The sequence below is a fragment of the Mustela erminea genome, chromosome 20 (genome assembly GCF_009829155.1).
Source record: "Mustela erminea isolate mMusErm1 chromosome 20, mMusErm1.Pri, whole genome shotgun sequence".
Lineage (NCBI taxonomy): Eukaryota > Metazoa > Chordata > Mammalia > Carnivora > Mustelidae > Mustela > Mustela erminea.
In genome coordinates, this window is record NC_045633.1 from 35,855,514 (window position 1) to 35,927,602 (window position 72,089).

At 45.3% G+C, this 72,089-nt stretch overlaps 1 long non-coding RNA gene across 2 annotated transcripts; it reads right to left on the bottom strand.

The window, feature by feature from the left end:
• Window positions 1-14,301: 14,301 nt before the first annotated feature.
• Window positions 14,302-58,136, bottom strand: LOC116581103. 2 transcript variants are annotated; one of them, XR_004281892.1, is made up of 3 exons: window positions 58,077-58,136; window positions 55,783-56,094; window positions 14,302-14,380 (listed from the first exon to the last, which is right to left on the bottom strand). It is a non-coding gene; the product is annotated as an uncharacterized LOC116581103 (long non-coding RNA). The 2 variants fall into 2 exon arrangements; XR_004281893.1 differs by lacking the exon at window positions 14,302-14,380 and adding an exon at window positions 53,388-53,430.
• Between the last annotated feature and the right edge of the window lie 13,953 nt (window positions 58,137-72,089).

Genomic DNA, 72,089 nt, shown 5'->3' on the forward strand with positions numbered 1-72,089 from the left:
TGCGCGTCTCTCTCTCTCATCTCGGAGTTCCTTGGATGCCATCCTGAATGGCGTTCAGTGTGATGATATGGCGTGCTAATCAATAGTGCTCTATGCAAATCGAATTTCTCATTTTTGCCTTGACACAGCCCATAAATTATTTCAACATAATACTTTAATTGGTTCACACTTATTAGGGGATGTATGAGGTCTGACTCACTAGTTTCTGTGTAAGTCAGTCACAATTTGTATTAAAAGTCTAGGCTTCTAGATTGCAAGGTTAAAATGGTGGATGGGACAGTATAGGGGTGACCTGGTGTTCCAGAGAGCTGGAGAGCCCTGGGGTGAATGGGGTATTTTGATTCTGGTTCTCAGCCTACAGGGATTAGCCACATGTGATACTAGGCAACTCATTCAACTTCTTTGAGCCCAGGTGCCCTCATCTGTACAATGATTGGGTTGGTTTAGGGGGTCATCGGGATTCTGCCATTAGATGAACCCCTGCTTATAGCTCCCAGAATGGCCATGTTTAATTTGGGTCCCAGTCTCCATTCTTGGGATCACCAAGATTATAAGGATCATCCGGGATCCCACAGACATCACCTTGAACCCTTCCTAAGGAACCAGTGTTTCTAACTAAATGCAACACTGTCCCTCTTGAATCCAGAGAGAAAGGGGATCCTCCTCTGTCTCAGGTCTCCTCTAAGCTCGGGATCTGTAGTGGATGCTGTGATCTAGGAACAAAGGACATCTTGCCCCCACAGCTGGTAACACTGCCAGTTGATAGTCAGCTGTAATCAGCTACTTTTGGGGATTCCCTTAGAAGTGGAGAGCGAGCCCTCTGTCCCTTCTTGGAACAGGCTGCATCCAGTGACAGATGAATGTGGAGGAGTGAAAGCTGGGTCTTCTCACCCCAACTTGGAGGAAAACTCTCAAGGGTCAATCCGTCTTGAGAAATCCCCAGAGGGTTGGCTGAGGCTTCCATCAAGACTGAATGGAAGTTCAATGTCTCCCTCTGCCCAGTGTTGCTTCTCTCCCACTTTTGCAAGGGTACTCACTCATAAAATTGTTAAATGTTGGGCTCCACCTCAGAGGCTGCCTCCCAGGGAGGCCATGCATAAAATGTGTTTCCTCTAGGACAGAGAATTTAAACAACCCATCAGCCATGCACTGTGGACCCCAGACCCAAGTTCAGTAGCCAACCTCCGAAAGCTAGGAGATACACCATCAACCTAGAGATTTATGGATTTTTTGAAAAACCTGAGAGGTTTATGAATATCAAGACAAACACAGCCATCAGCTGAGGCTGAATATCTTCTCCCTGAGAATAGACCTATCTCTCCTCCCCTACTTGCCATACCCCATGCAATGCCCTATTGCTCCCCACTGTGAAGCTGAAGGCAATGACATTTTTGGTGCCAAGTTAGTGACTCCTTTTCTCACCTTCTGCCAGGTTGTTAACTCTGCTTTTTAATCTGCTGATGCCGAGACACCAAGAATTCCAAATCACCTTGACAACACTTAGGGATTATGGTTTGGTGAGCCCTTGCTGTGTCCTCTAGTAAGTATATTACTCTTTGGGGACCAGCCTACAGAACCCAGAATTTCAGGAATAGAAAATACAAGGTCTCCCAGGGGCTCGTTGGTTGTGATGATAATTACAAGCAAGCCTGTCCCACCCACTGTTCCTAGCCCCATATAGTCTTCTTATATGGAGCACAGTATCAAATGAAGGTCTCTGATTTAATGCACATATGTATATTTTGAGGGATGCCATTCTATGCTTTTAAAGTACTGACTTCAAGATGGTAGTTCGGCTGTGCATTTAGAAGGCCATTAAGCTACTTTGAGGCCCTTCCTTTCTGGATGGCCTAGTATTGCATATGACCATAATAGACAATGGGCTCATGCTCAAATATGCACTATTGAATGGGCCCCTGGCTGAATGCTATGTTGTATGAGATTCTATACCTATGGATCAGGCATTTGTAAGCTCTGGGGGGCAACAGACAAGCCAACTCTTTGCTGGTCCAGATGCATAGATGATCTAGATGATCTAGATGCTGGTCTAGATGATCTAGATGCTATTCTAGAGGAGCCCCTGGCCCTTCAGGTATGGAGGAGGCCTAATGTAGTTGGTTTGCCACCAATGGTCTGCTGAAGAAGAATGCCCTATTGGCAGTGGTATGCTAGAGTCAGCTTTCACCAGTTACCAGCAGGCATTGCATGCATCTTTTCCAACTCCACGTAAGGGGATGTCACACTGGTAGCTTGGAATTGGCCATAGTAGAGTATTTATATCATTGAAATGGGAAAACACCACAAAAGAGAGCCTCCTGTTAAACTTTTTCCAGTATACCACTGCTCATTACTTAAGCTACTATACACCCTCACATTAATTCTAACCCTCACTCCAACTAAGCACTTTTGATTGCTTAAAAGAAATTATTGAGGGTTTCTACTTCTAGAAATAATGAGCATCTTCTCTTAGAATTATCCTCTCACTGAAAGCAACTAAGAATTCTTGATGAAATCCAGAAGCAAACACATTTTAAAAATCTTCTTGATGGCATCCGTGCACAGACAAGGCAACCAAGTCTTGAGAAGCCACGTGAACAGTGTGTTCTCTTCCTTAGGGAATTTGCCAAGTCCCAGCCTGGAGTCCAGATGGCCATCAGAAAATGTCAGACTAGAGCTTTTAGCACTATCATGAGGATGGGAAAGAAAGGGGAGTTCAGGGTTTCAAAGGCTTCCAGGATTTGAGAAGTCAAGAGAAAAGCACCTACAGAGACATTCTGTGCCACTTTTTACCTCATGGTATTTGCTGAACCCAGAACTGAGCTGGACAAAAAGCTGATAAGCAAAGCAGAAAATGGAAACTTATGGGGGGGTAAAATCTATAATCAGAGCTTTTAGTGTCATATGGAGCTAGGAAAACAAAATTGAACTTCAGAGAGAGCCAAGAAGTTGGCTAAGCACTCACGGGTGAGTTTAATTGAGACCCATAAAAGGCTATGCTCCAGGAGTCAGTATGGACAAAAATAGGCAAGCCCATATGGAACCTTAAATCTTGTCCTGAATCATCTCAGACCCTGATTAGATGAAGATTGTACCCGAGAGCCAAAAAACTTGAAGTCCTCTCTGGAAGAATATAAAAATTACCCATTACCCTACAACAGTTCATGCAAAATGCTTGTAGCTCAATACAAAATTACCATGCATGCCAGGAGACAGGAGCAAGTGCCCCAAAGCCAAGAGAAAAAGTAAAACAGAAGAAAGAAACAGACCTATAGGTGAAATACATATTAAGGGGAGTACATTAACTACAATTAATATGTTTAAGAAAACAGATAAGGTGGGAAAATTCAATAGAGAATTAGAGTGTATAAAAATAACAAAATAGAAATTCTAGAACAAAAATTAATAGTACTGGCTAAAATTAGAAATTAATGGTTTAATAGCAGATTAGACATAGCAGAGGTAGGGATTCATAGATTGGAAAGCAGCATATACAAAAAAAATGCAAAGTAGGTGTAGAAAGAAATAACACTGACAATTATAGGAAAGAACATATAGGACATACAAGGCATGGTCAGTAAGCTAACATGCTTGGAATTAGATTAAAGTCATTCATAAAGTCATTTTCAGACAAGCAAATATTGACAACATCTGTACCCAGGAAAAGTTCACTAAAGAGAATTCTAGAAAGAGCCCTATGGTAGATATTAAATGATCCATATAGAAGCACAGTTATGTAGCAAATTGGTTAAGAAAAAACACACTGCAAAGAGTATGGTATGTCAGAAAACTAAATGTTTTATAGATCTCTTATATGTAGACTCTTCAAAAACCAAGTCTTGTAGAAACAGAGACTAGGATGGTGGTTACCAGAGATTAGGGCAACTGTGGACATGTCATTAAAGGGAACAAAACTGCACCTGGACGAAGAAGTAGTTCTGGAGATCGAATGCACAGGATAGTGATAAGAGTCAGCAATACCATACTACATACCTCAAAATTGCTAAGAAGACACGAGATCCCAAGTGTTCTTACCACCAAAAAGAAGTGATAATTACATGATGTGTTTGAAGTGCTGGCTGAAGCCACGACGGTAATCATGTCCCAACATATAAACATATCAAGTCGATACTTCATATTCCTTCAACATATAGAAGTGCTGTGTGCCAATTGTATCTCACTTACAAAACAACAATTGGTGTGGGCACAAGTTTAGATCAAAACCAGGCCAATGGGATACCATACACATTAGTCACCTGACCAATAACAAATATGCTACCACAAAACTCCTTTTTTTTTAATGTTAATTTTTTAATGTAATCTTTATGCCTAATGTGGGGCTAGAACTTATGACCCCAAGATCAAGAGTTGCATGCTCTACCAACGGAGCCAGTCAGGAGCCCTGCTATTACAAAATCCGTGATATGGTGCTTTATAAAAGAGGATGCCCAAATGGTCAGTAGGCAAATGAAAAGTTGCTTAACATTACTGGATAGATGTTCACCTCTGAATGTCGGCAGGATCCCTAGCGACCTTGTTGGTTCTGCATTCCCACGGCCCACAACTGGACGAGGCTTCTGCTACAACCACCAGCTGTTTTTGGTTGTTTCCTACAGAGGCCCCCAAAGATGTTTTTGTACCATAGGTAGGCACTTCTGAGCAGAAGATTGCGATAACCCCACCCAACTTCCTATAAAAACAACCTAATGGGCCCTCGCAGCCCCTCAAACTTTGTGATTCCACATCAAGCCAAACTGCATGACACCCCCAGATTTTGAGGTCTGTGCTCTCTGGCTTAGCAGGCTCATCACTCTGGTGGCTTCTTCTTCCAGGGCATTCCTGGCTTGTGATATGATTCATGGAAAACTGGAAAAATCCATCAAGCCAGTTGCTGGAATTCATGTGTGCTTGTCTGACAGAAATTTAACATTTCAAAGGCTTTAGGGAAAATGGTGTCAGGACAAAGGATACTTAGAATAATAGATGTACGACATCTCCGTTCAGTGCAGCCTTCCTTGGTTAGTCCATCTGTAAGTTGTTCCTTAAAGATACATTTTTCAGCCTGATTTGGATTAAACATCGCCTCTGAAAATTACCCACATTCCCAGAGGCCACAAGACAGTCCAGACAACTTAAATAAATCGGGCATGTTTGGGTCGATACATAAATGCTTACGTGTCCACCCACTCCAGCGCTCTGTACGTGGAATATTCTTGGAGAAAGTCCTACGGAAAGCTTGAGAATTACCAAAAAGCAGCAGGAAAAATCCTTCTGGGGACAAGGTGAAGTGGGACACCCACCTCCCTGTGAGATGAGTCAAACACATCTCTAAGATCCAGGGTAGGGCATATTGCGGGGGCAATTCTGAAATATGATGGATAGATTGGTTATTTTTAAAAAGCTAATTTTTTTTCCTAGCACTGTTTTAGGTTTACAGCAACATGAGGAGGAAGGCGGGGAGACTCCCCATTTACCCCCTGCCCCACCCATGCACAGTGTCCGCCGTCTGTCACTGCCCCGTTTCGGAGTGTCGTGTCTGTTGCAACCGGAGAACCTACATGGAAACATCACCGTCATCACAGTCACCCGATGTCCACAGGTCTACTTTCGGGTTCAGTCCTGGTGTTGCACAATCTATGGGCAATAAATGAATGGCACCTAGGGGGTGGCTGGGTGGCTCAGTCAGTTGAGCAACCGACTCTCGGTTTCGGCTCAGGTCGTGATCACGAGGTCAGGTGGCAGAGCACTGTGTCGGAGTCTGCACCAGCCCGCAGTCTGCTTCATAGTCCCTCTCCCTCTCTTTCCTGCTCTCTCTCTCTCAAATAAATAAATACATAAATAAATAAAATCTTTTTATTTTTTTTTAAGATTTTATTTATTTATTTGACAGACAGAGATCATAAGTAGGCAGAGAGAGAGGGGGAAGCAGGCTCCCCGCTGAGCAGAGAGCCCGATGCGGGGCTTGGTCCCAGGACCCTGGGACCATGACCCGAGCCGAAGCAGAGGCTTTAACCCACTGAGCCACCCAGGTACCCCCAAATAAAATCTTTTTAAAAAAGAATAAAGGACATGTATTGGCCATTATAGTACCAACCAGAATAATTTTACTACCCTAAAAATCCTCTGTGCTCTGCCTATTTGTCCCTTCCTCCTGTCCCACCACTGACCCTGCCCCGGCATCCACTGGTCATTGTACTGTCTCTTGTGGTTTTACCTTTTCCACATCGTGTTATGGTTAAGAATCATACAGCATGTGGCCTTTTCAAACTGGCTTTTTCCCCTGAGTTATATGCATTTAAGTTTCCTCCATGACCTCCCACAGCTCGGTAGCTCATTTCTTGTTAGTGCGGGATAATATCGCGTTGTCTGGATGGACCGCAGCTGATTTACCCATCATCTGCTGGAAGACAGCTTAGTTGCTTCCAACTTCGACGATTACGAGTAAAGCTGCTGTAAACATCTGTGTTCGGGTTTTCTTGTGGGCGGTTTTCGGCTCCTTTGGGTAAATGGCAGAGAGTGCGATAGTTAGATCCTGGGGTAAGAGTAAGTTTTCCCTTAAAGAAACTGCCAGACTGCCTTCCAAAGTGGGTTTCCCCTGTTGTATCCCCACCGGCATTGAGGGGAGTTCCTGCTGTTCTCCGTCCTCACCAGCATGTGGTGTTGTGTTGTTGTGGATTTTGTCTACTCTAACAGACATTTAAGGCTTTCACCTTATTGTTTCAATTTGTATCTTCCCAATGGCATATGATGTGGGGCTGTTTGTTTGCCAGATGCATATCTGTCACCGTCTTTGGCCTATCTTTTATTTATTTATATATTTTAAAAAAGATTTTATTTATTTATTTGACAGACAGAGATCACAAGTAGGCAGAGCAGCAGACAGAGAGAGAGGAGGAAACGGGCTTCCTGCTGAGCAGAGAGCCCGAAGTGGGGCTGGAACCCAGGACCCTGAGATCGTGACCTGAGCTGAAGGCAGAGGCTTTAACCCACGAGCCACCCAGGAGCCCCTGGCCTATCTTTTAATTGAGTTGTTTCTTTATTGTTGAATCTTCAACGCTCTTTGTATATTTCAGATACCGGGCTTTGAGCAGATATGTGTTTTGCAAGTATTTTCTCCCAGCCTGTGGATTGTCTTGAGTTAATGGGACAAGTCACGATGATGGGGTTTGCACACGACTCATTCCATGAAGTGTTATACATTTAAAAAGCATCAAGTCTTCGAGTACGTGTTTACTAGAGAGACTGGAGGCCTTTTGCATTTGTGCAACTCGGAATGGGATAGGAGCCAGCGACTGCTCTGTGTCCCGCTGCTTGAGCTCCCATTCTTGTTATTCTGCTTAAATGGCGAGCAATCTGGGACAAACTATGTAACCTTCTCTGCCTTAGGCTCCTAACCTGTCAAGCAGTAACAATTAGATGCTAAGCATATAAGGATATGAAGACATGTTGGTCTAGATGTAAAGCACCAAGAACAGTGCCAATGCTTTATAAACCCTCAATCACCGTGAGTCATTATCAAATCCCCCATTCCCACTGGGGTATCCTTGAAGATCTAGGAGAAGAAGTTATCCCTACCGACATACATCCTATTGTTTTGTTGCACAAGAAGATTCAAAAGCAAGATAACAGAAGCAAAGAGTAAAAGTGAGCACCGGCCAATTTTGAAGACATTCTGCAATACCTCAAGCCAAGCAAAAAAAAAAACAACGATATAGTGGATTTTGAAGACGTTTAGTTCTTCCATTTATTATTCAACACAAGGGCTAGTCTTTGTGGTAGATATAGAGACATTGAGAAATAAAACCATCTGAGATGATTTACTGCAAGAAAGTGGGATGGGGCCGAACCCCAGAGGATTCAGTCAGATTTGGATTAGTAGGGGAAGGGGACAAAGCAGGTTGATGAGTAGCAGAGAGGACCGTATTCACAAGACATGGGTAACGGCAGCCGCAGGCGAGATTAGACAGGAAGGGAAGAGCTGTATCACTCGCATAGGAACAATGTCGGTTGCCAATTCCAAACCAGGTTGTGTATGTAAACAATGGCTTTTAAGAATCAATTACTAGACTTCACCTCCCCTCGAATCTGCTCGCTGGGCAGCTGCCTCCAAAATAACCGGGTGATCATTGAATTAAACTGCGGTGTTCACCTGAGCATTCAGGACCGAGGTTGCCCACATACCGCACGTGACTTAGTTCTCCTTCCTGGGACAACCGTGAGACCTACTGTTTTACTCTTGGGCGAAATGCAGTGGGAAGGTGGTTTGGGATTCTCTTCCCTCAACCCAGCGCCAGAGGCCCTTCAAGCAGTTTCGAAAAGTGTTTATTAAAGGTTGACACCCATGGTGTGATTATTGGTTAAAATTAAATTCGATATACAAGTCATTTAAAAACTTATGTGCCCACCAACACCTGCATGCAAATGTTCATGGCAGCGTTACTTGGGATCAGTAAAAACTGGAGGCAAGCATGATGTTCCTCCACATGGGTAAGCAAACTGTGATGCATCTCTCCAAAAAACCAGTATTTGGCAGTCTCAGAAACAAGGTAGCAAGGCATAAGAACACATGGAGGCATCTCAGAGGCACATCGCTAGGTCAAAGAAGCCATCTGAAAAGGCTACATATGAGTGACTTCATCTGTATGACGTTCCAGAAAAGACGAAGCTATGGAGATTGCAGACAGATCTGGGGTTGCTAGGGGATTTGGGAAAGGAAGGGCAGCTGAACAGATGAGGCATGTGGGATTTTTAGGGGGTGAAAATAATCTGTGTGACACCGTAACGGTGGATACGTGACACTCATTAGATGTTTGTTAAAACTCACAGAATCTGACAACATCAAGAGCGAACCTGAATGTAGGCAAACTGAGAGTCGTGTAGGAATTCAGGAGACCCCAGGATGGAATATAGAATGGGGCAAGAGAAAACCTCTACGTGCACTACAAATGTGCGGGGGAAACCCTGAGGAAGAGGATGAGGAGGAAGGGTACTGAATCAAGTATATTTAAAAGAGCAGAGCAATTCCATGGGTGGCCCAGGTGCTGCCCAGAATATAAGTCACACACACCCCAGTGCCTTTAGGAACTCTTTCCAGCTTCCTGGAAAGGAGCCTTAGCCTAATAAATTAGCCAATTGCTCTTGGGGCCCCCTGAGTCCTGCCCAGACAGTAGGCACATCGTAAGCGCTGGTTAACTGGGGAGTGTGGTCCAGACGGGGATACCCCAAGCTATGCAGGAGTCCTGGGGTTTCCCCCTTAGGTCCCATAACAACTTAGGGGGAGCATTCAGCAGGAAGCTCTGCAGCCAAGTGTAAGCGTGTCAGAAGCCTACGATCCCTTTCAAGGCCGTGCATGCCATTCTGTGAATTTAATTAGGAAGCCAAGAGCAGTAGAGAGGCACGTCGTCACTGCCTGTCACCTGAGCATTGGCTTGTCACACCAATTATTTTGAAACGTACCTGGGATTTGTTCTAATCAAGTATGGTAAGATGACAGACATGCAGACAACTGCCTTGGGAGAAGAGTTGATTACTTATGAGTCCTGAGGGGGAGGGGTGGGCACGCCACATCACGCAGGGGCCAGAAAAGGAGGCGCCGGGGTCAGTGGGGGAGCAGCAGGAGGGACAGGAGATCACAGATAAGAACCTTTATTCTGGAGTGGTAGGAAGTGGTTAGCGGTGGGCATCCTCTGTCGGGCAGGAAGCAGAGCACAGAGGTTGGGGTTCGCCTTGGGAAGGGCTGAAATGTGATTTCTGGGGCCTGAAACACCCCAGAGATGGTGGGGACATGACCAGTTTTGACTCATGACTTCAAGATGCCGAGTGATCCGTTATGGGGATCAAGGCTGGTTCTCACAATGGGATCCTGAAACAATGAAAGGGAGGAGGGGCATTAGATAAAAAGTAGAGACATCTGAATACAGCAGGGGATTTAGGTAATCACAATGTAGCAGTTCATTCACCCGTGTTAATGGGGGGGGGGGTTGGGTGTGAAGTACATGGCAACTCTCTGCGCTGTCTTTGCAACTTTTTGAGAACATCTACAGCTTTTCCAGACTTAAAAGTTTATTTCATAAAACTAACTTGGAGTACAATCTGTACATTTGAGTCCCTCTTTTAAGCTTTTTTTTTTTTTAATTTTTAATTTTTTTCCACCTTAGGTATGTGTACTTTCACGGGAAGACAGAAAGAAGAGTTGATACTTGTCTGTCTTTCTTTTTCTTTTCTTTCCTTCCTTTCCCTTTTCTTTCTTTCTTTCTTCCTTCCTTCCTTCCTTTCTTTCTTTCTTTTTCTTTCTTTCTTTCATACTTGTCTTTTCTAAATGTTTGTTTGTTCATTTATCAAGGGCTCTGTGAGCACCTGACTGTTTGGGGCCCCAGGCTGGGGGCAGACAAAAAGAAGGAAAAAGTCTTGCCCTTTTTAAGGGGTAAGCAAATCCCAGTTTAATGGAGGTTGTAGGTGCAAAACCCAGATGTCTTCCATGGTGACAAGGACCATGCCAGGATTTGGGGCAGGGTGCCACGAGGTACTTGGCACATGTGTGAGGGTCCTGGGGAGGACATGTCAGCAGAGCCAACACTTACAGAGCGTCTTGGATGGAGCAGTCTGAGAAGGTGCGGGGAAGAATGGGCCGGACAATGCAACTAACGGCGGAGACACAAAGGCAGAAAGTCATGGTGTTTGGGCAGGGCAGGAGCCCATGGTTGGCAGTGGTGGGACATGTGTCCAAAAAGGACTATTAGGATACTAGCCCTTAAGAGGCACTTAGTAAACATTTGCAGGTGAACTGAATGGATGGGTGACCGGAAGCTGGAAGGTCCCGAGCGATTTCTAGAACCGAGATTTTACTGCCTGCGCGATAGGGATCCAGCTCCTGTTTCAAGAGGAGGCATGACCGGACATGTTGATGTTCAGACTCCTGCCTCTCCAGGTTTGGTTCATGGTGCCCTAAATTCAGTGCTTATTCGGGCGAATACAGGGCTGTCAGGGCTGGATTTGGGGTTTCGGTCTCCCCCTCGCCTTCTCCGTCGGGCAGCTGCGAACGGAGTCCATTCTCCAGTAAAGCCTGGGGGTGCCCCACGGCTCTGTGCCAGGCAGTTCACACGGCCCCTCAAAAGCACACTGTAAGCGATCGCACTTGTTCCTAGTTTATGGACGGGAACATGGACGCTAGCAGCGTAGTCGGGATTCTGTCCCAGACCACGCTCTTTCCTCGGCATGGCTGGCGACACTGTGAATTCCGGGTCAAAGGCCTTTCAGAGCCACGGTCCTGCTTCTCTGAGGTAATATTGTCTGGAACAGCCGTCCCCCCGGAGAGCGCCGCGTCCGCAGTTGTAAGCGCTGTGCCTTCTGGATTCTTCATCCTATCCGTCTCGTTCCGTGCTCCAGAGCGGAAGCCCCGCAGGGCGCGGCTGGCACTCCCGGTGGCCTGGAGGAAAGGGACTGAGCCCCGCAGAGAGTGAGCAGCCCGGCAGGAAGGAAAGACCAGGGAGAGCCAAGGGGCCTCGAGGTACCGCACGTCCCCAGCTGTGTGCACCTGCTCGCGACTTCGCCCAGCAGGGAGGGGGGTGTGTGGTTTGGGACCGACGAGATGGATCGGGAAGGCAGGGACCGTTGCCTCTGAAGAGACACTGAGTCAACAGAACCATCAGGAGCCAATGGCTGCAGGGACACTTGTCACAGAGCCACAGAGAGGGCCATCCTCCACCCCAGTGTGGCTAGTTGGTGTGCAAGAGCTGCTAAGGGCAGGAGGAGGTGACATCCACTCAGCCCCCACGGTGGGGCAGTCCTCCTGTGACCCAGCATGAGCCAGGGTGGGGAGGGGGAGGGGCAGGATGGCAGGGTCAGCTGAGCCATGGAGCTGACTTCCTCCGAGAAGCTGTAGCTGGACGACTTCAGTGACTCCCCCCCACCAGGAGAGAGGGGAAGGGGAGTCTTCTGAGATGACGCCCGAGGGACCCCACCCACGGGAGACCCCAGTTCCCCTCTCCACTTGATTATATCTTACTCAACCTTTAAAACCCAGCTCCAAGGACACTCCCGGAAGCATTCTTTTCTAGAAATGGGTCATCTCCCTCCGAACTCCTGGAGCTCCCAGAGCTCTTAACCTTTTATTACACACATTATTTTCCGTCTTGTACTTTGGCTGGCTGTGGTCCATTTGCCCCAATTAATGTTTCTAGACCACAGCCACCTGCCTTGTGTTCCTCTGTCCTCTTGACATCCAACATCTCCTTTTAGATCAAGAGACCTCGTCTCCAGAGTGCTCCCTGCAACCGAGCCGTCACGCAGTACTGACGGGGTGATCTGGGTTTGAAAAGAGTGACAGTGTGCCTCATGAAGAGGGCGAGAGGGAGCCCGGATCGGGGAGGGGAGGGGGGCGCCCTCTGGGAAAGGCCCCACGCAGCCGCGTTTGCCCAGGAGGGGTCCGGTCTTGCTTACAGCGGGGGAGCCCAGAGAAGGATGGAGGGAGACAGCTGGTGCAGGATGTCAGTTCCACAGGGAAGAAATGCCCTTGACAGAAGCAGCGGGTGCTGGGGGCCCCGCCCTGGGTATGTGCTGTTCCCGCCGTGTTCCCAGGAATTAGAGGCGGAGAAGGCAGGGGAAGAGACTTCTCGCAGAGGATGGCGGGAGAAGGGACAGGAGGGGGGGCGGGGCGGAGACAACACCTCGGCCGACTAATTAAAGCCTTTGGTAGCCGGCCCCCACGGCCCCCACGAGCTCCAACAGATTATCGCTGCTGACTCAGCTCCCTGCCAAGGCCAGACACACACTCCCTTTTTTCCTGCTTGATTTGCCTAATGGAAGCTGACAGTGAAGTTCAACCCTGATTGTCAGATTTCAGTAGGAACCTCGAGCGGGGAGAGGAAGGCAGACATTTGAGGAATAAGAATAGCTCACATAATGAGATCCTTTATTTAGCTGAACCACTTTTTAATGACTCACCTCTCCCTCCCTTTTCTCTCTCTCTGTCTCTCTCACACACACACAGTTGTGCACACAAGATGTCCGATTCTCACTGAGAGCTTGCCTAGAGCCTGTAGGACAGAGGCCATCCATCCTGGATGGGAGGGGTCTGGGACGGGGGATGAGAGCGGACGGCGATGCTGGGAGACACTTGTCTGCATCCCTCCGACCAGCCTCCTGCTCTCCAGTCTCTTTCCGTGATCCCTTTCCCAAAGTGTGACCCAAGAAATTGGTCTGGCCAGCAAGACCCAATGCGTGGGGAGGCGCTCACGACTTGGGCTGGTTCCTTGTCCACTCAGCCTCTGGTTCTAGAAGCTGAGGCTGGAAGGTCTGATTCACTTCTCAAAACCTGAGCTGCTCATCGGAAAAACCAGGCTGAGGCCTTGTGAGGAGGAAGAAGTCGGCACAGGGAAACCTCTGGGTATCACCTGTCACATTGTGACTGGGCGAGAATGTCGTGCCGCCCCTCCTCTGAAGGGTAGTCTTCGGGGACTTTAGAGGAAGTCACCGAGTAACTGTCACCTTGGGATTAAAGACCTAGCTCTAGAACAGGAGGTTGGATTGTCATAAAGGGTGTCCTGAGGGTTTGTGAGGGCCAGGCTCCATCCTAAGCACGTCGCGCGTGTTAACTCAGGGAAACCCTGCTGCTCTTGGCCCATTTTACAGATGAGGCAGCTGAGACACAGAAGAGCGAAGTTACTTGCTCAAAGTCATCACGGAGTTCATCAGTGGTGAACCTAGACTTTGTTTTCCGATCGGTCAAAGAGCTGAAGAAATTGAGAAGCCCCCATAAATGTTATGGGCAAAGTTCCTTTTTGCGCAAAGTTCCTTCCATGCAAAGCAAATAACAAAGGATGAGAGCAAAGCCCTGTGTGTTCTGACAAGGTGGGAATCCGGTCTCCCCAGTGGGGGAACGTGGGTCTGGAGTAGGCCTGGGACCTTACGTGCCTCCTTAAGTTTTGTCCCTCATATGCCACCCTTGCCCCATGCTGCCCCTAACCATGTCGACCAGGAGATGCTGGGGGTCACACAAATGTGACCCTGTTGTCCTGAAGGTCCAACGAAACACAGACCTTCCCGCACTAGCTACTGCCTCCAGAAGAAGCTTCTAGAAAGCAAGCTCAGACCCACTGCCTAAAGCCAACACTGCCCCAGGTTTCCCTGAACCCAGTGGGGAAGGGGAGGCCAGAGGTGACAAGAAGGTCACTAGAGAAAATATAAAAAATGTCTTTTTGTGGAATGTTTTTCTGAATGTTTTTTTTCTTGCTTTGGGTGTAGACCAGACCGTTTCCCCTTTTTTCTTCTTTTCCCCCTACTCTAATAAAACACTTACCAAGTGTTTGTTGCCATTTTTAAAGGCAGTCATTTGCCCCCACTTGTCAACATCTCATCCCCATCTCTTGCTTCACAAAGGAGGCACCTGAAGCACAGGAAATTTATGTAAGTTGCCCGGGATGGAGGCAGCTAAGGAAGGCCTAATGTCCACAGCCTAAATTGTGTTCACTATAAGATGCTCCTTCCTTATACAGTCAACATGGAATATTAGGCATGGTGACGCAGTAAGGTACAAAAGGAGAAACCCCAATCGGTGACCCCAGGACCTTGGAACTTACTGTTCTGCATTGATGCCTTCTATTTTATTTAAATGCCCATGTGAGGGAGCCATACAAACCACCACCCAAGACGCCTGTATTTCTCACCATGTCCACCTTCTTCATGGCTCTCTTGGTGTCTACATCACAGAGGAATCTTCCATTTGCTTCCTAGGATTCTGCACAGGGAAGTATTCCCAGCCAGCATGCCCACCTGTCTCTTCCCCCTCCTACAAAAGAAAAATCTTCATATACATCTTACATTTGTTGTTGAGCAACAGTCTATAAACCCATGATCTATTCATGGCCATGCAAATCACAAAAGTCACCCACTTTTTCAAGAGTCTCTGAGTGACTGTTTAAATTAATACCAATGTTTAAGTACTTCCATGAGGCAGGCATGATTTTTATCAGTTGCCAGCTCCCCATCGTCGGCAGACTGTTAACTTTGACGTCATAACAAAACAATACCATCCATGGAAGAAGGGTTCGCCAACCTCTGCTGAGCACAAAAAATGTTCCATCTTCCCCATGACCAAGTGGCTAGAAAAGTGGCTGGGGTGGGGGGGAGTGGGGACAAGACAGAAGTAGCAAGAAAATTCTGGAATGAATGAAGCAAGCAGGACTCTACCAGCTTCTCACCGGCCAGGCTCATTCACTTCCACTCAACACCTGTCACTGGTGTCTCCTCTTTCCCTGTCATGGGGACAAACTGACCATCACCAACTTGCCCGTGAGACCCCAGAGGAATCCCAGCGGAAGAGAAAGTAGGTCCTTCCAAAGGGAAGAGGCATGCAGTGGGCCACTGGCATTAGTGGTTGGGAGATCTCAAGACACTGAAAGAAGATGGAAGCCCGAGAGGGGTGCATTGATGGATAAAACAGGAAGAGCCTTAGCCCAGAATATGCGAAGGGAGGCATGCAGTGGTGGAGAAGCTGGTCTTCTCAGAAGAGGTCAGGACAGACCCCAGACTGGAGATCTGGAGGACTAGAGGCTTTCAGGGAGAGGAGAGCACAAGCACAGGACTTAATTGAACATCTCTTTGTCTTCAGAGTGAATGCACCACGAACCCTTCCCCCGTGTTTGTTCTTGTGGAATGGAAACGGGGGCCACTGTAGGATGCAAGCCAGGAGGCAGCGGGATTGAGGTTGAAAGGGGAGTGTGGGAGGCTCCAGGACGTGAAACTGGGTGCCGTAATAGGTGAGATCCTCGACAGACTGGATAATTCTGAGGACGTGGGTGAGACCCGGTATTGTTTTATCAGCAGACAAGAAGGGAGGAGGGAGGAATGGGGGGAAGGGAGGAGTCCCAATGGGGGAAGAAACTCTGGATCCCAAAATAAAGCCAAATAAGATGGGAATGTTTCTGAGTCATTAACAGACTATTCAGAAAAAGGAGAGAGAAATTCTGCTTCATTTACACATTCGAAACCTCTTCTCGGGAGTGGGCATCATTCCCAAGAAGGAAATGGAATCCTCGCCCACAGTATGACTAACGATTTTACGTAGTTACGTTAGGGTGAATTGTTTCTCAAGTTCTAGAATTAATCTGTCGACAAAGGAAGCAGGTCCTCATTTGGGTTATGGAACATCACGGTTGTGTTTTTCATCTTGATCCCATAAAGGTGATGTGACGCTGGCAGAGGTCTGAGAGCAGACGCAGGGAGGGAGTAGAAGAGGAAGGAGTTAAAAGGCTGCCCGTCCACGTGGATGGCTTGCAGTCAGGCATCTGCTGATGTTTACGCAGGAGGAATTAGAAATTTAAGTATAGTACTTAAAACTGTCAGTCTACCTGTGAGGGGAAAAATCCCAACTATAAATAGCAAACATCAGCATGGAAGAGGTTCCTGTTGTAGTCCGCGTGGGGTAAACACAGTGAGGCGGGAGGGAGGAGGGAGCGGAGTGACTGACGGGTTCCTCCTTTCTGTTACTAGGTACCGTTGTCTGCTTCACCATCGATGAATTAGGAAACACTGCTATAAGCGCGTTACTTGGAAGAGAGACAAAGCCAAGATGAGTCGAAAGTTCTGGCTTCTGTGGTTAAGGATGGGGCTCAGAGGAGATGCCTGTTTCCTTTTTTTCCAAGGACTTTTGAACTGTTCTGGGCGCCTGGGTGGCTCGGTTGGGTTAAGTTTCTGCCTTCGGCTCAGATCATGATCCCGGGGTCCTAGGGCATCATCTCCCTGCTTAGTGGGGAGCCTGCTTCTCCCTCTCTTACTCCCCCTGCTTGTACTTTCTCTCTCGCTCTCAAATAAATAAATAAAATCTTTTAAAACATAACTGTTGAGGGACGTGTGGGTGGTTCAGCGTGTTAAGTGTCTGCTTTTGGCTCGGCTCATGATCCCAGGGTCCTGGGGCTGCTTCTCTCTCTGCCTGCCTCTCCCCTCTGCTTGTGCTCTCTCTCTCCCCCTCACTCTCTGACAAACAAATAAATAAATAAATAAATAACTTACAAAAATAACTTTTGAACTATTTGAGTATTTTACATATGCATCTAATATTGTGATTACAATTTAAAAGAAAAAATTAAAATATCATTCTAGCAAATGAAAACAAAAACAAAAACAAAAAACTAAGAACGGCCATCCTCTCCTGGGAAATTGCGACTCACCTCAAGATAACAGGTTTATTTGCTTCAGACCAAATGTGAGAATCATAACTTTTGCACATGACTTGAATTTTTGCGAAATCAGAAAAACACAGCAGGGACTCTCCGGCTTTCCTTTGAGCTTCGGTCTCACTGCACGTGGGAGTCACAGGCTTCTCTGAGGACCTCCTCATCAAAGGTCTAAGCCACCACGAAGCTACCTTATCAAATAGCCCTTCGTCTCATCCCCTCATCAAGCATATCCTGAGACCATCACTTTCGAGAAATTCATTGTCCTGTTGGGGGGTTTTCTGTGTCTGCTGCTGACCGTGAGATAGCCTATCGGCTCATCTTGCCCAGACACTTCCCATTCTGCCTTTCAATTCCCCCCGTCGCACTCCCTGCAATTATCCCCTACTGACGCAGTCATCGTGGGTTTCATCTTGGATTCTCTGCCTTAGGTTTACTTCTTCTGGGACCTGTCGGGTAGCGCCCTTCAAAACCTCATGATGGCAAAGAAGGGAACCAGCTGGGAACTTAAGTAAAAGTTGACCCTTTGCGAGGAGTGGATTGAATGGGACAAGAGTATACATAGTCTGGAGAACCAACATCTGTGGACCCCTCCCTACACTATGGTGGGTGTCCCATAGCAACGATCCGCGAAATTCCCTCAAGGGGATTTTCCTCTCTATTCCAGAGAAGAAACGGAATTCCATTACAAAGTAGGCATCTGCCCTGGTCACACCGTTCCTATGGGGCAATGCCAAATTTGAACTTTGGTCTATCTGGCTTCCTGTGTCTTTTAAAAATATGAATCTGAGCGTAATCTCACTGTGGCTAGCTTTCCACGGAAGACAACTGACAGTGAGCAGCCAACCGGGCATCAGTAGAGCAGTATTCTAACACCAGCTGGCTTACGGGCAATCAGGAACTTGGAGCTGATGCTGTATGTTGGCTCAGGAAACAACCAGCAGGATTGATGAGCCGGGGACACTGGCTTTCATCTTGATCCTAAGACCAATTAGCTCTTTGGACTTGAATTTTTCTCATTTATAGAATAAAACGTTTTTACTGGAGGACCATTAAGCTCTCCTCCAACCCTGCAGAATCTGTGTACTTGAAAGAAATAAGGCTCGTTACAGTTACCGTCTAATTCCGATATCTTGCAAATCACTGTGGTGAATGAGGTGGAAAAATGGATTTAAGGTTAAACAGTAAGATAACAATTGAACTAAAAATAAAATCCACACATTCTAACCCTTGACTTGTTGCTGGGCAGCATGGAATGGGACTGAAGGACTGTAGTGTATTTCTCAACTCGGGCTGCCATGACAAATAAAACAAAAACAAACAAACAAAAAAACCCAACAGACTGAACAACAGACTGTAAGCAACAGAAATGTATTTCTCACAGTTCTGGAAGCTGATAGAGGAAAGAGCAAGGTGCCAACGAGGTGAGTTACAGCCAGAGGCTTTTTCTGTTAGCTTGTGGGTGACCACCATCTCCCTGTGTGCTCATGGGATCTCTTCTTCGTGCAGGTGCCAGGAGAAAGGGACAGAGACAGGAAGAGGGACGGAGGGGGGAAGGAGAGGGAGAGAGAGCCTGTTATCCGTGTTCCCTTCTTCCAGCGACACTCATTCTAATCCCACAGGATCAGTGCCCCACCCTCATGACCTCTTGTAACCTTAATTACTTCCTCTGCAAAGAGAGCCTCAGGATGGGGGAGGAGTTAAGGCTTTCACATATAAATGGTAGAAAGACCTGAACATGTGGGTAGAATCAGGAATCAATGGCCTGGGCCCCTCAGATTGGAATTGCCAAATGATTTCCCCCAAGAAGAGTAGAGGAAATACCCCAGTAAAAGCCATAAATTGGAAATAATCCAGAATAGTGCTTTCTCAAATTTGAGCATGCGTACGAGTCACCTGCAGGGCTTGTTTATGTGGACGGTTTCACGGTGAAGTTGGCTCTCAAATTACCTGTGAACAGAGCAAAAAGGAAAACAAGCTGGTTGTACATGTTTCCTTGTCTTTAAGGAAGTTTGATACGGATCCCGGAAAGGGAACCAAGTCTTTGCCATCAATTAATTCTAAAATAAATTTATCATCTCTATCATGATGAGAAATCAGTGGGTGATGCTTGGAACCCAATCCTGGCAGTAAGTAAAATGCTATTTCTTACAGCATCTCTCAATAAGAGTTGAGGCTATAATATCAAAGCCAACTCAATAAAATCATTATTCTGGGATTACGGATTATAGACCGTTTCCAAATAAGTGTCATTTCGTTTCTTCCAAATGCATAGAGGAATTAAAATTGGGTCAACAAAACATTGTCTAACAAAAATCCTTAGGGGACCTGCTTTCATGAATACATAACACATCTGTGATAAGCGTGACTTTAAAAAAAAAAAGGAGGAGAAGAAGGTACTTCTGCAAAGCTTGAAGAGTTGTCTCCTAAGCGGTTTAATCATTCTCCTGGGGCTTGTGTTTATAAAATTAATTTGCTTACAAACACTGTTTGTTTGTTTTTGTAGGCCAATAGGTTTTATCTAGAAACAGGGATGTTAATGAGGGAAGACAAGCTATATGAATCAGATTCAGAAATCCTATGTTCCAGGGCGCCTGGGGGGCTCAGTGGGTTAAAGCCTCTGCCTTCAGCTCACGCCCTGGTCTCAGGGTCTTGGGATTGAGCCCCACATCGGGCTCTCTGCTCAGTAGGGAGCCTGCTTCCTCCTCTCTCTCTGCCTGGCTCTCTGCCTACTTATGATCTCTGTGTCAAATAAATAAAATCTTAAAAAAAAAAAAGAAATCCTGTGTTCATAGGTTTTCTATCTATTTTATACAACTGGACTCTCATGCCTATCTTTTTGCTGTGGCCCAAGGCCTGGCTGATAAGTATCCAGGAGAGTTCACACTCAAAGATAACTAAGATGAAGATGGCATTATGTGGGACATAGTTCTCCGGTCCCAATGCTTCTCCGTAATAGTATCCAGTTAAAAATGTCTCGAGACAAGTGTTCCGTGCTAGCCCGGACACTCTATATCTCATTGCTTTTCTGAGCCAGTGGAGATGTGTAGATATGAGAGAAAAAAAAAAAAAAAGAACAAAGAGAAAACAATAACACAATTTCATTGTGTTTGATTTATGGATTTGTTCTACTATTTATGGATTTGTTCTACTCTGGGGGTCTCAGAGGCATTCTTCTTGATAAGGGCCGTAACTGATTAGAAAATAATGAATTATGGGGAGAAAAAGCCAAAGGTCCTGAGAATAGATCTCCCAGAGCTGAGGCTAGGAGGCCTTGTACGAAACGCCCTCTTGCTGTCAGCCACCCAAACCGTGGTTTCCTCCCTGTTGTCATGTTCCTTACCTCCTAAGAGCTAGGCCAGAGAGCTGAAGACACCAACAAAATGAGCAGACCTGCCTTTGTGCTTGGCAGTTATGTTGCCTGTCTTATGTGACGTTGCCGATATGAAGCCAGGGGACTGGGGTGTAGGGTGGTATCAACTTCCCGTGAGCCATATTTATATTCCTGTACTTCTGCTAAGTGACAAAATCTAATCTAGGCCCTGAGATGCAAAGTGCTCACAGATTACATTTGCCTCCACTTGAGGCTGATTGGCCACAGAGATTTCTGACAGGCTCCAAAAGCACACACAGGTTCACACTGCCTCTCTCTACACCATGACTGTCCTGTCAGGTCATGTCAGTGGAAATCCAGCTCAGAATCAGGCACCCCTGATAGACTGACCGTCATGTATCAATCACCCCTAACTTCATTAGTTGCCCCATAGACAAGTCTAGACTTTGGATCTGTGCTCTTACCGGGCAACACATCTTTTCATCCGCCCATTTGTTCACAAAGGCCTCAACTCCGGACTGAGTGAGATACAGCCCTACACCTCATCTTACTTGTTCTAATTCCTTGTCCTTCAGTATGGACATTGAAAAAGTAGGCAGAGTGCAGAAAAAAAGCCCTGGTTTCAGGGGTCTGGTGGGCAATCCCAGCAACACTTTGCATATCAATATAATTGATAAACCTCTAGGCAGACTCAGAGAGAGGGAGAGAGAGAGAGAGAAGGAGGGAAAGAGGGATGGAGGGAGTAGAGGGAGGAATAAAAGAAAGTAAGGGAGAGAAAAAACTAAATTATCCATATCACGAATGAAAGAGGTAATAGCACTCCAGGTGCTACAGATAATAAAAGGGTATGTCGATAATTTCAGCAATTTAGGTAACAAGGACCAATTCTCCAAAAAGCTCTCAAGAATAAATAGATAACCTGAAGAGTCCTGTATCTATTATAGAAATGGAATCCATAGTCTATATCCTCCCCACACAGAAAACTCCAGCCCCAGGTTACAGCCCTGGTAAGTCCCGCCAAACATTTAAGGAGGAGACAATTCTCATTCAACACAAACTCTTCTAGAAAACTGGGGAGGAGGAATACATCCCCATTCATTCGATGAGGCTACTTTATACATACGTCAAATCCAGACAAAGACATCCCAAGAGAAGAAAGCCAATATCCCTTACCAATATCCCTTATGCACATGATGCAAAACTTCGAAACCACATTGTAGCCAATTAAATTAAAAAACAAAAATAAGAAGACGTCATGAGCTAGTGAAGTTTATCTCAATAGTACAATTTTGGTTTTACATTAGGAAGGCAATCAAGATCAATTCACTGTATTAACAGGGGAAAAAGGAGACTCATCTGAACATCTAAGTAGATGGGGGAAAGGCATTAGAAATACACAACTTACTCCACATTTAAAATGAATGAACCTCAAGACAAACCATAAGAGACACTTAATCACAGGAAACAATCTGAGGGTTGTAGGAGTGGAGTGGGGTGGGGGGATGGGGTAGCTGGGTGATGGACGGGAAGGGGGGCACTTGGCATAACAAGCACTGGATGTTGTATGAAACAGATGAATCACTGACCTCTACCTCAGAAGCTAATAATACACTATGGGTTAATTAACTGAATTAAAATAAAATAAAATAAAATAAAATGAACAGACCTCTGAGCAGTGTAGCAGGAAGAACTTCCTCTATCAGATACAAGGCCTCGAAGAGGAGGAACAGTCAAGGATATCTATTCTCATCACTTACAAACTATACGTATTTGGGCTCGTAGCCAGTGCAATCAAGTAGAAAAAAGAGGTAAAACACAGCCAGGTTGGAAAGAAAGAAGTTACAACAACAGCCTTTATTCTTGGACAACCTGATAATCTATATAGAAAATCCAATGGAATCTACAAAAAAATGCTACTAGATCTAGAAAGTGCAAAGTTGCAGGATCTAAGATCAATACATGAAGATAAATTATATTTCATATGAGTGACCAGAAATTGGAATTAAGGAAGCAATGACATTTAAAATAGTATCCAAGTATGAAATATTTAGGAATGTACCTGGCCAAGGGAGCAAGACCTACCTGTACACTGACAGCCACAAAATATTTCTGTAAGAATTTAAAGAGGAAATAGATAGAGGGTTACATCATATAGAATCTAAAGCTATAAAACTTTTAGAACAAAACATAAGGAAAATATTTTTAATTTTGCAGGCCACATCTTAGACAGGACACTAAAAACATGATCCGTTGAAAGAAAACAGATAGACAAACTGGACCTCATAAAAACAGAAATTTTTGCTCTTCCAAAGACACCAGTAAAAATGAAAAGACAAGCCATGAACTAAGAGAAAATATTTGCCAAATGTGAAATAATATATATATTTAATATTACCAGATAATATTAATATAAATAATAAAATATAAAAATATACACACACACATAAAAATACACACACACACACATATATATATAATAGTATTAGCAATTAGGGAAATATATATCAAACCATGATAAGATGCCTGTTACACTGGTGAAAATTAAAAAAAATACTGACAACATCAAGTGCTGAGGAGCACGTTGAGCACTGGAACTCTCACACCCTGATGGTGGGAATATAAAATGGGAACAACTACACTGGGAAGCAGTTCAGCAGTTTCTTTCAAAGTCAAACATCATATGTTTACCATATGAGCCAGCCAGTCCACTCCTAGGTATACACCCAAGAGAAAAAAAGTATGTGTCCTTTCAAACACTTGCCCATGAATATGCTGAGCAGCTTTATTTGTAATAGTTCAACACCAGAAACAACCCAAACACCCCCTTAGAGGTGAGTGGATAAAAGGAAGGTGCTGTAGTCTTGCAATGGAATACTACGCAACAACGAACAAGAACAATCTACGGGTAAGGCAACCTCATGGCTAAATCAATCACTTGTGTTAAGTGAATCACGGTAGATGAAACAAGAGTAAAACTACCAGATAGTGAAGACCCATCCACTTGTGTTATCCACACCTGTGAGGACTGACCATATTCTATTTGGAGCTGATGAGTGGTTTTTTTGAAGTTTTTATGTTAATTCCTGTTAGCTAATATAGAGTTCTACTAGTTTCAGGTGTACAATCCAGTGATTCAACAATTCTGTACAACGCCCAGGGCTCAGCACAACATGTGCACCCTTAATCCCTGTCACTTATTTCACCCATGCCCCCACCCATCTCCCCACTGGTAACCATCACTTTGTTCTGCATAGCTAAGAGTCTGAGCTAGTGAGGGTTTAAAAAACAAACAAGTGAAATTTGTGTTAATCTGGAAATCCATCTGCCCACCTCTGAACCAGTTGGATGAGTCCAGGCATCCTAGCTCCGGCGAGTTCACCAAGCAGAACTTCCCAAAGCTGTAGAGCCGCTCATGGCTACTGCACAGACTGGGCCTCCCTTTCCAATGCCCTACTCCACGCTCACCCCTGCCCCCATCCCTCTTGCTCCCGCCTTCCACTCTGAGCTCCTGGAGTTACAGTCTTATCTTTCACCTGGCTTCTGGCTCTGAAATTTGCTTTTGCCGTTGGTTTATCCCAGCACTTGACACCAACAGGCCTCCACCAGTCTGAGCTGGCTTACCTCTCTGCCTCCCTGGTTACCAGGTTCCTGATCCTGACCCCTACCGTGCAGAGAAATTCAGTGCTGGGTCTCCCGTGATATCAGGCCGATAATTAGTTATGAGTGCGTGCACATTTCGTCTAAGTTTGAATTGTCTATCAGGTTATGTGAAATATATATGTTCATTTTCACGCCTTTTTAACACAGAAGTCCCTATCTCTGGGGGTAATGTGCCTTTTTATCAGTAGTTTTCCATTGAGTGGAGATCATAACACCCTAAGATTCTCAGCTCTGTTCCTCAGTTCCCCAGGGAATCCCCTTTCTCGGGTATTAATCTCGGCAGCCGTGCTCATTAATATGATAAGGCTCTCTGGTTTTAAACAGCTCTTCAGACCCAAACAGGCCATAATTGAAAGGAAGATTTAATTGTTTTTCTCAGCAAACAATCAGGCCAGGAGAGCAAGGACACCGCAGACAAAACACCATCGTTCGACTCCAGAATGAAAGGCATGTGTTTCCATTCACTAGCAGGCAGAAATGTCACTGGGTTTCCGACAGGCTGACTCGGGGCTCAGTTCAGAGGAGAGCACTCTTGAATGCTCCCTTCTGGCCGGCAGACAGCCCGGCTGCGTGGCTCTCTCTCCTCCCCTGTCACTCCTGTTGATTTGCCTTCAAGGTGGTCATTCAGAGAGAAAGAAAAGGCCACTGTTTGCCATTTCAGGACTAGAGATTTCTCTATGACCCCTACGGAGCGGCGGCTTTCAGCTGCACGGCTCAGCCCAGAGGCTCTGGCAAATGGGTGACACGCCATGCGCCTGAGTGTCGTCTTTTGTTCACATTAAGAAAGATCATCTCACAGAGAGATAATAACTGCTCCCCCCCGCAAAATCCCAGAGCCAGAGGCATGGGTCTGATGCATTGGCGGCTGGCCCTGGATCACCCAATTCCATATTTCACTCTATGTCAACTTGGTAAACCATGTTTCTAAGCTTATTGTCAGTCAGCATCTACTCTGCCTTATTACCTTCTGTCTGACTTTCCTCTGTCCCTTCACTGGCTCTCTGCATTCTAGCTGGAGAACTTTGTAAAACCTGAATTTTCAACTTTTTTTTGTTGTTCTCAGATGATGAGAGAGGGCGCGTCTGTGTACCGTATAGATCATGCTCGCTGCCATTTCGAGGGACTTAGAATCATAGAACAAGGTTATGATCTGGTTTCAGGAGAGGCATAGCTCTCGAGCAGGGAGCAGAATGTAAGACTGGATAGATTTCTAGCTAGGCCGGAAGGAGATTTCCATATCTGGAGAGGAAATGGACCTCCGGGACATCACAGGTGCCTAGGTCTGTGGTAGAAGGAGTCAAAAAATGTCTTAAAGTCAAGTGACTCTGATTTTGGAATGAACCATGCCCAAATTCTTTTCTATCATGGTCATTAATAAAGATAAGACCACTTGCCCATCTGCAGTCTGGTAGAGATTGCTGGAAGTTTATGCAAAGTGTATACATTGCTAGAAAGCCAATATCCCATTCTTCATGGGTGTGCTATTCAGAGTCCATGCAGGAAAACAGTTGCATTTCTGTAACTAGTCATTGTTGATGTTCATAGCTTTCCTCTTCACTACCATTCCATGCTTCCTTTGCTTTCCATCAGATCCCAAACTGGTCAGGGTTCTTGACCTTGTGTGGTGATGTGAACCTCCATTTCAGAATGGGTCTGAATATTGAGTGGCCCTGCTTTTGTTTGATTGGTTTAGTTTTCTATTGAGCATGGAACCAAGAAATGGCTTCTCTGGAGAATCCCAAGTTTGAAGCATGACCCAGAATATCACTATTATATAGCTGCAACCCTAAATAATCGAGATCTATCACTTTGGTCAACAGAACAGTAGCCCTCTTTGTCTATTGGACCAATGGCATAAAGGTCCCAAAATGGGGTCACCTGGGTGGCTTGGTCAGTTGGGCGTCTGCGTTTGGCTTGGGTCATGACCCTGGAGTCTTGGGATTAAGCCCTGCATTGGGGTCCTGGCTCAGTGGGGAGTCTGTTTATTCCTCTCCCTCTGGCCTTCTGGCTACTTGTACTCTCCCTCTTTCTCAAATAAATTAGAGAGAACCAGCACCATACATTGGCACTTCTTTTTTTTTTTTTTTTTTAAAGATTTTATTTATTTATTTGACAGACAGAGATCACAAGTAGGCAGAGAGGCAGGCAGAGAGAGAGAGAGAGAGGGAAGCAGGCTCCCTGCTGAGCAGAGAGCCCGATGCGGGACTCAATCCCAGGACCCTGAGATCATGACCTGAGCCGAAGGCAGCGGCTTAACCCACTGAGCCACCCAGGCGCCCCACATTGGCACTTCTTGAAAGTAGCCTCAACATCAGGTCTTCAGAGCTCCTTCTCCCAACTGGAACTATAATCAACTCATAAGTAAGCCATTTCCCCATCTTTCTGACCAACTGCTTCAGTGGAATGTGAGACATGGTAAGACTAGTAAATTCCATACGCATGAATCCATTGTCACACTCTTTGGCTGGGAAATAGTTTCTTTCATCAGCAGCAATGTTATATGTCACAAAGAGACTGAGAATAAGGCATTTAATAGTTTTCATGTTGGCACAAGCATTGGAAGAAGGCACATATGATCCTAATATGAACATATCACTGCCTTCTTCATGCCAGAAGGAGACTGGAGATGCTAACTCATCAAGTGGCTGTCTGGTCACCCTGGACAAAGGCATGAAAGCAGGACTCTGCTGTGGAAAGCTTATGCCCTCAGACCACACTGGTGAGCCAGTACCAAGTCTTTGTCTCTGACTTTGTGGGAACGTCATACATGTGGCTGACATCTACAGAATGTATCATCTTGTCCATTTTTTTTTTAAAGATTATTATTTATTTATTTGACAGACAGAGATCACAAGCAGGCAGAGAGGCAGGCGGGGGGCAGGGGAAAGCAGGCTCCCTGCTGAGCAGAGAGCCCAATGTGGGACTCGATCCCAGGACCCTGGGATCATGACCTCAGCCGAAGGCAGAGACTTTAACCCACTGAGCCACCCAGGGGCCCCTTGTCCATGTTATTATTGAGAGCTTCCTCTGCAGGGCACAGCCTTTGCTTAGCATTAACTGAAACATGAATATGTTGACACCCTGTGCTCATCCAATACCTCTTCCTAGACTCTTTGTTGCCTGTCTTCCAATTCTGTGCTTTCTGATTCCTGACCGGCCAGCCAGACACTTAGCTACTGCACACGAGTCAGGATACATCCAGATTATTGGTTGCTCAGTCCAACCAAACTGGACAAAGAATTACCCAAAGTTTTGCCATTGGGGCAGACTGGCCTTTATTGGTGTCTTTGTAGAATATTCCTGACCGGAGCTGTAACATCACAGCAGTTCATTTCAGATTGTGGCAACACACTGTGCAGAGCAATCTGTGAACCAGATCTAGGTTTTGTTTTTTATTTTTTTATTTTTTTGGTTTTCAGTAAACCAGTCATATTTGAGGGCACAGATGTGGATTGAGGGAAAGGAGGCTCCATAGTGGGAATAGATGAAGTAAGAATCTGGGCCTCCTGTTCGTGCATCTTACCTCCCCTTCAGACCTGCTTAACCCTGAGCTCTTCCACAATATTCGAACTTGATGAGAGATGGTTGCTGTGCATATCTGAAAGTGGTGAGTCAGTTAATAGCCAGTTCGTAGTCAGTAGAGTAACAGATGCTTTGGTGCTCTGCCCGGATCTTGACACTCATCATTTTGGTACATGCCAGTAGTGTTCTGCTGCAGTCATTAGCAATTCTCTATTTGAGGGCTTTTCCGGCACATGACAGGCCAGCGTGCACAGCAGTTAACAAACCCTGGGAACAGCTCTCAGCCAACGACAAGTGGGAGGTGGTGAGTCAGTAAACCAGGTTCTTCTACCCTTAGGTAGTATTTTCCAGTCTCCCAAAGGTGTCCAGTGGGATTAACCACTGTGAGTTGCTCACAGTTCAAAACTCGTGCATGTGCTCATATGCCTTTCTTTCCCTTGCCTCATATCTTCACTTCTGCTCTTGACCAGTGTCTCCTGAGACCATCTTTCAACCAAACCATATGGATTCAAAACTTGTCTCCAGGTATGCTTCCAGGAGAACCCAGGCCATGATGGACAGCTCAGATGGCACATAACTTGATGCCAGGTGCTCAGGTTCTTTTCTGAAAGAATCAGGAGCCTTATCTCAAGAAAAGAATATGTGTATGCCAAAGCACCCACGACTGACCTCCAAAACCTGTATCTGCACAGGTAAGAGACACTTCCCCTATCCCTTGAAGCTCAGTGCAGAAATGAATCTGAACTCCAGTTGGTAGGATGGGAGCAGAGGACTGTGTGCACCTTTTTTTTTTTTTTTTTTTTTTTTTTTAAGAGCCTAGCTCATAAGCAACAACAGCTCTCATGAGTGCTCAACATACCCTATTTCCCTGGAGCACCTAATTTGACATTGGGAGCACATGATGAAGCCAGAAGACTGGTTAGCCTGGATGCCTGAGTGGCCATATGGAACACTCCCTTCCTTAGCTTCCTGGAAACTGCACTATGCTGGTATGTGGATAAGTAATGGACTTTTATGTCCTTCAGCCAATCAAAGCATAGGTATGATTCTACACACACACACACACACACACACACACACACACACACACACAGCATAGGTATGATTCTACACACACACACACACACACACACACACACACACACAATTCAAAATACATGAGCCTCGGAATTACTATTTTAAATAGAAAAGATGAGAAACAAAAAATAATGAGAAGTTTCTGAGAAAATAAAATCACTAAAGTAAGCTTGATTGTGTTATTCGAAACCCCTAATTTTCTCCACATCAAAGCTGCTCAAATACCAAACAAAATAGAGAAAACAAACAAAGCTACAGAAATTCATCAAACCTACCCCCCACCAGGGCCCACTGGTCACCCCAGAGTTATGCAGTATCATTTTGTTCTCTCTCAGAACAACTTCACATGCCATGTGCCTTTTGCCCACTTCACCAAGGGGCAACTCTTTGCTCTCTTCTTGAATATTTTCTACTCAGTTTGTATTGTTAGGAAAATGCCTTTTTCAGCCATGTATAGAGGGTCTCCAAATCGTCCACTCCATCATTTCCCCACTGGGCTGCCCATAACACCACTGAGAGATTCAAATCACAGGTTGGAAGTCTCTCATTAAACAAATGGATTAAAGACAGAATAAATAGAAGTTCCAATTCTTGTAACTGTGAAATAGTTTTTATCTGATTAAATTTCATGCAGAAAACAATAATGAAACTGGGACAAACAAAACAAAACAAAAAAGCAAAGAACGATGTTTCTGTTGGCACTGGAGAACGATCAAAAGCAGGCAGAAATTGGAAAGGATTCAACACTTGAATGAAAGAAAATGCACTGGGTGAGAGCTATGTTTATATAGCTTTTCCCCTGAGGGCTACCCCAGTATGCTCATGTAGGTTGCCTAGAACTCAAACAACAACATACAGCCTTTCAGCCTGAAGTATCAGGGGGAAGAATTTGGGGCTTCCAGAGTAGTTGAAAATTTAAGGAGAGGAGAATGGTTAAAAGGAAGGATCTATAGAAAGAGAATTCTTTCTGTAGAAAACTCTTTCTGTAGAAAAATTTCTGTAGAAATTTACATGTAAACTGCCCTTGAACTCATGATGCCATCAGAATTACATATATGTGAGGGGGGTACAGTGCTGCCAAGACACTCAGCAGAGACCAAAACTGGGAACTTGGAAAACTTGAGCAGAGATTTCAGCTGTGACCTACTTGAGAAGTGACAGAGTTCAGTGTTTGAATCCCATCAAGTTATAGAGTCTTGGGAAACATGTCAGGTTTCAACGGATTCTAAGGGCAATGCCTTAATTACTATTTCCCAGAAATAAAGATTCATCTGAAGCTAAAAGAAATATTAAAACTGACCCATGGTAACAAAGGATAAAACAAAACATCCACAAGTTCAAGTTAACTAGCTCACAGTTAGATCACTCGCTAGAGCAAAAACCAACTTGTCCAAGGGAGGTGAGTTTATGCAACACCTACAGTGTCCAGTACACAATAAACAATTACTGGACTGGACTCACAGTTAGATCACTTGCTAGAGCAAAAGCCATCTCGTCCAAAGGAGATGAGTTTCTGCAACACCTACAATGTCCAGTACATGATAAACAATTACTGGACATGGGAAGAATCGTGCAATGTGACCCACAGTCAAGAGAAAACTCAGTCAATAGGCCAAGACCATAGACAACTGTGTTGTTATTAACAAACAAGGACTTTGAAGCAGTAATTAAATATATGATCAGGAATGTAAAGTAAAAGATAGTTATAATTGGTGAACAGAAGAGAAATACTAACAGAAAAATAGGAACTACAAAAAAAGAACCAAAATTAAATTCTAGAATTTTAAAAAATAACATTTGAAATGAAAAAAAGTCACTGGATGGGCTAAGTAGCAGATTATAGATAGATACAGTATGAGAAAGTCACCGTGAACTTGAAAGAGAAAAAAAATTGGGAAAAAGTTCAATAAGTTCTCAATATCATATGGGACCATATCAAATCCTCTAACATAAGTGTAATTGTAGTCCCTGAAGATTTTTTTTTAAAGACCAGAAAAATATATGAAGTAATTGTTGGCTTTCCAGAATTTGGTGAAAAACATTAACTTACACATCCATGAAGCTCAGAGAACCTTTATCAGGATAAATATAAAGATAACCATAAGTAGGTCATCATAGTTACACTACTGGAAACCAAAAAGAATAAAAAAAAAATGTCTTCAAAGCAGCCAGAGAAACCTGACACATGATATGCAGGGTAACAATGATACTATTTATAAGTGACTTTTCTTTTGGAACAATGGGGATCAGGAGACAATGGAATGTCTACCTAGAATTCTATATCTAGTAAAAATAGTCTTTGAACATGGAAGCAAAATACATTTCAGATAAACACAATTTCCAAGAATTCATAGTCAGTAGACCTGAATTTAAAGATGCAAAAGACATTTCTTCAGCCTAAAAATAAGTGACACCTGATAGAAATGAATTCCATAGAAAGGAACAAAGAACGGCAGAAATGGTAAGTTGAGTCAGTCCTCATTATTCATGGATTCCATATTTGTGAATTCATCCATTCACTAAAATTTATGTGTGACTAAAACATGAATACTTGTGGCTCCTTTGTGGTTCTTCACGGACAGGTGCAGAGTGGTGGAAAATGTGAGTTGCCTGACGGGCCTGGTCTCAGCTGCAGTGACCCCCTGCTTTCTTGTTTCAGCTCTCACAATGTATACAAATGACCTTTTTATGTTTTACTTAGTGCTTCATTTTTCACATATCTCTGCTTTCTGTTGGTGACTTTGCCATTTAAAATGGCCCGTTCGGGGGCACCCTGATGGCCAGTCAGTTAAGTATTGGACTTCTTTGGTTTCAGCTAAGATCATCATCTCACTGTTGTGGGATCAAGTCCCGCATCAGGTTCTGAGCTCAGTGTGGAGTCTCCCTTGGATTATCTGTCCTTCTCTCTCTCTCACTCTCTCTCAAATAAATAAATAAAATATTTTTTAAAAATAATAAAATAACATAAAAGTGGCCTTTTTGGGGTGCCCAGGTGGCTAAGTCTGTTAAGTGTCTTGATTTCATCTCAAGTCATGATCTTAGGCTAATGAGATCTAACCCTGAATTGGGCTTTGTACTCAGTGGGGAGTCTGCTTTAGGTTCTCCCTTTTCCTCTCCCCTTCCCTCATTCCCTTTCTTGCTCTCTCTGTCAAATAAATAATTAGATCTTTAAAAGGACCCTTTTAGTGTAGCACTGAACATCTGTCTAGTATTCTTAAGTGTAAGCGGGCTATGATATAAAAAATGCGTATGGACTTAAGCTTCATTCAGGTATGAGTTAGAACACTGTTGGCATGAGTTCAATGTTAGTGAATCAATGACATATATTAACTAAAGTGTCTTTAAACATAAACACACATAAAACAGCATTAGTTTTTTTTTTTAAGGTTTTTATTTATTTATTTATTTATCAGAGAGAAGGAGAGATGGGAGTGAGCATGCAAGCAGGGGGAGTGGCAGGCTGAGGCTGAGGGAGAAGCAGGCTTCCTGCCGAGCAAGGAGCCTGATGTAGGACTTGATCCCAGGACCCTGGGATCATGACCAGAGCCAAAGGCAGACATTTAGCCAACACTGCCCCCCAGGTGTCTCCAGGGTTAGGTATTGATCACTTGATGGAAATGTTGTGACCATAGTGTCGCAGGAACATTACCCTGTATTTCCCATAGAAAGGACAGCTCAGTATTCACTAACTCACTATTCATGGCAACTCAATAGAACATTGCTGTGAATAATGGAGTATCAGCTGCATATGGGAAGGGGAGTCTGTCGTTTCTTATTAGCTTCTTTAAAGACACATGACTATTTAATACACAAGTGTTAATACTGTTTTGTGGGTTTATAAAGTAAGTAGATGCAAAATACAAAACACAGAGAACGAGTAAGTGGAATTATATTGTCCTATGGTAGATGTCCTACATTTTATGTGAAGTGGTATAAAATTAAATACAGGTAGAGCATAACAAGGATGCATATTATAATCCCTAGAGCAACCACTACAACACTGATATAAAAAAATTATAGCTTAAGAGGGTATTAGTGAATTTAAATGGAATATTAAGAATATTCGATTACTTCCAAGTGGTCAGGAGAGAAAGAACACGGGAACAAAAAACCAGATGGGAGAAATAGAAAACAGAGAGTGAAACAGTTGACCTAAATAACAACCATATATCAGAATACACTAAATGTAAATACACAAAGCACTGAGATTGAAAAGTAAAGAATGTCAGACCAGATTAAAAAAAAAAAAAAAAAAAAAAAAGGATGAGTGAATGAATAAACTCTCTTGGAAAAATGGGTCAAATAGGATTAGTGAATATGTTGTCCTTACTGGAAATTCCACTTTCAGTTCACACAGCGTGATGGTAGGTCTAGTCATATGTATGGCTCCCAAACAGGGCATGTAACCCAAACCTGGGCAGTCATAGCAGAGTTTCCCCTATCCGTAGTGACTGACTAAGAAACAGGAGTATTACCCAAACTCACTACTGTGGGTCCCAGCCAACACCTTTGTGGGAATGCTGGAGAAGAGAAGCTCTTTTCTCATAAGGTTCTAAGCTGATAAAATACAGACCTGCATCTTCTGGTGGCCATCTTTGCCAATTTAAGGATGAAAGCAGCACAGAAAAAGCAGGACTGAAAAACAAACACCTTTATGATGTTATCATTTTAACCAGTTGGGTTCAGGCATGCCTGTAGCTATATACACTCTCTTAGAGTCATTAAAAAAAACAAAAACAAAACAACCCAGCCCTTCTTTTGGTTTCTATTATTTTCAGCCAAAAGAGGCTTGATTAATGCAAGTAGCAAGCCAGTTATTTTCCAAATAATCTTGAATATTGGTTGAAGTTAAATATATCTGTTAAGTGAGTTTGATTCTAATTTCTGACCCATTTTCTTCAACCCTGAGAAATCCTTGCAAACTCATCAGCCAGCAATGATGTAGAGAGCTGCCTCCAACTTTTCACAATTGATGGATATTACTCAGAAAACATTGTGTCCTCTGATTTCTACATGACACATTAGTAGGCGCCGAGGGTGTGCTCTCAACCATCCTCTATTCCCTTTATGCTTCTCCCCTTAGAGATTCTTTACCTTTCCCCTAGATTATTTACTCAATGTCCATGACTATAGATTTATGTATAGAAATATGAACTCCCTCTTCCCACATCATGGCAATACTGACTATTTACATATACTGAACCTACAGCTAGCTGGATTTCAAGTAGATCTACTTGCTTACTAGATATTTTGGGGGATTTGACATAATCAATAATTTGTATGATTAGAAAGGAAAATTATCCCCTAATCTTTATAAATTACCTTCAAAATAGTTGACTTTCTCACATGTCTTTACTCTGTAATGAAAGGATGAGTTTTTAGGGACTTGAAAAATTAACTTGTCTGTTTTTTAAGATCTTCACCCACAACTGTCTCCTACTAATATAGAGAACAAGTCTGAAGCCAGCAGGTTAATAAATGTACACCAGTAGTAGGCATGATATACTGATCAGCACTCACTCTGCACTCAATTCAAGACGCTGTCATGGGAGGTCAGAGCAAAATGGCTATAATGCCATTTGTTTATTCATACAACATGGTAAATTCTCAATAAATGTCCAATGGGTTGAATTAAATGTATTCTGGAACAGACCTGTGTGTGAAGCATACTGGCCTAATGAGGAGGCCGACAGAGCAGGGACAATGGGGAGAAAACGGAGGGCCTAAGGAACAGAACAAAGTAGGCACTTGCTCGCACACACTGACACAACCCTGAGAATGGGCAGCTCAGTGTTGAGCCATAGATGCCTCACTTGCTTTCCCATGGTCCTGGCCTTGAGGGTAGGTCATGCATTCCAAGCAAAGAAGGATGGAGAAAGCATTCTGAGCATGGGGAACAGTGTGCTCCAAGGACTAGAAACACGGAAGCAGGTGCAGCCAGAGAAAGAGAGAGTGGTAGTCCTTTTAATTATAGCCAGGGATGTAGGAGGAGGAGGGAAGAGAGGCAGAAGATGAGACTAGAAAGGCGGGCTGTGGCCGAGTGGGGGAGGGTCTTACATGCTGTGCTGAGGATCCTTGACTGTTGAACAAACACACTCTTCAAGTTCAAGGTTGTTTTTTATTTTTATTTTTTTTAAGATTTTATTTATTTATTTGACAGACAGCACAAGTAGGCAAGAGAGGCAGGGAGAGAAAGGAGGAAGCAGTCTCCCCACGGAGCAGAGAGCCCGATGTGGGGCTTGATCCCAGGACCCTGGGATCATGACCTGAGCCGAAAGCAAAGGCTTTAACCCACTGAGTCATCCAGGCGGCCCCAAGGTTGTTTTTTAAAGGATCCCTTATGGTAGAGTGGAGTGCCACTCTACCTTGAGGAAACTCAAGCCAGAATGAGCCTGGTTGGAAGCTGCATTCACGGAATGGATGGATGTGGCACAGGGTCAGGGAGTGGACTTCTCTTGGACTTGGTCATGGAATGTGTCTGAAGAGGAAAGACTGCATGTGACTCTACGGTCTCCAGGCCGGGCAAGCGAGTGATTCTGCCCACTATGAAAGACAAAAGCAAGAGGTGATCAAAGGAGTAAGTTAGTAACTCTGATTTGGGGGCACGTTTTAAAACACCCCACATGTGTCTTAGTCAGCCCAGCCTGCTGTAACAAACGTGCCATAGACCGGACAGATATTTATCTCTTTTTTTTTTAAAGATTTATTTATTTGACAGATGAAGATCACAAGTAGGCAGAGAGGCAGGCAGAGAGAGAGGGGGAAGCAGGCTCCCCGCCGAGCAGAGAGCCTGATGTGGGGCTCGATCCCAGGACCCTGGGATCATGACCCAAGCCAAAGGCAGAGGCTTTAACCCACTGAGCCACCCAGGCACCCCGGCAGACATTAATCTTAAACAGCATTTATTTCTCCTGGTTCTGGAGGCTGAGGAGTCTAAGTTCAAGGTGCTGGCAGATGTGCTTCCTGTGAGGGATCTCTCCCTGTCCTGCAGACATCTGTCTTCTTGCTGAGTCCTCACATGGCTCTTGCTTTCCTTGGTGTAGGCACTCCATGGTATTGTGGAGGCGAAGAGACAGACAGAGAGCAAGCTCTCTGGTCTCTTCATATAAAGGTAGTAATCCCATTATGGCTGTAACCTCATGACTTCATGACCCCTGAAGGCCCCAGCTCCACACACCACAGCGGGCGTTAGAGTTTCAAAGTAGGAATTTGGGGACAACCAGGAAAACTCAATCCAGAGTGGCCTGGATAACTTTTTGATTTAGTTGGCAGGAAAACTAGACTCTGTTCCTTGGCAGTCCATAAACACAGTCAACAGAGCTGTCTTTAATCTATTTTTCACCTGTTCACAGCTGGCCACCAGGATCTGATGGGCAAATGAGATCTCACCCGTGACTTGAACCACTTTAGCTCAGGAAATATAAAGGCAATTCCCAGTTTTACTTGGAAAAAAAATAAGCAAGCTTGTCCCTGAAAGCCCAGTGCTGACCCCATGGCCTCAGCTGACAATCTCTTGGCTTTGGAAATTCATGTAAAGTGTCTCCTGGGTCTTACCATTTTTCATAACCTTTATTTTAAAATCAATCCCCTGTTCCTGATCCCCTAGGACCCCGCTGGAGAAAAGTTGATATATCTTAGAATGAAAGCGTACACACACGATACACACTACCCAACCGTATTTGTCAAATGTCAAATTCTCCTACTGCCTATTTTCAAAGCTGACCTTTCACCTCCTCCTCCCTCAACATCCCCCAAAGAAATGCCCTTGTTATTATTATCGTAATGTCTCTTGGGTCTCCAGATTTAGATGAAGGCATAGCATGGCTCAGGGTTGATTTCAAAACCCATTTCTTTTTCATACCCCCTCTTGTTAGCAGAAAACACACACACACACACACACACACACACACACACACACACACGCCTCATTCTCAATTGTGAAAGTAACAAGAAGACTCTGTCCTCCCATCCCGGGCCGAGTGTTTGATTGCTGATTTCCTCTACTGGCTTCCCCATGAGAACTGGCTCTACGTTAGTACAGAGGCTCAAACTATGTTATTTTATTTTACTTTATTTATTTTGACTCAAACTGTTTTACACCCAGGACCTAGGACAGCAGAGGGCACAGGTGTGCATTCTGTTCCGTAAGTAAGTGCCTGCCAGGAAGAGGCACTCCTGGTTTTGAATAAAATAACCCACATCTGACTAGCAAAGTGCTCCTACCAGCAGGGCTTCTCTGCTGTCTGGAGCGGCTAAGCCCCTGCTCTCCTGGGCTCCTTATCACCCTCCAGGTTGACAGTCTTGCAGGATGACAGGTAGGGATGAGGGCCACCCAGAGCCCGCGGAGGGGGAGCAGATGAAGGGGTTTCCAGGTGAAGGGACCCCCAACCCCGAACTCATTCATCCTGGGCTGGTCGGCCACGACTCACCCACGAGGACCTTCCTCCTTCTGCATCCCAATGCACTTCCCAGGAGGCCGTCCACAGCCTGCGACCTGGGCCACAAGAAGAAACCTCCCTCTTGTACACCTGCATTTCAGGTGGCTCTCACCCCGTGGTGGGTGTTATTAGAGAATAAGCTGAAGCTTATTCTTCCCGTGTTGAGTTCTAGAAGGAAAATAAACAGACACACAAGGACAACAGCAACAACAAAACCCACTCCCTGAGAGTGCTCAGGGGTTAAATCTGGAGCCCACAGGAATTTCAAGGCCCCGAGGACAAGCCAATAGAGCCAAACTTGTGGTCTTCTCTCAGCCAGGTGTTATGTGGGAATACCAGGGTCCCAAGTTTATGAAATAGACCATCACATTACCAGCATCACATTACCAGCCAAATGTCCTAGAAACGACACGTGATTAATCAGTCCAAGAAGGCCCAGCATAGGCCAGCACCATCCCCAAATGGGACAGGGTGTTGAATAACACAGTGAGTGATTTCTAAGGTATCTGGCAAAAATAGGAATGTGCTTGCTTGCAAAATCAGGGCAGTAAGCCTCAGGGAGTAGCTGCACTTTGTGGGCCGGCCTGCAGGTCAGAGTGCCGGGTTTTCCCGAGAGCGAAGGGAGAGACGGAGAACGAGAGAGGGAGGGGGAAGAGGTGCAGAGACAGAGACAGGGCAAGGGGGGGAGTGATGTTAGAGATGCTGGCCCAGGCGGGGTGGGAGCAGAGCCTTCCGTTTCCTGCCGATTCCTCCATTGGCTGAACCCAGATAAAGTCCAGGAGAAGCGGTCTGCAGGCCAGGCCCCACAGACAGTGCAGGCTGGAGAAGGTGAGGCAGGCTCTGAGGTCCCAGAGACCCGGAGCAGGCAGCAATGACTCTCGCCTTGTTTTCCAAGGAGCTGCTGCCTGTGACAAATGTCAGGCATGGTCCTGGAGGGACGAATTCACCTCAGTCACATAATAGAAAACTGACCCCAATACCTTGCAGTTCCTCTTTGCTTGCATGGCCAGACGGGCGATCAGCCCAGCAATTCTGCCCTGTGTCTGGGAAGCAGCTTGAGCATTCTGAGCCCCCTGGGACACCTGAGAAGCTGAAGCACTGGGTGACCCGTGAGAAGGAACAGCTGAGCCCGGGGCCAGCACACACTGTCCTCTGCTGAGCTCATTAGAACTCCAACTAGACAGGATCTATTAACAGCTCAGAGGACCTTCTTCCTATGCGAGGACACCGTGAGAACACGTCTCTTGTCTTCTTCCCAGTGTGTGTGTTATTGTGCCAGGGACAGGAGAGGAAGGAAATGGGCTTTAGCTTCAATTCATATAGAAGAAGGAAGACACTTTCCAGAATCTTCTCCCCGGCAGTGTGAGAGGGTAACTGCCGGGGGGCCATGGGTGCCAGGCACACACAAAGCTTCTCACCTGTCCCCTCAGCTCGAGACCCATGGATCCCGCATGCTGTAATCACAGAATCATGGGGCTAACATTCTGAGCTTCAAGGACTTTGGGGCCAGTGGAAAGTCAACTATTCATCTTGGTTCGGTAAAATGTGAATCTGCCATTTATTTGTTAAGGGACTTGGAGGCAGAGGACACAAATCTTCTGGAGTCCCAGTGTTCCTGTCTGCAAAGTGCTTTTCCTCACTGCTTCGCTGGAAAAATTACAGAAATAGGATCCCAGAAATGTGAGAATCCTAAATAAATGCATGTATATGTTTTTGATTCTTTTCAAAGAGGATTGTGATGGGTACTCTTGGTTTGACTCAGGGTGATGATGACGATGGTTTCCATGGCTCTCATGGTAGGAGCAAGAGAAATGCTTCCCTCCTTTTTGATTTAATACACTGAGGCATCTGGGCGTGGGGAGAGGGGGTGGATGCCTGGGATAGGATGGGGGCTGTAGATCTTCTCTTCCTCTTCTCTCCTCAAGAGCATTGTCTTGTTCACGGTGGCCTGGGGCAGGGAGTGGATATGCTGTTTGTCCCTTACAAGGTGACCTGAAATGAATTTCTACCATTGAAGAGGGGTGTTGACTGGCAGCTTCTCCTGGCTATCTCTCTGGCTGGTCCCTTCCTGCTGATGTCCCCAGAGTACCCATCTACTAATCCCCAATGCAGCAGCTACAAGAGTGACAGGATGGGCCACGGAGAGATGACAGTCACAGGAGACATCAGGATCTGCCCATCTAGAATTCTGCTCCCAACCATTTACTCTTAGGCACAAACATCTCTCAACTGGTCCATTGCAAAGGCCCCCTGACGGGTCCATGGGAATCTCCTCCAGCCCCCATTGTCATTCATTCTTCAGGCTGCGGCCAGGCTGAGTTTTATTAACACAAATTAGATAATGGCATCCCCTTCTTGACATTCTTTAATGGCTTCTCCTTGGTCAGAGGACCAGCGGAAAATTCTCAGTGCAGCTTCTACACCCTTGCGGGGTCTGGCTGACAGCTGCCATCATCCACAGGCAGCCATACCAGCCTTCCGTTCTTTCAATGTACAGAGTTCTAGTCCCTTAGGGCCTTGGCACTTACTGTTCCCCCAGCCTGAAATGCCCTTCAGAACCTCCCCACCTCTCTTCTTCATGAGAATGTGTGCTTATCAGATTTCAGCTGAAATGCTTCTCCCCCATTCTTTCCTGGAGTAGCTCACTGTCATTGCCAGGCTCTCTAAGACACACTGGAGTCCCCTGTCCTACACCCTCTCAGGCTGTTGTTCTTGGTTCTTCAGAGAACTTACCATGGTTGTAATTACACGAGATCTCTGTTAACTAGGTGTGTGCATTTCATGTATTCAGGAATCCATTATGTCTGGTTCTCTACTATATCTCCAAAGGCTGAAAAGGAATTGGTACATGGTAGAGCCTTACTTAAAAGTCACTGGATGAGTAAGTGAGTGAATGAATGAATGAATGTTTGGTAAGAACATCCTTCCTGTGTCTCAGTTATATGTTCTATGAAGTGGCTATCTTATTATAAATATCCTCATCTTAGAGGTGTTGTGTGGAAGCCTGGAATTCCAAACCACACCAGCTGGCCTCCCTCAGCCCAAGGACCAAGGCACACCTGCCAGCCTGCTCCTGGTGTCTATCCTCATCCCAAACATTTCATCCACCACAGACAAGCTGGAAACCAACACCTGGACCAGGTATCCCATGTCTATGTGGGGATCAATTATTAAGACTGGTTAATTCCTAAGGGCCAGTCTGAGACTGGACTCCCTTTCACCCAATTTCCTCCCCTTTCATCACTATCCTGGAATCTCCCATAGCCAAGCCCAAAGAAACATATATCTCAGCGGAAATTCCAGGAAGCCACGAGAAAACACTGCGTGCTTGGTCAGTGGTGATCTGCTCATTCAGACACTGCCCTCTCACACCCCAGGCAGAAGCTGGGGCATGGGTGCCCTACCACGCACAGGACAGTCCTGGTGTGCTGGCCAGTCATCAGACTCACTCTGGAAAGACCTGGCCAAGCTCAGAGTCTAGAGGACTCACTGTTCCAAAGCTGCAAAACAGGGGGCTATTTATTTCCTTTGGGCACGTTTGACCCACTGCGGCAACTATCATAGGAACGCTCTCATAAAAACTCTGAAGTTCAATGTTATCCTTATTTGCGCAGCTTGAAGGACAACCCTGACCACATTCACTGGGTATCGGGAATAGAAACGTCTCTCTTCTTTGCCAGCAAAGGTCTACTTGACTTTTCAACCTATGGCATTTAAACCTTTGTGTTCATTTTGCTTTAAGCAATTCTGGAGTTCCAAGTGCATCCCTGCAAGATGACACCTCTAACTGGAATGGTGGCTTTGCAAATTGATGTGAATGTACTTGGCAGTGCCTTGAGACGCTGCGTTAACAAATCTGTCCTTCCAATCATCTGAATTCAGTGTGATACCTTTTGGCTCAATGTCAACAAATGCATTTGGTTGTGAAGCAGGGAGTTTACTGAGCTTGTTTACATGTAAATTGAAAGAAACAGATGTTTGCATGAAGAATTGGACGTGGGATTGTCCTCTGAACATAACCGTCCTCTCTTTCCAACATCGGTAACGCTGTTGGATCATCTACGTTTCTATGCAACATTCTCTTTGATTTCATAGACTGGATTTTCCTGTGGTTATTTTTAATCATGTTGCCCATGGAAAATATATGTAATTCTCCCTTTCTTTTCATGAAATGTAACTGAGATCTAGTTTAGTGCCAAGCCCTGTGTTATGTCTTTTGATAAAGAGATAGTGTTATTATCTATTTATGTTTCATTTTCTACTAGAAGAGACAAAAAAGGAAATGAATGTTGACATTGCAGTATGATTCTACACAAATCCTTCTCCACTTACAATGGGGTTACATCCCAATAAACCCATGGTAGGTTGAAAATATCGTAAGTCAAAAATGCATGTAATACACCTAATCTACCAAACATCACTCAGCCTAGCAAACCTTAAACGTGTTCAGAGCACCTCCAGTAGCCCGCAATTCGGCACAATCATCTCACTCAAAACCTATTTTAAAATATAGTATCAAATGTCTCACGTAATGCGTGGAAAATTGTAGCAGATGGGGAAAACCAGAATGGTCATATGGGTACAGAAGGGCTATAAGTGTATTGGCTGTTTAGCCCATGATTGTGTAGCTGACTGGGAGCTGTGTCTTGTTCACAGCCCGGCATCAAGAGAGAGGCTCGTACTGCATATCATTAGCCCATAAAAAGATCTAAATTCAGGGTACCTGAGTCGCTCAGTGGGCTAAACCTCTGCCTTCGGCTCAGGTCATGATCTCAGGGTCCTAGGATTGAGGCCTGCATCCAGCTCTCTGCTCAGCGGGGAGCCTGCTTCCCCCTCTCTCTCTGCCTGCCTCTCTGCCTACTTGTGATCTCTCTCTCTGTCAAATAAATGAATAAAATCTTCAAAAAAAGAAATCCAAATTCAAAACTCAAAATATGGTTTCTAGCAAATATATATTGCTTTCACATCATTGTAGGTCAAGGAAATCATAAGTTGAACTGTACATCGTAAGCTGGGGACCCATGTGTAATATGGTATAAGCAAAGTGCCACAGACACCCCGAAGAGGGAAATTTTTTTTATTTAATTCATTTATTTTTTAAAGATTTTTAAAAATTTATTTGACAGAAAGAGAGATCACAAGTAGGCAGAGAGGCAGGCTGAGAGAGAGAGAGGAGGAAGCAGGCTCCCCGCTGAACAGAGAGCCCGATGCGGGGCTCCATCCCAGGACCTTAGGATCATGACCTGAGCTGAAGGCAGAGACTTTAATCCACTGAGCCACCCAGGCGTCCAAGAGGGAAATTTTAAATCCATCTGGGAAGATTTCAGAGATGTGGTGGCATCTGAACTGGGTCTCACTTGACAACTATGGAAAGGAGAATTGGCCAAAGAAGAAAGCCAAAGGCAACAGAGAAGAGGGAAAAGGATATAAACAGGAAATTGACAGAACACAATTTCAAAGATAAGAGAACATGATGATATATTCAAAAGCATTGTAATTAATTCCTACCAGACTAGGGAATCTAGAAAGCTGGATAATGCCAGATGTTTCAGAGTTGCAAAGGATATAGATACTAGTTTGGCCATATTCTAGAACGATCTCTGAATATTTAGTAAAATTAGGTACTTGAATGGCCTCTAGTCATCAGTTCTACTTCTGAGGTCTAGCCCCCAGGGAAATTCTCATACAACCCCATTGTAACATTATTTTGGGTCCTGGGGGGTTAAATGTGACCCCTTGCACAGATGCTAGTGTGCAATGAACTAAAATTGAGATTAACATTACTGTCATCCCAAGACTATAAAAGGAGAGAGACAGAAACAGATTGAAAATCAGGGAAAGTCATTTCAGACAAAGGTAATGAGGCTTGGGAGAGGCAGTGTTACTTTCTGACTATCCCAAATGTTAGCTCTTCTGTTGCACTGGGTGTGCCTGGGAGGTAGTGGAAGAAGACTTGGACAGGTAGGTCAGGGTGAGAATGGAAAGGGTCTTGTAAGTCATACTAATGGAAGAGCCACTTTATAGTTGAGGTCTAGGCAGTCAAGTTACAGACAGGCACTTATTTGGATATCTAAGCGAATCACTCAGGAAGCAATCTGAAAGAAGAGCTAAAAGGAAGTGAGATGTCATGTGCCCAGGGCTAATCACTATAGTAATTGTAGTGATATAATTACTACAATATAATATAAAATATAATATAATATAATATAATATAATATAATATAATATAATATAATTGTAGTATAGTAATTATAGTAATCCTCTAGTAATAGTAAGGAAATTCTCAAATTTTGGCTACATTTTGAAATGACAGTGACCTGTGAAAAGTGACATTAAGGTGCCTAGAGCCTCACCTCTGTCATCTCCTCAGGGTCTTCTCCTATCTCTTCTCAGAGATCTCCCCACCCTCCAGTCAGACTCCATTAATCAACGTCTTTGAACCGGCGGTGCAGACAGCGTCCCAGGACTGACTGGTGAATTCGGTTTGGCTTTCCCTTCTCTGACTTAACGATTTCCCTCCTCCCACCTTTACTTGCTCTGGTTCACATTCTTCCTCCCCCAGGAAACACTGTTTTGGAAACACAAAATGATTTCCAAGGGAAGTGTTTCTTGGGCCCTAACATCAGCAAATCAATCAACGTGTTTTACCACATTAACAAAGTTCAAAAGGGGAACCATCCAAGCATGTCAATAGATGCAGAAACAGCATTTGACAAACTCCAACATCCACTGCAGACAGAAGCTGTCAACAGCTCAAGAACAGAGGGAAACTTCCACAGCTTGACAAGGACATTTAAGCGAAACCTGTGGCTATCATCGTTCTTAGTGGTGGAAGGCTGACTGCTTTCCTCCTGTCAGGGACAGGGCAGAGAAGGACTCTCACCAGTTCTAACAATGCAGACAGAGAGAGAGAGAGAGAGAAGGAAGGGAGGGAGGGAAGGAGGGTGGAATGCAGGAAAAGGAGAGAAAGAAGAGAAAGGGAGGAAAGGAGGAAGGAAGGAAGATGGACATTCAGATTGGAAAGAATAAAGTAACAGTGCCCTTATTACAGATTACAGATTACATGATAGTGAAGGGAATCAGAATCTGTGACACCACCTTGGCATACAGGTTATTTTGAGTTGAAGGGAACTGAGAACCCACAGAGAAGGGAGACTTCTTGGAGCTTCCTTTATCTGACTAAGACCAAAAACTTCTGCAAAATGGGACTTCTATACATTCCTTCTCCAGGTGATTTTTATGGTCATGGAGAAGCCAGAAAATTGGCATTGGGATGAGTCTGCCAAACAAGCCTTACTAAAGTAACACTTAGATGTCTTTAGTTTCCTTATGTGTTTACCTTCCACAATTCACTGCTGCTAAAAACCAGAACTTTCTTTCCCTTTGTCTAGTCACTTCTTATCACACGTTGTTACAATGATATATAAACTTCTGAGTCCAACTGCTTCTTTCGGTTTTTACTTCTCTCCTGTGGATCCTCCTTGCATGTAAAATTAAAAATATTAATTAAAATTGTATTCTTTTTCCCCTATTAATCTTTATTTTATCAATTTAATTCACTGGCCCCAGTTACAGAGCCTAAGAAGGTAGAGGAAAGCTTTCGCTCCCCTACAATCAATGATGCAGTGAAGAGGATAAAAATCTCTAAAAACCTAATAAGCGAGATTAGTATGGTCGCAGAATATAAGATCGATATACAAAAATCATCATAATTTTATGCACTGTAAATGAACAATGAAGATTTGAAATTATAACACCTTTTACTAAGCATGAAAAAATATTAAATGCTTAGTGGAGCCTATGGCAACAGAAAAGACCCATATACTGAACAAAACATTGAGAAAGTTCAAAGAATTAAATCATGGAGAAACGACCCTGTTCATAAGTCAGAAGATTCAATATTGCCAAGCTGTCCATTGTTCCCAAACCGATCTATCCTTTCAGTGTGATCTCAACTGGAAACTCCGTAAGCCATTGTAGATATCGACAAACCAATGCTAAAATTCATATGGAAAAGCAAAGCACCTAGAATGGCAAAATAATTCTGAAAAGGAACCAGAAAGCATTCCTTGATTTCAAGCCTTCTTTTAAAGCTGCGGTAATCAAGTTCACACGTTTTTCATGTCAAAATAGGCAACCAGATCGAGGGAACCCAAGAGTCGGGTCACAGACCCACATTTATATGGAAAAGTGGTTTTCAACAAAAGTGCAAAGCAATTCAGTGGGAAAATGATAGTCTTTTCAACAGAAAATTCTGGAACAAGTGGATAATAGCTCCCCCCCCCCCCATGTCTTCCCATCCTTTTCAGCACATAGAAAAATGACTCGAAATGGATCATGCAACTCGACGCGAAACCTAAACCTGTATAAGATCCAAATGAAAACATCAAAGAAATTCACTGTGAACTAGGGCCACCCAAAGACTTCTTAGATAGGATACCAAAAGCACCACCCACAAAAGGACAAATTAATACACGGGCTTTGATCAGAATTAGAAAGTTCTGCTCTTCAAAAGGCGCTATTAAGCAAAGGCACAGGGGTGCCTGGGTGGCTCAGTGGGTTAAGCCTCTGCCTTCGGCTCAGGTCATGATCTCAGGGTCCTGAGATCGAGCCCTGTATCGGGGTCTCTGCTCAGCAGGGAGCCTGTTTCCTCCTCTCTCTCTCTCTGCCTGCTTGTGATCTCTGTCTGTCAAATAAATAACATCTTTAAAAAAATAAAAAATAAAGAAAAGGCGCAGACCGGGAGGAAGTATTGGCCAAACAGAGACGCGGTAGAGTGCCGGCACCCAGGAGATGGAGAGAACTCTCGACCTACAATTCAGACAACCAACAAGAAATGGGCAAACGTCCTGAACAGACACTTCCATCAGAGAGCGTGTCAGGCGGGCGCATGCGCGTGGGAAAACGTGCTCGACACACTGGCCACGCGGGAGTGAGGCTGCCACACACCGAGGGGAGCGGCTACAACCCCAAAGGCCGAGGACAGCGGTGCTGGCCGGGATCAGGGAGCGCGGGGCTCTGCGGCCTCGCTGGCGGAGGGTAAAGGGCGCTGGGTAGTTCCATAAAGATTCAACTGCGCCAAGCACGATGGCGGAGGAGGGCGAGACCTTAATGCCGTCGGTCCCGAGAGTTCAGCTACACAGTTATCGAGCCACCCCGAGCCCCGACGAGCCCACCCGGAGCCCGGACAGAACCAGAGCCGCGGGTCCGGGGCAGAAAAGCGACCCCGCGCCGGAGGCGGGACCGGCCACGTGCGGGAGGACGGGCCGCGGGGCAGGGGCGGCTCCCGGCCGGCGGCGGGGCGGAGCCCAGAGTCCGACCGCGTAGACGTGGCTCTGCGGGGGGTCTCGGCAGGGGCGGGGCGGGGCCCTCGGGGGACAGCGCGGTCTCGGTCCCGGGGGTCCCGGAAGGATGGGGTCTGAGGGCTGCGGGGCGCGGGGACCGCAGCGGGGACGCGGCGGCAGGGACGGCCGAGGAGGGGCTCGCAGCGCGGGGTCCCCTTCCCCGGGACCCGAGGCGCGGTCGGGCCGCGGCTCTCCGCGCAGGGACCGCACACGCGGCGGACCGGGGACACTCACCGTCCTCCTCCGGGAGCGGGCGGGAGCGCGCGGGGAGCGGCGGGTGTGCGGACGCCGGACGGGCCGCCGGGACGGAGCCGCGGTCCCAGGCCGGGGAGCTCGGAGCCCGCGGGGACCGGAGCCGGGAGGGACCGACGGCTTTTCTCCGGGAGGCTGAGGGGCGGCCCCAGCTCTGGCTCCCCCAGCTGGAGATAAGGAGGCGCCATATTCATTCTTGGCCTCCCCAGCTCTACGGAGAGCGCTCAGGGAACAAAAGCTCCAGCGCGAACTCGAGCCGACGACTTAGCCCCGCCCCTGGCAAGGCCGGTGCAATTCCGCCTCCTGCAAAGACGCTTGGGAATCGGCAACGGCCCCTCCCCCAGAGGCTCAGCAAGAACATCCGGCCAAGAGCAAGCTCAGGAGTCAGTGAGAACTGCGAAGTCCAGACATAGGGAAATGCAACACGCAGAATTCATGGCTCTCTTCCCATGATCCTTTAGTCTTTCAAAGTTTAATTTTTTTAATTTTATTTTTTCTTATTCTATTTAAAAAATTTTTTTTCATCTTTCCTATCTTACCTTTTTAAACTATTTTATCTTATCAATACCTTTTTAAAAAAATCTTTTAAAATGTCATTGTTATAGTCATATTCTATCCCTTTTTATGTTCAGTCTTATTTTTTGTATACATACAGGTTTTACTTTCTTTAAAATTTTGGGATACAGTTTCTTATAACAGATCAAAATTTACCCTAAATCTAGCTCATAGCTTTGTTTTAGTCTCCAGCCTGATTTTCTCTTCTTTTTTCTTTTTCAGCCAACTTTTCTCTTCTTTCTTTTTCAAACAACTTAACACATTCTTTTCTTTTTTTCTTTTTCAGCCAACTTATCACATCCTTTTTTAGAATCTTTTTAAAATTTTCATCTTTACAGTCATATTCCATCCCTTCATCATGTTTACCCTTATTTTTGTATATATATAAGTTTTTCTTTCTTTAAAATTTTGGGAGGCAGCTTCTTCTAGCAGACCAAAATACACCCAAAATCAAGTGTGTGGCTCTGTTTTATCACCAGTCATATATATATGTGTGTATGTATGTGTGTGTGTGTATCTATATATGTATATATGTGTATATATTTATATTAATATATCAGTATTTATATATTATATACATATTGTATATGATATCTATAATATTTGTATATATGTGTATAAACATATCACATACATATATATTAAACATATATATTTATATATATTTTATATATGTATATAAACATATATTATATACATATATATTTTAAATATATATATTTTTCCTTCTTTCTTCTCCCCCTGGTGTTTTGTGTCTCTTCTGATTTGGTTAGACACAGGGTATATTTTTCTGGGGTCGTTGCTACCCCTTAAATATTTTCTTCTCTCATTCATCTACTCTTACTTGGATTTAATGACAAGGCAGAAAAACTTGCCAAAGAAAAAAGAACAAGAGGCAGTACTGATGGCTAGGGACCTAATCAATATGGACATTAGTAAGATGTCAGATCTAGAGTTCAGAATGACGATTATCAAGGTGCTAGGTGGGCTTGAAAAAATCATGGAAGATACTAGAGAATCCCTTTCTGGAGAAATAAAAGAACTAAAATCTAACCAAGTTGAAATAAAAAAAGCTATTTATGAGGTGCAAGAAAAAATGGAGACTCTTACTGCTAGGATAAATGAGGCAGAAGAGAGAATTATTGATATATAAAACCAAATGATGGAGAATAAAAAAGCTGGGAAAAGAGAGACAAATAACTACGGGGCCATGAGAATTTGAGAGATAAGTGATACCATAAGACAAAACAGTATTAGAATAACTGGGATCCCAGAAGACAAAGAAAGAGAGAGAGGGGCAGAAGGTATATTGGAGCAAATTATAGGAGAGAATTTCCCTAATTTGGCAAAGGGAACAAGCAACAAAATACGAGAGGCACAGAGGAAGCCCCTCAAAATCAACAAAAATAGGTCCACACCCCATCATCTAATAGTAAAGTTGAAAAGCCTCAGTGACAAAGAGAAAATCTTGAAAGCAGCTCAAGATAAGAGGTCTGTAATGTACAACAGTAGAAATATTAGACTGGCTGCAGACTTATTCACAGAAAGCTGGCAGACCAGAAAGGACTGGCACTATATATTCAGAGCACTAAATGAAAAAAATATGCAGCCAAGAAAACTATATCCAGTTAAGCTCTCCTTGAAAATAGGTGAGAGGAAAAGCTTCCAGAACAAACAAAAATTTAAAGAATTTGCAAACACCAAACCAGCCCTACAGGAAATATTGAAAAGGGTCCTCTAAGCAAAGAGAGAGCCTAAAAGTAACAGATCAGAAAGGAAAAGAGGATATACAGTAACAGTCCCCTTAAAGGCATTACAAGGTACTAAATTCATATCTCTCAATAGTTACCTTGAAAGTAAATGTGCTAAATGCCCCAATCAAAAGACACAGGGTATCAGAATGGATAAAAAAACAAAAACCATCAATATGTTGACTACAAGAAACTCATTTTGGACCCAAAGACACCTCCAGATTTAAAGTGAAGGGGTTGAAGACAATTTACCATGCTAATGGACACAAAAAGAAAGCTGTGGTGGCAATCCTTATATCAGATAAATTATATTTAAGACACAGACTATATAATAAGAGATGAGGAAGGACACTATATCATACTCAAAGGGTTTTTCCAACAAGAAGATCTAACAGTTTTAAATATCTATGCCCCTAACATGGGAGCAGCCAACTATGTAAACCAATTAATAACAAAATCAAAGAAACACATCAACAGTAATATAATAATGGTAGGGGACTTTAACACCTGGTTGCTGAAATGGACAGATCATCCAAGCAAAAGATCAACAAGGAAGTAAAGGCTTGACTTCATCAAGCACATATAATAAAAAACAAAACAAAAACAAAAAACAAACAAAAAAAAACTCTTGGGGGAGATGGGTCCACACATTTTCTTCCTGGAGGTGATGGCTTCCTAGGCATATTCATATGCCAAAACGTAACACTGTGTACTTCCAGCGTCAGCAGATGATTATGTCAATTGTACCTTAACAAAGACGATCAAAATAAACTTTTTACGTTTTAAAAAATGGAAAAGTAGTGGCCAAAGAGTACAGGGAAAGACCAGAAGATGGTGGCAAATAGTATTTCAGGAAGGAGAAAGTGGGTAGGAGCTGGAATGCTAAGAGACTGTATCGGAGGAGGAAAGATAGCATGTTCTCGTGTAAAATGAAGCCAGTAACAACATCTGTGTCCCAGGGCTGTTGCAAGGATGAACTTGAACTCTCTGTAAAGTGCAATGATTGTTAATACACAATCTGTAAATGTATCATTCGCATTAATGAGACATGTCAAGCCACAGCAGTTGGGATGATAGAATAAGGTTCCATGGAGAAGAGGGCAGAAATCATGGTGGGCTTCCTGAAGGAGGGGTCATTTGATCAAAGGCACAAAGGGTACAACTCACCATTATTTAAATTGTTATGTCTCTGTGACCTGTTTGCACACGCATGGGAATTCTCTGCAGACTATCAGTGTGTACACTTTTTATATCTTTTCTCATCAGCTCAGCCACAGCCAGCAGCATGAGGCTCAACAGTTTTAAGCCCTCCATAAATGAGAGTCACAAAGTCATAGAATTTTAGATTTGCAAGGGACCTCAGAGATCAGCTAGTTTAAATTCCTCATTTTATAAGCAATTGCATTGTATTTTAAAGCAACCACGCAGAAGCGAAAGACCGTGAAGTAGAAGGCAGGTGTTTTGACCTCTTGGTGGCCTCTGGCTCACCTCTTAAACTTTGTGGACTTCAGGCGTTTTGTATGTAAAACAAGTCCAGACTTACTGCCTGAAGACAGTTGGCCAACCCTGCTATTTCCCTTCCCTCACCAAGGCAACAACATGAATTCTTCTATTTTCCTCCATTTAAAGTTTAAAGAACATTTTAAAGTTTAAAGAACGTTTAAAGTTTGGGACAGAGATTACTTATCAATAGTCTCTCTCTCTCTCTCTCTCTCTCTCACACACACACACACACACACATACACACACACAATCTACAAAAGAAGACACACGAAGCCAGATCCTGTTCGTGACTTTGTGGTGACCTTGAGTAAGCCAAAGCACGCTCAACCATCTCTCTTCTGAACTACACATCCTCACAAAGAGATTCTGATAAATCAAAGCTTGACTTTCTTGTCCTCAGGACCACAGAGAAAGAGGACCACAAGCCCAGTTGTGGATCCCAGATGCATTTGGAGTATCTCTGATCATGGACTAAATATTACCGTTAATTCGCACTCTTCAAAGCAGTTACTGGCTATAAAGCTTCAGTGAATGCTGAACTCGTGAATCCTGAATCACTGCTCCTAGGGTAGAGAGAGGGTGGGGTTCCTATGAGCCTCTGGATACATGTGTGTGGCAGCCTCACGTTGTGGTTTCAGTCTCACTCCCTGGTGGCCAGTATGTTGAGCACGTTTTCCCACGCTCATGCGCCAGCCTGACATGTTCTTTGATGAAGTGTCTGTTCAGGACGTTTGCCCGTTTCTTGTTGGCCCATGGATCAATGCATGACTCCATTTTATGTGTGCTTCTGTTTAAAGACACCTTAGTTAATATATATGGTTGATTCATTATCCCCGAGCAGTGCTATAACTCATGCCTTTAGCAAGCATGTTTAACACAACACCACCTTCTTACTTCTAGACAGTACCTCAGCACTGTGTTTGGGGACCAATTTAAATGACAGAATTATCACTGACAACAACAACAACAAAAAAGCACAAAACTGTAAAGGAAAAAAAAAAGGCATTGATTAGATCATGAAAAGGATACTCATTTATGGTATAAGAACAGAAACAAGAAAACAGAGCACCCCCTTGTTACCCCTCGGCTGGACACGTGTATATTGGGATGAACCACATTTTTTGCCACTCTGCACATATCTGCAACGACTGTGAAAAAGCTCTGCATATTGTACTTTGAAAATTTACAAATAAATTTTAGGAAGTGAGTGGGTGAATCTGCAAATACAGGATCTGTGATTTATGAGGACCAATGGTAACTCTTGGACTTGAAAGCATCCTCTACTTCTAAGCTCTCCCTTTATACTGGCCACAAGGAGCCTGAGGACTGTATTCTCCAGGGTCCCTTGTTCGCTGGATTATCTTCTAGATTCTGCCAATGACAGACGTGGAAGGTGGGAGAGAAGCAGGAACAGTATAGTCCTCGGATATTCGTGGGCAGGGTGTGGGTTTCAGCAGAAGGCTGTGTGATGTCTTATGATGTTTTCCATTTTCCTGTGATTCCATGTCCTTGGGAATTGCCTGCTTTGAGTGGCGGTTTCTTACAATTCCTCCAACTGCCTGATTTCCTGATGATTGGCACCACCGATGTTTCCCGCTGCTGTTTGTACTCCCACCCCTCGCCACTTTGCTGAGACTTCTGTGGAGCACCTGTGATGTTATGATATATAACAGGATATATATTGGATCTTGGTCCCTGACACAGAGTACCTGAAACCTTCATCAATTCCCGAGTGATAAGAACACTAGAAGCATCTTCTGTTTCTGATGACAGAGTCTGGGTGAGCTCTGCAATGGGGGACGGGTCACCAGAAAGACCAAGTCGTGATTAGAAGCTTGAAATGTTCAGTCCTACCTTCCATTCTCCAGAGAGTGTGGAGAAGGGCTGGAGATGGAATTAGTAATTCCTCATGCCTATATGAGGAAGCCTCCATGAAAATCCCAGTAGCACTGGGTTCAGAGGCTACCAGGTCAATGACCACATCTACACAGCTTGCCCTATGCATCTCCTCCCTTGGCTGCTCATTTGAATCCTTCATCACATCCTTTAATAAACTGGTAAATGTAAGTCACTGTTCTCATGAGTTCCATGAGCCACACTAGCAAATAAATAAAATCTGACGAGGGGATCATGGGAACCTGTGACCTATAGCCCATCAACCAGGTAATAACCTGTGGATGTATAACTGACAATTTTTTAAAGATTGTATTTATTTATTTGTCAGAGAGAGACACACAGAGAGAGGGAACGCAAGCAGGGGGAGCTGCAGAGGGAGAAGGGAGAAGAAGTTTCCCTGCTGGGCAGAGAGCCTGATGCAGGGCTTGAACCCAGGACCCTAGTATCATGACCTGAGCTGAAGGCAGATGCTCAATGACGGAGCCACCCAGGCACCCCTGTGATTGACTTTTGAAAGGAAGGCAGGTCTTACAGAACAGATCCCTTAACCTGAGGAATCTGATGTTATTTTCGGGTAGATTGTGTTAGAATGCAGGTAAACTCAAAGTCACCCAGCTGATGTTTCAGAATGTTGCCTGGCGGTAAGAACATGAGAAGAAGGAACACACAGGAGGAAGGACTGGGTTTTTACTCTGCAGCACCTAATTTCCTGCATTCCATCCCTTCCCAACAACAACATCTTGAGTGGTTTCTGCGTCTCTGCCTAAAATCACAACAGCAAACCCATATTTAACCATATCACTTAGATAGACTGGAACGTACTGATTTATTTGAAAAGAATACATTTGGGGACAAACGTTCCCACTGATCATCTAAGACGCAAATTCCTTGCTCATCATTTCCATTTGCGTCTGCCTTGACGGTCAGGTTCTGAAAAGCATGTCAAATGATTTTTGTTATTACATATTCTGATAGGGCCCTCATCTCCAGCTTCCTTATTAAGTTGCAGGCATGATGCTAAGTACTGTAGAAAAGTGATCTGATTCCATCTTTACCACAACCCAGTGGGGAAGAGACAATGTTAGCTTTTACAAAATGAGTCTTAGAAGTTCAATTCCTTGACTAGGGTCATGAAAATAACAAATGGTGGAATAGTGGTTGAGTACAAAGTTTCCCATAATGACCCCACTGCTGCTTCTGACTTCTGTGAGGACCAGATGACCCCCTATACCCTCCTTCCCCCCACTACTTCAATATGCCATTAGTCTTTAATAATCTGTTGGGGGGGGCATTGAGCAAAGTCAGATTTTGAGGCTAGGAAAGTACAGTTTGTATACTTTACATTTTATCTGATGTTCACAATTTCTGACAGGTGACCCATTTTCTCAATCATGGATACAATTATGAAATGAAAGTGTGCTTAAGAGAACAGTCCCAGCTTGCACATCCTCCCTAGATTAGTCAGAAGATGACTGTCCCCTTTGCAAATGCACAAGGTGCAAGTGGGTATGGGGAAGGTCTTCCCCGGATAAACCTGTATATTATCTGAAACACTTCTCTGCTGACTCTCAATTCTGTCCAGGCTCTGGGGTCCCATCACTAAAAAGCTCTGAGTTCCTTCACTATCCATCTGAGCAATGCTAAGAGTGGAATGCCACATATTCATTTAATAAACATTTATGAGCACTTCCTGTGGGACAGGCACTGTGCTTGCAAGCAGACATGCTCTTGAAATGGGGGAGAGACCATATTCATGGATGGTCAAGAACACCTCTTATATGCCCTCTGGTCTGCGCCTTTATGGGTCTCAAAATCTTTCATGGGAGACGTAGTTAATGAGATGTTGGGCTTTTCCCTTCCTAGAATGAATGAGAAGCCTATTGTTGTGGGCTGAATATTTTTGGTCCTTCTAAATTCATACGCTGAAGCCCCCAGTGAGGCCGCATTTTGGAGATGAGGCTTTCAAGGAAGTAGTTAAAGTTAAATGCTCATAAGGTTGGAGACCTGATTCCATCAGATCAGTACCTTGCTTCCTGGCAGGAAAACTAGAGAGGACACTTCCTATTCTTCTCCTGTGGCCATGCCAGCCTTGGGTTTTCAGGGAATCAGCTCAGAATCTATAAGGAATTCATACATGAGAAAGGAATTAGACTGTCTGAGACGGGAGAGGGTCTAGGTAGCTGGTTTTATCTTCTGTCACTGAGAGGATAAGGCTGAACTAACCCGGAAGGTGGGGAAGGGATTGCAGCCTCCTCCCCAGTGTCCCTCCTTTCAAGTTTCAGCTCCACCCAGACAAGCCTTGGATGTTCTGGGGGACACTCTGGCCTGACTGTCTCCAATTCTCCCTACTTATCCACTCACCAACACCAACAGCAAGGAGACCATTTTTTGTCAAAAATGTCTAAATGCTCTCTGCCACCTTCTACTTCCTCTCCTTATTCTCAAACTCTGTTGTTTTTTTTTTTAAACTCTGTTTGTTTTCTTGCTAAACAGTCAAGAATTGAATGCACCTTTACTGCTCCCTTATAATGTGATGTGGGGGAGAACGGTAACTCCTTTTCATTCACCACCTCCCACCCAGGAACTGGGTTTTCTCACTGTTCTCCTGTGTACAAAAGTTGAGGTCAAGTATCAATACCAAACGTTTTGACATTTCTACTGGTGGGGCTGGGGGTGGGCAGGGTTCTGATGAGTTGATCGAGTGGAACACCCCCCTGCCTAAAACACCTAGAGCAGTTTTGACGTCCCCGACCAACACCAACAAACCGAAAACCGGAATTTGCCGGTTTCCAAGTAGTAAATTTGGAGGTCAAACATTCCCACTGACTTTTCATTCCCTTGAACTTATTCTTTCTTCCATGTGTGAGCCAGGAGTCCCTAGGGTGTGCCACATTAGGGACATCAGTTATTTTATTTGGCCTCAGTTTCCCCCAGCTGTGGCTACTCTTCTAGAGCTCTGTTGTCCAATATGGTAGCCTCTGGTCTCGCCTGGCTGTTTAAATGAGTTGAAATTTAAAGAAACTAAAAATCCAGTTCCTCAGCTGCCCTTGCTGCATTTCGTGTGGCTGGAGGTTACCGAACTTGACGACACAGCTGTATAATATTTCTGTCATCACAGAAAGGTCGGTCGCACAGCGCTGGAGCTCTAGCAAGGACCACAGCAGAGATTCCTATAGAGGCGAGTCTGGCCAGTACTAAGAGCAAAGGTTTCGGCTCCGACAAACTTGCATTCAAACTCTGTGCCACCCGTCTCCGCTATGTGACCTTGGCCACATTGCTTACCTTTTCTGAGCTTCAAGTCCTCGTCGGCAGTATGGCGAGAAGGACATTCAGAGGGTAAACCATGACATCTCCATGAGACAGCATATGCAAAGGGCTAACCTCAGACTTCCACACCTGCAGCCTCCATTCTTCGTAGTTCAAGTGCATCGCGGAAAAAGCAGAGCAGGTCCGAGGAACCCGGAGGCTGAACGCCAGGGCCTTCCCTGGGCCACGTGTCCCGTCTAAGGTGGATCGGCTGCTGAAGGTCATTTAGGAATGAGCCTCCCTGCTCCGTCTGGCTTCTCGGGCAAGTCGATTTGAGAACTTTCATTTCTGAAAGGTAAACAGTATGGAAGGTCAGCAACCTGGCACTTCCTCTGGGTGGGAATGCCCACTGGCAGCAGAGCTAGGAACTTGGGATTTGCACAGAGCATCCAAGCGAGGATGAAGACGTAAAGAAAAAGCCATTAAAGCTAGTGTATGAATATGGAGTTTGTGTTCCCTTTAAACACATCTGACTTTTAGGATTAATCAGTCACTCCTTCAGCCAATGTTTACTTTTGCATTTGTGGCATGCTTGCCCGAAGCCAGTGGAAATTTCTGATGTTGCATGTGTGTGAGGGGTGGGAAGGCAGGTGGGTGGGTGAGTGGAACAGTGGGTTGGGGGTAGGTAGGCTTCGGCCGTTAGCTGAGGCCAGGAAGAGGCTTGGCCACTCGCTGATTTGTAATATGAGGAGACACAATGATAGCAACCTCACGTGTCAGACTCTAGGTGCTTGAGAATAGGACAGGAACACCATGTGAGTGTCAGCAGACCTCGATTTTGTTCCCTGGATGACGGCACCTGTACATGGCCCCCAGAATACCATCATTCAGACTTTTCATGGTGTGGACAGGGACATCTATAAAATGAGGCTAATGGTTTCCGATCAGCCTCTCATAGGTTTCCGTTGACAATCAAATGAAGTCCTGTGTGTGAGGTGCTTTGGAACTGTGGTCTTTCCCTCCAGCAATGCCCTTCCACTCTCTTTCCCTCTGCCTCTGCCTCTAAAGGATAAGTTCCATGAAGGCAAGTACGTTGATTTTTCCTTTAGTCCTTTTGCAGATACTGTTTGTATTGTTGTATTATCCAGTGCCGTAGAGCCAGACAGCTGATCAGGACAAAGCCCATCATGATAGCTCTGTCCCCTGCCTGGGTTTCCTTGCACCTAGGGACTGACCAGTGATTTTGTCTTGGCCAAGATGATGTAAAGGGGAACCGGCTTAGAGAAAGTGATGTGGAGAAGGTTTATGCCTTCTTGATGAAAATATCCTAACAGCCCACTGAGCCTATCTCCTTCTTCCTGACTTGGGTTGGGAGCTATGGCTGGAGCTTCAGCAGCCACCTTGAGGTCATGAAGCTCAGCTGACAGCAGAAACAGCATCCCAAATACTACAGAGCTTATTTCGCTGATACCCAGTAATTATCTGACTGCAGCCTTCTTGATAACAAACGAAAACAAAACCCTTCTTTACTCAAGGCACTTTTGTCCAGGTTCCTGTTACTGGGAGCAGAAAATAGTCTTAATTGACATAAAACTCCAGCTTGGCACCTGTCAAGAACTGGCCAAAAATGCTATTGGAAGAATAACTAGATAAATATCTGAATGGACACACAAGTCATTAATCTTCATCGCTCCGTAGCACTTAGCTCTGAGCCCGACATCCAATAAGCCCATGATAAATATTTGTTGAATTCAATCGCAGAACCCAAAGTTATCATTTAGCACACTGAGGAAGGGAGCCAGAAATACTTCTCTGAATAACCCAACTGCCCTTTTAAATAACACAACAAAAACTGCCAGATCTCGGAGTTAGAGGAAATAGGAAATTGAGAACATCTAGTACCCAAAAGCGCTGCTCCAATTTAGAAAGCCCAAAATAATACCACTCATCACTCTTGTCTCCTGGCAAAGTACAAATTAGTGGCTTGGAAAATTCCCCCAGGCTGGAGGGTGACACAGACATTCGTCGGCATAGGAAAAGCCCTCATGGCCTGCTACCAGGAGGTCTGCTTTCCAGGGAGTATTTACTCAGACTCCCCAATGTCCAGAAAATCACGGGGCACCCAATTTAAAGCCATCGCCATGAAAAGTCAGCTTTAATAAAGCTCGGAAGGTCGGAGCATTCCCACTGCAGACAGAGGCTGCTCCCTGCAGCTCGCCTGCATGCCAGCACCAAGCATGAAGGAGTCCATAAAGGACAGAGGGGCATTGCCTGTAATCCCTCCCCTCTTAGCCAGTTCCCTACCTTCAGCAGAAGAGACTCAGGCTCACCTCGCCTTCCGTGGAGATAGCTCTGCAGACTGCCTCCCTCCAGGAAGCATCATGTCTGGTCTGCTTGGGCCCCCAGCGAGAGAGGAGGATGGGAAAAACACCAGGCAGAGTACCGCACATGAATTATTAATTCTTATCAGCATATGAAAATACTCTCGGTGACAAGCGCTGCCGAAAGATCGCTCGTGGCAGCCGGGCCCACATGCATGGAGTCGGCTAGCCGCCTCTATGCATGGAAACTAAGCATATGTTCAAATACAGCGGCGACGATTACGGAGTGGCCGCTCTGCCCCAGATGCGGTGTTCCGCAGGTAGGCACAGAGGCAGAGATGGGTTGTGCACCCACCTGGGCTGGGGTCGGACCCACGGGATTCTGATGCTGGCCAAACCATGTGTTAATTAGTTCCTTCTATGATCCAGTTTTCACATCGATAAAATGCCTGATAAAATGCCTTTGGTAGTATTTAAGCCCAAAGACTAGCTGTGGCTATTAAATAAAACAATGTAGCTAAATGCATTGCGGGGTGCCTGGCTGCTTGTGGAATGATACATATGATACATATCACACACACACAGCTCTTTACCCTGCTCCTCTGGGAAGTGGAAACTGAGTCCCAGAGGGGAAATCAGCAAGAGACAGGACTAGCAAACTGTCGGAACCCTGCCCTTACAGCCGGGGTTCCCTGTCTGGGAGTTGCCTCTCAGGAAGCTGGGGTTCAGCAGAGACCCAGGCAGGGAGAAGGTCTTACAGAGCCAGCACTCTACAGCATTTTTGCGGTTCCTACACTCCCCTTCCTCATCCCCAGCGCAAGGCTTAGTTCCAGATCTGACACCGGAACTCAGGAACGTCTTGCCTCTTCCGGGAGGGCTCCTTAGGGCGAAGGAGCTGGCAGACCCAGATCAAGTAGCAATTCAAAAGGGCCTCAGGGACTACCAGCCCCGGATTCATTAAGACCTAATGAAAACCTGTCAGGAGGCTCAGCACGGGCACTTATGAGCTTTTTTTTCTTTTTCCTTTGTGCCAGCCTTTTATAGGATCCTGTGTCTGGAAAGCCCAGGGTCAGAGACGGTGGCCAACAGGCTGGGGCGACCACAGCCACAGCTAGACTGTGTGGTCTGATGCGCAGGTGTGAGTTCAGGGCGTCCTTAAAAAAATAGAATACAGGTCACTGGGGCCAAGGTGACCCATGCTAAGATGACTGTGACTGGTGAGCACCTACCAAACAGTGGAAGGATCCATTTAGACTGTGGACAACCGGGAGATTGGGGGGAAAGAGAGAGGTGGGTGGTAAGAAGGATCTAGCACTTGTTATGCATCAGCTCTGTGAATAAGTCCAGGAGTACTGGTCACCCCATTCTTGCCCAAGCACCACAAGCATCCCCCACTACAAGACCCCTGAACCTCTTAAAGATCTTTAGACGAGTCCAGTGTAGTGGACATTTGTAGAGTTCGTGGCTGTGCCATGTCCGTTTCGCCTTTGGTATTGGCATCTTGACTTCCTTTTGAGAAACCGCTTCCCTCCCCTGAGATACAGGATGGAGAAGCCAAGAAGCAGAGATGTGGCACCTGAGCAGGACCACTCGGACACTCTGTGACAGAACATGAATCTTGAGTTGTGACCACATGCATGAAGGTGATAACAACGCTTGGTTATTCCAGAAGCTCTGTTCTGGTGGGGCTATCAAAATCCATGCTCCCTAGACCCTGTAAGAGACACTATACAGTACACAAAGAAGGCCAGGACAGGAGGCAAGGGTGGTTATGATGGGCAGGGACTTGGAAGGAGCAAGACCAGGATATGGATGACTAGGCAGTTGGTGGAAGACATAGGTGGGATGGAACTTTTACAGGGGCTGGTATATGAGAATACTTGTACCCAATATAAATACTCATCGGAAAGTCCCCTCCGCTGAGGATGGGTAGAGGGACTCTTCCTTCAATACCAGTTACCCAATACCAAGAACAGAAACTAGCGATCAAAATGGCAGCTATTAAAATGGCAGCCTTAGCTAACTAAGGCTGGAGGGTAGGAAAAGGCTCAGCAAAATGTACTTCCTCTCACCATGGCCCTCCTGTCCCCTATTGTCACTCTAGAATGACCAGCATGCTGGTCAGTAACCAACTGTGGACACGAGGAAGCACCAATACAATACAATGCCTCTGGGAGGTCATCCAGCTACCCTAGGGCGGGTCAGTGACACCGAGCCACTCCTGTCACAGGGGCCTGTGCAATTTGTCCTGTTGGAACAGACCTCCATTCTGGGTTTGTTTGCTTCCCCTCCCTGGCTTGTCAGGCCTCTGCCAGCACCGTCATCCATCAAGTTACTGAATATGCTATTCACCGTCTCACACAACATTGCTCCTGACCAAAGAATGTACTCCGCAGGCAGAGAAGAAAGGCAATGAGCTAATGTCTATGCAGTCCACTCTTCTCATGAGTCCTGTGAGCCAGGAGCTTCTGACTTCACAGCTTGGTGAGCTGGCTCCGCTGATGGCCCAGTCCCGGTGCCAGGTGGAAGACAAGACCTTCAAATCTGGGTGCACCTCGGTCCAGAACCACAGAGAGGAAGGGGTGAGGGGCATCTCCCATGAACATACCTGATGACCCACTTGTAAGCCTTGTCCTACCCGTACCCATGACTCTGACGTTCTTAGTTAGGATTGAATGTGGAATTGGAAGCAGAAACTGCCACCCAGATATTTCCTGCTTCTCATTTCCCTCGGACAAAAGTGGTTTCCCTGTTGACTGGGGCGACTGACCAGAATATAAAGGGAAATTGGACCATATTACACAGTGGTGAATAGGAAAAGTACAGACAGAACTTTGGGCATCCCCAGGACAGTCACAGCATCCTGACCTATGACAAAGATTCATGGGAGATGCCAGCTAATCTGTAAGGGCTTAGAGCCCCAGGATACACAGTTGGGTCTTTATAAGACCCAAGACTCTGCCAAGAGCCATCCTACCGCTCCCCGCTGCCACCTTTGTTTGTGGTGCTGGGACAAGGCAAGGGAAGGTTGAATGGGTACTGGAAGAGGGAAGCATTATAGATTGGTGGGACATCAGCTATGGCTCCATGAAAAGTTGATTGATTGATTGATTGATTCATTCATTCAACAAACATTTACTGAGCAACTCCTATGTGCCAAGCACAGTCTGGACCAAGGGGAAAGTAATGAATGAAACAGACAAAATTCCCTTCCATCATAGAGTGTGAGTTGGAGGAGGGTGTAAGCCTTGTGGTCAGGGCCAGCATCCTTGAAAAGGCGACATTTGAACAAGGACATCAAAATGAGCAAGATATGTGGGTTTTTTCCCAAGTTGAAGTGATGACAGGTGCACAGAAGTACGAGCAGCTCTGTAGGAAGAGTGAAGGGGTCAGGGTGGCTGGAGTAGAGTGAGCATGAGGAACGGGGTCACAGAGGCCAGATCATGGATACTCCACAGGCACGAGGATGAGTCTGGTCTCCAGTAGAGACTACTGGAAGCCACTGGGGGTTAGGGCAGGATGGCATATATTGTTTCAACAGGTTCACTCTGGCTGTTGTGTTGAGAGTAGACTGTAGCAGAGCAAGAGAAGGACAGGAAGGCTAGTTAGGAGGTCGTGGCGGCAATCCTAGCAAGAGCCAGTGGTGTTTGTAACAGGATTTTAGAACAGGGAAGGGATACGGAGTGGTTGGATTCCATGTGTATTTTTGAAAGTAAAACCAATGAGACTTGCAGACAGATTTATACAGAATGAGAAAAAAAAAGGAGAATTGAGGAAGTCCCCAAGGTTTCTGGCCAGAGTCACAGGGATGGAAAAACTGTGCAGGTCAAAGGGGAAGATCTAGAGCTCGTTTTGGACACCTGAAGGCCGACCTAGAGACGTGCAGGTGGGCACAGGGCAGAGCAGGTTGCCGATGTTAAATATGCATTTTTGTATTTTAATGAATTTCCCTTCTCTTCCCTCTTCTGTTTGCCTCACCTGGTATGTAGGCTGGGTGGGTGGTAGTTAAATTAACCATCTACTTCGTAGACTGCAAAACATCTAGCTGGGCTCTAGCCATGGAGCTGGAGGCTGATTGATAAGAGTTTCATTTGCTCCTTTTTGGTAAAGGGGTGGGAGTGTTTTGGGTTGTATCTGGAACATAGAACAGTGAGTGAAGGTGTTTCGAGAAGTACGTGTGAGGAAGAAGAGTGGCTGTAGACACTTCACTGCACTGAACAAGTGTTAGTTTCTAGCTTTTCAGCACCCATCCCCCCTTCCTCCTGCTTCCTTCCGGGGAATAACTTTTTCCAAGTTACGAACCTCAAGTCTCTCTTCTGTGTCATGAGGATGATGATAGTGCCTGGGACCACATCCCAGGTCTGCAAATTCCAGTTCTGGGGACCTTGGACCAGACTCCCAGTCTCCATCTTGAAAATGAGGATCATAATACTTTGGTGAGACCCAAACTGCAACCGGCCAACCATGGTCCGTGTGTGGAGCATTGATCTGGCTTGGCTTTCCCTCCGGAATCGGATTTACTTTTCATATCCCCAACGGACAAAGCTCTCAGCCCTGAATCCAGTCTAGTGGCCTGGGGTCTTGTCCTTTTGACCTCATCCCAATAAGAGTTTTTCCATCCAACCAATGTAGGGTTAAGCCTTAACTGCTGTTCTTTATCGGAATTCACTTTCTTGGAAGGGTCCCAAAGGATCAGGGCAAAGGGAGCTATGGAGTCAAAGCTTATGCCTGGAAAGAGTTAGGCTGGTCAGACAAATATCCTGAGAGCTGGGAAGTCCAAACTCTCAGGCAAGCAAAGTAAACCTGGGTGGGTAGCTGGAGCCCAAGAATGACCAAAGGGCTTAAGATCTGGGGAGAATGAGTCAGGGGTATCCAGACAGTGGGTTCATGGGAGGTCCATGGGGATACATGCCAGAGGGAGAAGCAGGGAGATGTTGCTCCTGGCTGGCCTTACTCTTCTTGACACTGAGTTACATGGATAATCTGGATCCATTTCAGTGCCCAGACACAGTAGACGCCCATTGTCTCCACTGGAGTGGTTCTCCTGGGTCTAACATTTTGACAGTTCTCTGATGGTATCATGTTGCCTACAGCCTCAGAAGCCACATACCCCTACTCAGGTCTCTCTGCACCTCGACCTTTACGGCACCGCGACCACCATCAGCTCATGCTCTTCGCCCAAGGAGTCTTGAAGTCTTGGCATCGGCTGCCGGGGAGGCCAGTGTCTCCCTGTCCCTGGGCCGTAGTGGCCCTAGCTCAGTGTTCTCCTTACTGTCCCTCCCTCATCCCCTTGGAAATGAACCATGGCTGTCAATTTCCTGTCCAGAGTGACTTTCAGAGACGTGCTGGGGAGCCTTTTATTGAAGTCGGGAAATTGGAAAGCGTCTCAATTTCTCTTGCACCAAGATTTTATTATTTCCTTTGAAGTGAATTTTCAAATACACCAGACAAGTCTCTGCTCAAACGGAATTAGGAAAATGCATGTAAAAATCAAAAAGGGGGTTTTTTTGGCTTCTCCCGTGTGTTTCCTCCCAGCCCTTGCTTGCCTGTCTTGCACTGGTTGATGGTAAGCTCACCTCTATGTATGACGAAGAGGATGGCTAAACAGAACACCCAAACCCCAGGGGAAAATCACCCCAAGATTTTTAAGGACTTTTACTTCATTCACTAATTTTAGCTGTTTATCCCTCAGAGATTGTCATCATCTTCACTAAATGCTGCTTCTTTTTATTAGCATTTTTCTCTGTGTTCCGTGATGAGCGTGTAGTCCATTTATAATAAAACAACAAGCGACTTTAATCATATACCGTAAACCTCAGCTATGTAGAATGGAATAAAGAAATAATCATCTTGGACTTGGAAGTGACATTTTGGGTTATCAAGAATCCTTCTGTGGCACCTGTGACAGATAAGGATCCTTTCAAAGGAAACTCTAAGAGGTCAGAGTCAGGGGATTTTCTTTTGCCATGACTAGCCTTCTGGGTCTAATTAGAAAATGCCTCTCTGTCAGGGTCAGCCCCACAGACATTTCCCGGGGCTGGTCTTCTTAACCCCCACCACCTGGGGATGCCACAGGGGAAGCCAAGTAGGACTGGGTCTGATTGGGCCAGAATGCCCCTCACCAGCCACGGCCTCGGTATCCAGGGGCATCTGGGACAAAAGAAAAGAACCTGTACCAGACCCAGGATGTGGTCCTCTGTCGTCCAGAAGAGGGTACTGGAAGAGGGAAGCATTATAGATTGGTGGGACATCAGCTATGGCCCCATGAAAAGTTGATTGATTAATTGATTCATTCATTCATTCATTCAACAAACATTTACTGAGCAGCTCATTCTTCCTACGCACCTAGCCTGCCCAGCATCTGCAGACCAGAGCCCCGGCTTCTGCTTGAATTCCACTCTATTGTCCCCAGCCACCCTGATTCATCCCTTACCCTTTTGGGGGGGTTCTCTGAGCTCTATCTGAGATGCCAGCCCACTGAAATGAGATCTCCATGCCTCCCTGGCTCCTAGAGTCTTTGCAGCGCTCAAAGCCGATCCATTCCTGGAAGCTTGTTGGGTCTTGCTGTGAATGAAGACAACTCACCTAATTTGGACCCACTCTACCTGATCTCATGTGTACATATGTTCCCCTTCCTGGAAGCTGGTACAGATGCTGCTGGTACGGGTGTCTGCTCAACCACACCCGAGTCCACCATCACCTCAACTTCTAGACATTGGCAAACTTCGGACATTGGCTCAATCTCTGTGACATCGGGGTGCAGCCTGGTGACCAATCTTGGCTTCCCGTCCTCCCTACAGACCCTCAACAGTCAGCCATTCTGCCCCTGCATGCCTCAGGCACACGTTTAACTTGTCAGATGGGTGCACACAAAATCTGATCTAGCGCGGTCAGCGGCTCTTCAGTATTGACATGGGGCATAGGTAATCCACATGTCTCATGTTCCATGGATGAACACAGAGGTAGCAAGCCCTCCAAGATTTTGCTGGGGCTCAGCCGTTAGCAATTCCAGACCTAATCCCTGCCCAAGAATGAGAGAGCTTTCATGGTGCCTGGAACAGGGACTTTTTGCCTTCCAGCCTTTGGTGAGGATAACTGATGTTCTTTCGAGCTCATTCATCGCTACCAAACTCCTGACTCAGCCCACCTGTCATCATTTCTTGGGAAGTCAGCATTTCAGCCCTGGGCTTGTTACCGCTCGGGTGTATTCAGGAAACTCCATCCTACACAAGAAAAGGAAACTATTCCTCAGTTGAAGAAGCAGAGTCCTTTGGTCCCCCCTTAACGGCATCTAGCTCAAAGATAATTAATGGAAGAAGGGCAGGGCAAAGTTTAGGAACCCTTTATCCCTGGATAATCATCTAAATAATTCTTTCTCTTTAGATGAGATGGTTCAGGTGGCAACAGGTCAGGAAATCCCACAGAGTCCTCCAGCTTACGTCAAGGGGAAGCCCGATGTCCTTGGGAGGAAGAACTTGCGTTCACTCTCCGGAGGAAAAACTACACTTAAAATCCCCATGGGGTCCACATCCTTCACACTCTCCATAGTGGGCATGTTTTATTAAACAAGAACTAGAACTTGGCTGTGGTTGAGTTCATATACAGGCTGGGAAGCACCGGTTCACCGAGATGGGTCTAATGAGCCCGCCCTGTGCCGTCAGGACACCAGCAGGGCATAGTTCTGGGAAGCAGACGCCACGCAACATTACCATTCCAGCTTCCTGCATACCTCTGTGCGCTGGTACTTACAAAGAAAACTAACCATCATTTTTGTAGGTGAAAATGCTTTCGAAGGGGATGCTTTGTTTTATTATCTCTGCTGTAGGCCAGTGTATCTGCCTGGTCTTTGTTTGTGATAAAAATCTCTCAACTTTTTTCTATCTGATAAGTTGCCTTTAATCTAATCCACAGTGGCTTGATTTGATGGAGAGCCAGGGATTACAATACGAGGAAAACATCGACTCAAAACTCACCAGCAGTAGATATTGTCTCAAGCACAAGGATCATACCTCATAGCCCAGCATTCAACACGCTCCATGACCTGCCTCTGGCCAACCTTTCCCATCGTACTTGTCTTCCATACTTGTATTTTGTATTTTGAGGCATCTATTATTTTATTCACCTTTTGCACGGGAATTTAGAACTTGACCCAGATTCTGGGAGGTGTGTGATTGGGAGAATGGCACCGTGCTTCCCACCAGGAGGAGACAGACCGTCTAGAAGAATGAAAACGACAAGTGAAGGGATTCAGAGACAGAGGTGGTCACAGCGAGTCCTGGTGATTTTCAAGTCACTTGTCCCATGCGTCATCACGACTAGCTGTTCCCCTCCTGGTCCTACAAGTTTGTGAGCCTTTCTCTTAATTGCCATTGTTACCGAAGCTATGATAGGTTGGTATTTTAGTCATTTGTAACCAAAATAATTCCAACTAGACACATGGTACGGGCTTTTCCTCCTTTGCCTGCCCCTATAGGTGCGGCTTCCTCTGTGAACCCATTCCCTTATCTCTAACACACAGCACCCTCCCTTTCTTTCAAGACCGGATTTAAACGCCAAAATCTTAATTAAAAGTGGCGGCCGAGGGGCGCCTGGGTGGCTCCGTGGGTTAAGCCGCTGCCTTCGGCTCAGGTCCTGATCTCAGGGTCCTGGGATCGAGCTCCGCATCGGGCTCTCTGCTCAGCGGGGAGCCTGCTTCCCTCTCTCTCTGCCCGCCTCTCCGACTACTTGTGATTTCTCTCTGTCAAATAAATAAATAAAATCTTTAAAAAAAAAATGGCGGCCGATATTCCCAGCTGACGTGATCACACTTTCTCTGCTCTCCTGCACTGACCTCTTCTCCCTTATAAGAAAGCCATATATGTACGTGTCTGATCTTACTTCCTATCCTCCATTAATTGCAAAATTTTCTGAGGCCAGAGACTGTATGATCATTGGTTTGTTAGATCCTATGGTAATGGTATTTAGACCCGGATAGTCATGTGAGAAGAAATACTCACTTAGCTTTTTTTTTTTTTTTTTTTTTTTTTTTTGAGTTGTATCTACCTCAGATTCTTGTAGGTCATGGGAGCGGAGTTCCGGAAGGAGTTAAATTTCGTAAACAAACAAATTCCATGCAACCACACTCTATTCTAAGCATGAGTTTCAGGTTCCTGGAATAGGCACTTTACCCACCCCAAGACCTCTTGACCCACAGCCCCTCTTTCTAGTCTTTGCTCAAAACAGGTAGAAAAACATTACTATTTCTGCAAAGCAGCCCTGCCCAAGGGGACCTCCCTTCTCTTTGAGCCACTGGGAAGGTCATGGGATGATGTTGTTGGGGGGCCATCCAAAGAGGACCCCTCACTGAATTTTGAGCCAGGATCAGAACACAGCATCAACCTAGGATCTGGAAACTAACAAGAACCAGCAGGGATTGCGACCCTATAGGATCCCACAGGCATTGCGACCCTAAGAGGTCATCCAGAGTGCAGAGCCTGAGACATCACTGGACATAGCTCGTGTGTTTAATTGTGTTACTTAGTCTTGGAATGGCCCATTCCAACCCTTCTTCCCTGTCTACTGAAATATTTTTTTTTTATCTTTCAGGACACTCTCAAAACCCCTCTCCCTTAAGCTCTCCCTCTGCCCCCACCACTGGGGGTATTTCATGCTCTTCTGCCCCCCACCCCCGCCCCACCTGTCCCCCACTCTTACAGCTCTTAGTGATTAAGGCCATGAGTCTGCTTGGCTTCACACCTGTACTTCCCGAGTCTCCCTCCCCAAGTAACACACAGGCTGGAGCTCGTTCTTTGTGGTGTCCTACCTCGCTGCATGGAGCCTGGCACAGATTAGGTTCTCAGTCAATATTTATTGTCGGTATCATCCCGTAATTAGATGATGACAACAGGAAATATTTATCTTCTCACATCGAGGTAAAACTGAACCTGATTAAGCCAGGCAGTTAGGTGTCTGGGCAACTTCTGTGGCCTTCCAGCAGAGGGACAATTTATAACTGATCTCTGCAAACACTCCCAACACTGGTGCGCGGTTCACTCAGCGATGATAGGTATTTCGGCTTGGTCGTGTGGTCTGTCAACTGATGTTTGTTTCTCTTGCTGGATTGCAGCATCTGGCGATACTATTATTACCTCTCTTTCTAAACCCCACTGCATCTCACACACGATAAAAAAAATAATAAGCAGAGTGGACGAGCCATAAATGATTGATTAGTTGATTGACTCTGTTCATAAACACTTCCCTGGCTTTCACTAACTGCCAAAGATGCAGGAACGGGAATGCTCTTCTGGAAGGCTCTCAGTCTGGTGAAGCAGACATTGCCTTCAGTGGCAGCTTATTGTTTCTGAATGTGAATCACAACAGAGAGAGGTATCAGGCCCATATGGGAACGAAGCAAGGGAGGAGGCATTCTGCCCCCAGGAAGTGCTTCACACAGGAAGGGACATTTGGGCTTCATTTCGCAAGTGCACCGGCCACTCAGACTTGAGGCTGAGGATGTCCAGGGCAAATGTCATAATTCCATGTCTACACTGGGCATGGCTGTGTTCGCCGGCAAAACCAACCCGTAAACCGCCTCACCTGCAACCGAATGGGTCCTGACCCTGAATGGGGCACGAAGAGGCGGAGACAGCCAGCTCCAAACCATCAGCATGCAGGTCCCAGGTCCAGTGGCACAGCTGCAGGAACAGCTGGGCCCTGCTCTGGGCGTTAGAGTCCTCATCTGTAAAGCAGGTGTGGTAATCTCATTCCCATGAAAATTCGAGTTCGAAAGTATTTCGTAGCTCTGTGATAGTCCCTAACAGTTTCCTTCTTTCCTTTGCTCTGGTGCCAGTACTCAACTGTTCTTTCAAGTCCATCCCTTTGTTCCTGTCCTGCAAAATGCTCATGGCTTTCATGTCGAAAGAGAAGCTCGAGCGCCCCTGCTAACCTGAGGAGGGGTGGACAGAGCAGTGGTACAGAAGAAGCAGTTAAAATATAAAATAAGAGCAAGGGGCTGAGCTTGCCCTTGACTGCCCATCGCTGCTTCCGTTTTTATAGTCCATTAAAACCTACAATCACTGTAATGTTTATGCATTATTGGGGAGATAAATTGCATAATTTTCATTTTGCAATTTAAATGTAATTATGATCTCACTAATGACTAAAACCTGAATTTGCTAGACTATCAGTTTTTCTAACCCTTGCCAAAATTATAGGTAATTACTTAAGGCTTACAATAATTATAAGTCCATCTCTTAAATAATTAATGTGCACTTTCATGGCACAAAACAGCTAGTAATCAAACGACCTCCACTTACACCGCGAACCCGTGCAATTAGGCCTATTGTGTGCCTCTGCGGAAATAGACCCATTTGTGAGGGTCCCCTCGGTTGGTGAGCCGAAGCGCAGGGTTGCTGTGTTTTATAACATCAAATAAGGCAGAATTCCCCTGCCACCACGGGGCTAGGAAAAGAAAGGGATCCACAGGATGGTAGGAATTCAGTATTAAGCTGCATGGTGCTCGAGTAGCTGGTGGGAGTTAGGCTGAGAAGGGGAGGGAAAAAGAGGGATGCTTTTCGTGATGGCCCTGGAGAAATGGGTGATGGACTTAGAGGCACCTAAGTGTGTGAGTTTGGGGGGGCTTATCATGCACCTTTTCAGCCCCTCTTCTCTTCTCTAGGGGACGCACCCATTCTTGTCACATAAGCGAGGCAGAATGCCATGCTGGGCTTTGGAAGCATGGGGATAAGTAAGGCAGGGGTTTGAGCCATAAAAGGTATAATCCACTGATGTGTGTTATGACACAAGCAAACAGAAACGGAGACTGTATCAGAGAATTACCATGATTTCCCCCTAGCACTGGCCGAGAGAAGGGCATGGGGCCATGAGCAGTGTTTCTGTTTATTATTTCATTCACAAAGAGCTTTAAAGGTTCGGGAGGTGGGAGTGGGCCTGTAAGGAACATTCCAAGGACCTGGAACCCCTCACACGCCCACTCCTGCCCCAGGGTTATGGTTCACGGTGAACGTGATGATGGTGTCTTCATCACAATGCCAGATGTTCTTGATTTAGAAAATGCTGGAAAATGAGTTTCTGGAGTCATGCCCTTGATAGTCTGTGTCCACTGGTTTCCTCCTCGGGTCTTCCTGTTCTAACTACACTCAGCATCACCCCTGTCTCCTCTAAGAACTTCTCCAGATGATACAGAGCCCCTTGACTTCTCCCTCGTTGGGCGACATTTGTGCTTATTTGAAGGGTGTTGTGTTTGTTAATGTTGAGTCAGCGTCGCTGGGTCATGGTGCTCAGTATGTGGTGAGACATTATTCTGGATGTTGCAGTGAGGATATTTTCTTAGAAGAGATTAGCCTTTAAATCTGTGAACTTTGGAAAGCAAATTGTTCTTCCTCGTGTGGGTGAGCCTTGTCTAATCAGTTGAAGGTATGCATAGAACAAAGACTGATCTCCCTTGAGCAAGAGGGAATTCTGAAGCAGATGGTCTTTGGACTTGAACTACAATGTCCTCTATTCTCTGAGTCTTCCACCCTGGAGATTTGGGACTTGCCAGCCCACAGTAGCATGATCCAATTCTTTAAAATCGCTCCCTCTCACTCCTCTCTCTCTCTGTATAAATACGTACATTTATATACTATGTATAAAAATGTACATCCATGTATTTCTAATCATTAATGATAATTATTTATCATTAATAATTCTATAGCATATTAATATACTCTTAGTATTTATTAATATCGCAGAATATTTTGTTATTATTATATAATTATAATATCAATATATGATTATACTGATATTCTAATATTATAGAATTAAATAATCATATAATCCCATTGGTTCAGTTTTTCTGGAAAGCCTGACTCATACAGTTTAATGTCAGTCAACTAGACTGCTGACGATAGTCTCCTGCTCTGGAAGGAGTGGACCCTGTATCTCTAGGGCCTTGCCCTCAACCACCAGAATCCTCTTCAGTAATGACTAGGATGTGCTTAAAATGATGCTGCCCTGGGGGCACATACTCTGCAAAACCAAAATGCTATTAGGATTCGAGGCTTGGGTTGAGTAATCAGCTCACGTAGGGGAATAGTGAAAAACAGTGAGGCAGAAAAGTTTGTCCAGTTCCTGCCTAGACGGACCTGGCTTCATATACCGGTGCTCATGGAGAACCATGGCCTGCTTCCATGTGGCACTCATTCCAATGCAATCATTTTTTAAAGATTTATTTATTTATTTGAGAGAATGAAATGGGGTTGGGGAGAACAGAGAGAGAGGGAGAGGGGAAGCAGACTCCCTGCTGAGCCAAACCAAGAATTGAACACCCTACCAACCGAGCCACCCAGGGACCCCACAATGCGTCAAAATTTTTTTTAAAGATTTTATTTACTTATCTAAGAGAGAGATCAGGAGAGCACTAGAGAGATTAAGAGAGAGCAAGCACGAACTGGGGGCAGAAGCAGAGGGAGAAGCAGGCTCCCTGCTTAGTGGGGAGCCTGACATGGGCTTTGATCCCAGGACCCTGGGATCATGATCTGAGCTGAAGGCAGATGCTTAACTGACTGAGCCACCCAGTCACCCAATGCATCAATTTTTAAGTGTAATATTTATATCTTACCTGTCTCCCAGTGAGTCTCTAAAATTCCAAGAGTGTAGGGGCTAACCCTATTTGTCATTGGCTCAGTGGTTCAATAAATACATTCTCTCTAAATGGTTAATCAATTCCATCATAATGATTAGGCTGAAAATCTATGATAACAACATTTCTTTTTAAGGATCTAATCCAAGCTACCAACCTACCTCTATGACTACCACAATGTCCTTCCCCTCAAACCATTAAAATTCTGGCCAGTCTGGCGATATAAAATGAGAACCCAAAACTTTGGTTTAGGAAGGCCAAGGCCATCTGATCTGCTTTATCTCCTCATCCATACTCTTGTCTCCTACCAAGGGGCTGGGTGGAGTTCAGTCCATGAAAAATGCAGTCTATAGGGACAAAGGTGACCTGGGTCATGAGTGACCCATGGCCCTATATGTGAA